At 42.0% G+C, this 72089-nt stretch overlaps 2 protein-coding genes across 2 annotated transcripts; one reads left to right on the top strand and one right to left on the bottom strand.

Moving 5' to 3' along the window:
* Nucleotides 1–1405: 1405 nt before the first annotated feature.
* On the bottom strand, nucleotides 1406–8384 carry LOC147898286 (protein FMP32, mitochondrial-like). Its single transcript, XM_087378927.1, has 9 exons — nucleotides 7785–8384; nucleotides 7537–7668; nucleotides 7197–7256; nucleotides 5004–5080; nucleotides 4863–4919; nucleotides 4643–4709; nucleotides 4469–4532; nucleotides 2087–2158; nucleotides 1406–1990 (listed from the first exon to the last, which is right to left on the bottom strand). Exons 1-8 carry the CDS (start codon nucleotides 8094–8096, stop codon nucleotides 2103–2105), a joined length of 825 nt encoding a protein of 274 aa, XP_087235053.1. The 5' UTR covers nucleotides 8097–8384; the 3' UTR covers nucleotides 1406–1990; nucleotides 2087–2102.
* A 26268-nt stretch (nucleotides 8385–34652) lies between these two features.
* Nucleotides 34653–56338, top strand: LOC147898285 (CA-responsive protein). Its single transcript, XM_087379143.1, has 10 exons — nucleotides 34653–34664; nucleotides 34780–34927; nucleotides 35131–35145; nucleotides 35244–35312; nucleotides 35418–37432; nucleotides 43618–43670; nucleotides 43923–44010; nucleotides 44120–44218; nucleotides 55670–55800; nucleotides 55883–56338. Exons 1-10 carry the CDS (start codon nucleotides 34653–34655, stop codon nucleotides 55923–55925), a joined length of 2673 nt encoding a protein of 890 aa, XP_087235269.1. The 3' UTR covers nucleotides 55926–56338.
* Nucleotides 56339–72089: the final 15751 nt, after the last annotated feature.

Genomic DNA, 72089 nt, shown 5'->3' with positions numbered 1-72089 from the left:
GGTTACGAAGCTTCTCGAATCAAGGGGGCCCACCGACACTTCATTAATCAATGCGCAGCTTGATTAATCGCCTCTCGGCTCAGTCGCACGCTGATTTGCTTACCCCCCCCCCTCCTTGAAACAAATTAATTAATAGGCCCCAAAATCAATCTAAGTACCTATTATGCCACATCCACACTTTTTGAATGAATGCTTGGCTATAAAATTTAAATATCCTAAATGCTTTTTACCCCACTCCACATGGTAATAATCATCTGTAGCCCTAGGGCCCTATAAGACAACTCATGCAAACCCACAAATATAACAAGTCTCAACAAACTTGAAACACTTTTCAACATAATGTTTGACACTCAACACCTATGCTAGGTGCTCGTCGGCAACTAACGCAAGCCCCTTTGCTTGTCCCACCTATATATATTCACAACGGTTACCCCTCGAACCAAAGCAAAAATCTTTATATTAAACAAGTAGAGTTCCAAAGAAATCTTTTATCTTGGCAAGGTAGTTAAAAGCCACATGAGGTAGGAGGCAAAAAATGTAAGGAACCACGGTCCATAGCAAGAAAAACGCATGATTTTAAGGAATCAAGGTGAAATAGTAAGAAAATGGAGCTGCAGTATGCATGGAGGGGAGGGTGGAGCTGGAGACTAAAGAGAGCACGAAACTTAAAAGAGCAACCCTAATTTCACCTAACCACAACCAACCTTCCTAATCCTCCATGCCATTTTGACTATCACACACTGCGTTGATTTGCAACCTTGAACACATAGACCCTGGCATGGTCAAACAGAGCCCTTCCATGAACCTGATAAGCAGTCCAACCTTGGAGAGACCCATCTGTAAAAGCTTGAAAGTTTTAACTTCCCAGGAGCACACTGCCGCAACTTCTAAACTTTCCTGATCCCCCCTAAGAACGTCAGGCAGACAATCGACACTTCTATCGTGGCAGGATGTTTACTGCAGTCAGCAGAAGCTGCCTGCTAAATGCACGTATCCGGTGCAAAATGTTAACGGCCACATCCAATTGCGCTTGGTGGGTTGAAATGCTCATTGCTCATACTTGCAGATAACCATGCCTTCAGTCAGCTAGGTGTAGATATAAAGCAGCCCTCTCAAAACTCGATGGACAGACAGAAAATCAATTATCTTTATGCAAGGGGGCAAAAAAAACTAAGAACCAGACTATCTGCATTCATTTCCCATCTTTGTGGTTGGTCTGTTTTCCTTGTGCATTTATTAAGCGGATTAAGTGTTTCGCACTGCCAGCATCTCATAAATCACAAACAATATATAAACTTGTGACACCTATGTAGAGTTGAAAAAGAGTACCCATCCAAAACTGCTTGCAGGATCTTACAGAAAGTCTACACGTTATCGCAGTACATTCTGTCAGCATTGACTCTCTTGACAACAACCTTCCGCCTATGACAAATTGCACAATTATTGCAACACACCATTGTGACAACTGTGGCATGGGAAAATGGTTAAAATTACACAATCCCAGGCCCCGTCTTTGTTGTCCATAGCACAAATTGTAGGTTCCGAAATATTCTGCAGCGTTCTCTCTTCCGCCAACACCCACCCCCACAAAAAATGAACTACCGAAAAAACCTTTCTACTCAATGCCCCCGACATGAAGTCGAAAAACACCCAACAGTCCAGTAAGGCCACTGTAGACTCTGAATCAAGATATGAGGTCTTGTCCAAAAATAACCCTTCGTGAGTCACAATAATGTGAAATTCAATTATGCTTTTCGCATTGCAAAAATAACATTCTGTAATCATTGGCGGCTGAAACCTACAACCTTGATAGCTTTATGTTGCGGCCATGATGGACCTTGAAAGTTACAGAATATGTAGAAAGCACATTATGTATGGTATATTAATACATCTGAGTTTTGACCTGTTTTGAAAGAATATTTTGGGCACCCTTTTGTAGCACCAAAGAATTGGGACTTGCATGTATTGTTGACAGATGTCAACTGATGAACTGGTAATAGGGCAGGAGAAAGGTCATTAGAATCCCAAGACGCAAAATGCTTTTGAAAAATGAAACAACAGTGATGGTAATGAGAATGAAACTTACCAGCACTGTTGATGTACTATTTAAAAATGCGGAGCAAAGCAAGACCAAGGGCTGTTACTGAAACAATGGTACCTGCAGCACATACATAGAAGAGAGTTACTTCTGAAAGACTAAGAAAGTCGATCCAGGAAATTATCCTGCAAATACCCTATCAGAAAGCTGCACAGGGGAAAAACATGGGGCAGTCAGAGATCATTGGAGTAAATATATTGCTTCAAAAATCACATAGCTTCATGGCGCTAGAAAGTACATCCACCACACCATTTCAGTGCCATTTGCAAAAGCACTGTATGCTATTGCAACCCCAAGTCTACAGTAGTGGCTGAAGAAAACATGTAGTTTCTAACAATTGAGACACCTTTTTTTTACCACCCAACTCCACACCCTGCAATGGCTATAGATTATGTCTTTTGTACCACCCAACTCCAGACCCTGCGGTGGCTATAGATTATGTCTTTTGTGCCACCAATTACATATACTGCCATATTTATAGATCGGGAGGGTACCTTAGATCTGTTTTAGCCCCTGACAAGATTAATCTTGACATGCGCTAACTTGACCCAATTTTGGCCTTATTACATCCAACAAAAGGCTTGAAAGATTATGAAGTATCAAGACGGTCTTTCTGAATCAGCAGAGGGTTCAGCTCATCCCCTTGCAAAAGCTTATGAGGAAATTTCAGTTTATGGCCTCGAAGCAAAGAAGGTAATTTGGGTATGAAAGAGTCCAATCTTTGTGTACAATTGGATACTTTGATGGAATACAGTAAGCAACAGAGCACATCATTGGATGGGATACTTATCACAAATGATCGAATGTGACTTATGGCAGCATCTTTGTTGCATCTCTGCAGTTGCTCTTCCTCAAAAACTGGTACCAATGGACCATGTATTTCTCACCTCATCTTTTAGAGTAGGCACTTTTATAGCATGAATGTTGTAATGCTGTTGTATATTGGACAGCAACTTTGGGCACCATTTTCCATCTGTTAGTTCTCTTTCCAACTTGTGAAACAGCTTAAACATTTTGTTTAAAAAGGCATCTGATGTAGGGTACCCCGCTTTTCCATCCCGTTACTGTATCCACTTCAGTTTTCCATGCTCCCTTTCCCTTTCCCTTTCCCATGTGCCTATACCATAAGCCAGAAAGCATGCAGCTAAGGTCCTGATCATGACATATGAGACTGAAATGAATCAGCTACAGAATCCAAATTTAGACCTTGTAAGTCTCATTGATATCAATGATGATAGGACCAACTTCAACAAAGCTAGAGTAAAAAAGAGCCACATAGAGGTCTCTATGAAGGCTGGAGGCAAGCAGTGTAGCTTCCAAAAACAGATGGGAGGTAATATCTGCTGACAAGTTAGCAGAAGGCAGGGTTGAAATGGCTCACAAAAGATTTTTCTTTTGTTACTTTCATTCTGCAGCATCCACCTATATGTCTACACAACATTCACAGGGAAAATGGCATATTATGATAAGGTAATACATAGACGTGTCACGTGATACACCCTCAGTCCACCAGATTTTCTAGCTGTAGCAATGAAGGTAAGTTTACCAACCAGGACGGACCTTCTGGCCTCAAAAAGAAACATCCAAGAATGAGTTGAATATAAATTAGAATTTTATATTTTCACAATCTCTTCTACAACATAATTAGGTCCAGTTTACGCCTCTACGCCTAGAGGCGTTGACAAGCAAGGTGCCAAACTCCCCCCCTCCCCAACCCTTGAAGGGATTCTCCTGTATAAGACTAGAATATGTCAAAAAAATTTGTTGTTCTAAAGTCCAAAAATCTACACAGAAAATAAAAGAGAAAACGAAAGAGAAGAAAAAAGAGGTAACAAAAACTTGTATGGAAAAACATACAGGATTCTCCTGTATGGTTTTTAGTAAAGATCATGTCCATCATTTTTATTAGACAGAGCTTCTCTTAAAAGTTAAACCCTAGACTCCTACCTATTGTGAAGTTTGTATCTTCTCATTAAAAGTCCTTTGAACTTTCATAATAAAAATGTTTGATCATACTTTGACTCTTAAGCTCCTGTAAATTATGTTATTTTAGCACATAATATTCAGCAAATTATATCATCCACAGTGTTTTCCCAGTTCTTATGTGAAGTCATATTTTGAAATACTTTTGTTTTCTATGATTTCATGAGCACGCATGCTGATATAATAGCGTCAATTTAAAATATGTAAGAAACAAAAAATGCACCTCTAACTAAAGAGGCATTCGAGACTCATACTATACCACACATCTAACGTACATCTCTAACAATAGGTGTACCATCTTCTGAAAACTTGATGGCATCAACGATTCTGCTGGACCACAAGCAGAATTAGAAAAAACCATGTGTCAACTCAAAGATGGAAACAAACCTATACAGTACTTGATGACCTCGTACTTTGAAGCTTCCAATTGTGTTTTCAGAGCATTGATTTCCTGATCAACATATTATGCCAGAAAGATGTTGAACCGAAACAACAAACTTCATCTTGCATACATAACAAAGAAGAGTCAAACAGCACAAAACAGAGCCCATAAAACCTTACCTTGTCAAGTTTATTCGTCAAACTAGATGTCTCTGCACTTTGAGTTGCAAGTTCCTCTCTCATCCGTCTTTGAAAACAAGCACCTTTCACATTAGTAAGAATACTTGGAAGATTTTGTGGCACACTTTAGTTCAGTATCTCTATTTTGACCAGAACTATTACTCCTAGGTGTCTGTCTACATGGCAAAACTCCTACAATAGTGTAATCCTGATACCTTACCCCCTTTCCAAGTTCAGATCCAGCCGTTGGCCTGCAGTGACTTTGTCCATCTCATACCTGCGAACATGGAACTAATAAGCACCATTGAATGAAGGACAGAAAATCGAGCTTTGGTATAAAAACATGAGACTTCATACCAACCTCATTTCACTTCGTAATTTCTCAATATCAGTCCGTAACTTTTCAGTCTCACGCTGTATCGCTGAGACTTTGTTCTCCTGCATAAATCCATAAGTGGGCAGAGGCCCAAACTAAAGAACTGACCTCAATTTCATGCCACACATTGATACAAAATTATGTCAAACACGATACTATATGTCTATGGTTGACATTAGAAAGAAAAGTTATACAATATACTAGACGGCAACAGAGCTTCCCCTCAGGCCTCAAGTCCTGCCCCCTTCACAAAGTGTGTATTAAAAGTTCTAAAATCTCTGGGACATATCATACCAGAAATAAATCAAAGAAACACAAAGCTAAATCCCAAACTCAACACTAGACCAAAAACTGAAAAATATGAAGGGGTGCAATCAATTCACTTCTTATGAGACATCGAGCACAATACTCCATTTGAAATTAGTTTGACCTACCCATATAAGTTTAAACCCTAATCATTTCGGAAATTTTTACCCACTATGTTAGGTGATTGCAAAGCTATAAATAGTTTATATAGAGGCCCAAAAAGCATGCATTGATGTCATTTTGAAGGCCTGATGGAAAGAACAATGCAGATCTATAAACTAAGGTCATCCATAATAATACAACCTTGAAAGAGTAGACTGAAACAAATAAGAGAGAATTCCGTGAAGTTACTGCTATAATCTTGAAAGAGGTCGTTAACTAGCCTTGGGAAGCAGCAACTGCATTCCTCATGCCAAACAACATGGCTATACATGCATACGTCTCCCCTGATGTGGCAAATGTTGTCTCTTTGGCAGGTCTGATTTCTCATATGCGAACTTGATTGCATCCAACATAGGCATCCATGAAAGAATATATACCCAAATGGCAACGGAATAACCTCTTTTGGTGGCAACATTGAGATCAACAGAGCCACATAGAGATCCCATTTTTCTTTGAGACACCCACAACACCACTCACCTATTATGCATACTCCATTATTTGGGTGAATCCCATGGCTTCCACTTGATCAAATTCGCCTTGATACCCTTGGCATGGCAAGGATCATGTATTCTTTGATGGCAGCCTTGGACCTTGAAATTGGGTTGATAAGATGCTCAACTAACCTCTACCCAGCCCAACCAGCCTGTCTAATCAGGCTGCCACTTCATGCTGCTGTCCCACCTTCATTGCACCATTCCATACAGCCCCGTATACTGCTGATGTCACCTGCCAGCTCATCGGCTCTGTTCCAGCCTGATTCTCCTGCGCAGATCTGCCTCAACCAATCCCAGACAGCAACGTGGCCTTTCCAAGCCCCTGCTGTCCTCCATGATGTCTTCCATCTGCTAGGTTCTCTCTTTGGTTTCTGCCCACATGGCAGCCCATGTGCTGCCCATGTGGTAGCCCCATGCTTTTCTCTGGGCATGTTCTGCCCTAGGTCTCCATCCCCACGCTCTGGCTTACAGATGGGGAGGTGACCTTTCCAACAGTGGGGGAGAAAATGGATGCAAGTGTGCAGAAAGAAATAAAAGGGCAGAAGGATAAAGTGATAAAGCCATACAGCATTTCAAGTAGGGAGCTGCCAGACGGATGGCATGTAGAAGACACAATTGTAGAACCGTTTAAAGCTTCGCAAAGGAGGTTCACGTATTAAATGGGCCAAATCTGTAATTGATCAGGATGATAGCATTCAACACAAACTAAGGCAAGATGGCAGCCCTCAGAATAAATTGAACACAGAACGAAGGTATGAATATCAACCGAGCTTATGCCAAAAGCAAGTGGAGCAGATAGCAGCTTTATAAGCAAAAGTCGAGAGGCCTAGAAGGAGGAGAAAGCATTTGGGAATTCAAGGCTAAGAACCTTCAAGACTCTCGGTCTGTAGTTAACATGTACGACCCTTAGTCGATAATGATGCATAGGAGACCTTGTAATGCTGTTTTTTGTCTCATATGTCATATTCAAGCTCTAGTAAGGGCTAACACTACATCATCGTCATCATCAAACCTCAATCACCATATTCAAGCTCTAGTAAAGGCTAACACTTCATCATCGTCATCATCAAAACCTCTATCAAACTGCTTTTGCAAGTCATAATTGAAACATTACAAGAAGCAGTCCCTGAGATGTATAAGATTTTACATTCTGAAACTATGGTATACACTCTGCTAGGTCACACGCTGACAGGATTAAGTAAACTAGCCAACATACCTGTGAGCTTTGGACATCAGCCTTTAGCTTAGATATGACAGCTTCCTGCATCATGATATTCTGTTCAAGGACCACGACCAGAAACAGCTAACGCATTAACTTCAACAGATTCGTAAATTGGACAAGTCTGCCAAAAAGAACAAAGCAAGCAAAATCATCGCAGAGGTGATGCTGGCTTCATCTATATAATATTCATGGTTCAATGTGTTGACGTGAGCGGCAACAGCTTCTTTAGAATAAATGAGTATCTTCAAATGCATGAAACTTCATCTAAAAACAATAAAACATCATATCATGTGTGTAATAGAAAGCATCGCAAGAGCATCCACATTAGTTATACCTGTTGCAACTCGGACTTGGAGACAAAGGACTGTGCAACATTTTCCAAGCTGTCATTGAGCACATCGGTCATTGCTGCGGTTATGGCCTCTGCCTGGCTAACTGTAAAACCTTGTGACTCCAACTTTCGGACCTGGAACATATCCAATATTAATTCATGTTTAAATAAATGAAAGTAGAACTTCCTAGGCTAAGTGTCTGATATTTATGAAGAAATCGTTGCAGGATGCTAATGCCGCTGTGTCATACCAGTGCGAGAGTATCCACAAATAGAACTTTCTTGGCCCCGTTCGGAGCTGACGCAAGTTGCGAGACGTGTCTAGTGTAGAGGCTCCTTAATGTAAAATAATTCCAGGCACATGACGGTGTCGAATTGGCCAGATCGAGGCCCATCCGCCCCTCCGCCAAAAACGGCCAATCGAGTGTCGACACAACCAGCGCTTGCTTAAACCTGAACTTGGGCTCTTTCAAGAGCAAATCTGGAGAGCCGACAGGCCTACGAGGACAACGATAAAGCCTCGAGACTTGTTGAGCGACGCTCCGAGCAGGTGCAGTACCCATGAATGCAGGGCGAGAGCGAGGAGGAGCTTGGGGAGGAAAGATGCAAAAGCGAGCAGGGTCAAGGGGGGGGGGGGGTTACGAAGCGAGGCAATAATGGTGGAAAAGGGATTTCATGGGAGAGATGAAGATGCAGGAATCGGCAAAGGAGAAAGGGATATAAAACTTAAACTGTTGAAGCAAATACTGAGGAAGAGCGATGGCAATGGAGATGGAGAAGATGGCGATGGCGATGGCGATGGCGATGGCGAGAAGGCATCGATGAAAACACGATCACTTTACCACACAAAATGCAAAGTCGCGAACGCTTTGCATTTCGCAGCACGCTTTTTTATAGAGAAAAACCCCCCGCGCCCCCCCTCCCAAAAAAAAAGAAAAAGAAAAAAAGGGACCCATTTATTCTGGCCGCCGTGTTTACAAGGTGAGGAGCCTCTCGAAAAGAGCATTCGCACGTGTTCCAGAGCCCACGTCCTCGCTCTGGAGATGAATACATAGTTGGTTTGCCACTTTGCAAATCTACGTTCCTTTTCAATGAAAAGTTGCTTTGTTGGTGACAAAAGCACCATGACGGGTTATCAAGCGCAGGTGTGGAGTTTTTTTCAAGCAGCCTTGCTTCAATATATTTGGCAAACTCATAATGACTTAATTTTTTGACAACAACAATTACCTTTGGACTCATATCCAAAGTTGTAGGAGCAGCTTTTAGATGTCCTTAGATATTAATCATGTAAGAACGCTAAGTTGAATGTTGCTTATATAGCGCTAAAAGACGTTGCTTGAGCTTTGGCTGTATTTTTCTCTTACTTTTTAATAATATAAATCCTTTTTTTCCTTCGACCAAAAATATCAATCCTTTTTTTCCTCTGACGAAAAAAAAAAAAAACACTTCCCCTTAGACTTGGCTAAATTTTGTGGAGGTCAACATGGGGGAACTCCATGATGTTATTGTAGAGCTACTTCTAGTTCCAGTGCTTAAAACATTAAAGGAGCCTACAATGGGCACTGAGGAACAAGATGTGGATCTAGTCAAAGTAAAGGTGATCAAGTCATGCGATTGAGGCCCATTAAAAAGAAAGCCCAAGATTTCTCAAAGCACTAAGGAACAAGATGTGGATCTAGTCAAAGTAAAAGTGATCAAGTTATTTGAATGAGGCCCATTAAAAAGAAAGTCCAAGATTTCTCAAAGTAGTGCTAGCGGAAGTAGAAAGAATGAGGCCCACCTTCCCCTCTTGCACTGTCCCCCAAGGAAGTTCCCTAAAATTGATATTCTCCAATCAAAGACACTCTAGCAAATGAGGAATCCATACTTGAGGAGGTTGCAAGGGGGGCAAGGACCTCAAGCATTGATGTTATGTGGGCAACCCTGAGAACCCCTTACCAATCTTCATCGGCATCTAGGTTTGAAGAACCAAAAAATTATGGTCTTCTTCAAGGAGTTTGAAGATGTGTGTGCTTGCTCATATGAGCAAGAGCTTTGAATCCAAAGAAATCTCAGCATGCACCCAGATCTAGAAAAAAATTTATGAAAATTCTCACCATCAAAGCGAGATGTTAATGGAGTTCGAGCCTTCCTTGGGAACGCGTCTATCATTGGAATTGACTTTGCCTACGAATAACCCAAGCATATCCTTTCTCCCTTATTGGCCTCTCCATCATGTTCACCTTGTTCGCGTACCCTTTCACAATTGTTCTTGCGTAACCTCAATTATTCATTCCTCTTTCATTGCCTCTTCCACCCTTAACTTCTTGGAAAGGTCGTAGTTAAGTCTCCCAAGTTCAAAGGGGGCTTATATGGAGGATGCCTATAGTCATCTTGGAAGGTTCTTATAAGCTTGCAAATCCAAGAGAGTAAAACAAGAGGATGGACAATGATATAATTTGATTCTCGACATTTCACAACTTGGAATGAGCTCAAGAACACTTTCTTGAGAATAGTTCAAGTAGGCATTTTGAGAAGGCAACTTCTATGACCTCATCATGTTCAACTTGCTCAAGATAGGACTGGTAGAGACAATGGCAAAACTAGTCATAAGAGTCAAAGTTTTTTCACTCATTTACCTTTTGATGTAGGCACATTTCTCATTAAATTGTGGTTCATGAGAGGTCTCCCACCAACTAGTCAGAAAAGTCTCTTCCTCAAATTGCCACCCTTGAGTAGCTCCAAGAGATGGCACCCAAGTGGAGAACTCTATGCAAGTATTCAAACAAAAGAGTTCTTTTTGCACCCTCTACAATAACACCAACTCCCTAACTCAAGAAAGAAAGGGAGGAGAACTCTATTCAAATATTCAAACTAAAGACTTCTTCTTGCACCCTTTACAATAGCACCAAATTCTAGTGATGAGCTTCCCTAACTCAAGAAAGAAAAGGGAGGAGCTATGCCAATCAAGAGCCAAGACAAACGAGGTCAATAAATACCTTAAAGAGATGAAGAGCGTTACGAATGGACTTTCTACCGACGAAGAACAAAAGGATGGGCTACTAACGTAGAAGGTATCATTGATAAAATGTGTTCCTTGATTGCTTACTATTTCCATTGGAAGGCTGGAGCGCGATACCACGTTCTTGTATAGGAACTTGGTAGTTGTTTGTGCATCCGCCTTATTGGTGGCCTTGGCCTCTGCCCACTTGGTGAAATAGTATGTGGCCACGATTAGATATCGGGCCCAAGTCCCTTTAGTAGCTATTGGACTGATTGGTCCCACACATTCAATGCCCCACTTTTCAAAGGGTTCATCTATAAGGACTCTTATTAAAGGCATATAGTCTTGATTGTGGGGAATGGAAGTCCACTGGCAAGGGTTACAGTGCTTGATAAACTTAACCGCATCAACAAAGAGGGTTGGCCACCATAATCCTACTTGCAGCACCTTATGGGCAAGTTCCCAAACAAAGTGATCACCTGCAATGCCCAAATGGGCTTCTTCCAATACCTCCATGAATTCATCCTCACAGATGCAGTGGTGCATTATGTCGTCCTTGCCCATGCGATAGAGCTGGCCAGCTATCAATTGATAAGGAGTTGCATCCTTGATGAGTTTCTTGGCCTGATATTTATTAAGGGCCTTATCCTCAGGAAACCTGTTGGGTAGGAAGTGTCCGATCTCTTATGCCCATTCCGATACTAGATCAATAAGGAATAGCGGGGCATTCAGAAGATCATCTTCCACTCCAGAGTCCCATGGCCAAATTTCAATTGGGGATATGGGACATGTGATCTGCCATAAAGTGCGTGTGTCCCTTCCTCACAGCGACGATGAAGTTGAACTTTAAAAGGACAAGCATGCACTGCATGATACATGGTTTATTGACCAAGTAAAGGAGTGCCTAGTGATCCATAAAGACAACAAACTTGTTTGCTAACAAGTAATGGCTAAACTTTTTGACCACATGCACCATGGCAAGTCCTTCTCGATCCATTGTGGTGTAATTCATTTCGGCCTCATTTAGTTGGTTGCTTGCAAAATATATCAGGTACTCTAAGTTATACTCTCCTGGTTGTACCAATGCACACCCTATTGCAAAATTTGAAGCATCGATATGGACTGCTCGCAAGATAGGGGTTGAGGACAAGCTTGAAGGTTTCATAGGAGGATTGGTACTCTTCCGTCCAACAGAATATGACTAGTAGTTTTGTACAATGGGCAAGCCATCTTGGCATAATTGTATATGAATCTACGATAGTAGCCCATGTGATTTGGGGGTAACTCCAAGATCAGTTTAATTTTATTATAATTTGTGGAGATCCTGCTCTTGGACACTACATGTCATAAGATGACCTTGTGTTTAACCCAAAATTGGTACTTCAAAGGATTGAGGGAAATCCAATAGAGACAACATCTTTCAAACACTAGTCTCAAGTACTTGAGATGGTCATCCCATTTGGAATGAATACACAAGTCATCCAAGAAAATCTCTAGGAAGTCCCTCAGGTATTCCTTGAATGCCATAATCTTGTAGCAAGGGTGTTAGTGAGTCCAAAAGGCATCACCTTTGAAGCATAAACCCCCCATTCCATGGCAAAAATAGTTTTGTGGTGGCCTTGCAGTTCAATGGACACTTGGTTATATCCCAAGATCCCATCTAGGAATACCTGAGGGACTTCCTAGTGAGTCCAAAACAGTTATACCTGAGGGTGTAAAATCTTATAGCTCAGGTATAAAACAGTTATGCCATAATCTTGTAGCTCAGGTATCTCATTTGTAGCTCAAGTATAAAACAGTTATGCCATAATCTTGTAGCTCAGGTATAAAACAGTTATGCCATAATCTTGTAGCTCAGGTATAAAACAGTTATGCCATAATCTTGTAGCTCAAATATTCCTAGTGAATGCCATAATCCATTTGTAGCTCAGGTATTCCTAGTGAATGCCATAATCTTGTAGCTTAGGTATAAAACAGTTATGCCATAATCTTGTAGCTCAGGTATTCCATTTGTAGCTCAGGTATCTTGTAGTCATCCTTGATTCCTAGGAATGCCATAACAGTTTTGTGGTGGCCTTGCAGTTCAATGGACACTTGGTTATATCCCAAGATCCCATCTAGGAAGCTATAAGCTTCCTTGCTAGTGACCCTCTCCAAGACATGCTCCATAAAGGGTAATGGATATTGGTCCTTGCGAGTCACAGTGTTCACTTTTTTGAGATTTATGCATACTCTAATTTTGTATTCTTTTTCAACACTATAACCATTGGGGACACCCAGTCCGTATGCTCGATCTCATATATGAATCCTGCGTCAATCAACTTTTGTATTTCTTCCTAGATGATCATCGCCTATTGTATTCATAGGGTAGGGTCTCTACTACACTAGCCTTATGTACTCCATCATGGTGATGGTGTGTTGTACGACCTCGGGCGACACACCCTTCATGTCGGTATATTTCCATGCGAAGAAATCCTGGAACTCCAATAATAGGGTAACTAGTACTTCCTCTTGATCAGGGGAGAGGTCTTTGTCTATATAGACTAGCTTAGGGTTTCTACCATCTAATGCTAGGTCCACTTCCTTGACCTTACCTAGACCATCATACCCTTGATGCTTTCCTTCTTCGATAGTTTGCTTGGCCTGCTCAAGAAGTATCTTGCGGTCTTGGATCGTATATGCCTTGAAGTGATTGGGGACTTGATGTAGATTAGCCTCCTCTTCCTCCTTGTCTTTCGAGACCTTTGGTGAGGGCTGCTTCTCCATAAAGGACTCTTGGGGGTTTTTGCCTTTGGAGCCTTATCTTTCTGTGGTGGACCAACTTCTAGTGGGGACTCGACTGGAGGCATTTCCTCTGCTTTTAAGGATCCTAAGGGAGCATTGATTCTATCTAGCCTAGTGCACCCTTGAACTTTTTTTTGGGGATGTTAATCATATTTAGGGGGACTATTTTTCCAGGCATCTAGGGATCGTGGGCCACCATTTTTGTCCCTATCCTCTCAACCACATCTATTGTAGCGAGGAGATGCATCCAACTTTGTGAGAGCTCGGTCTCACCTAGGTCCTTCTCTTTACATGCTTGGAATACATTCAAGGAGGTAGTTCTCTATGTAGTATCCGACTAAGCGGCAAATTAGTTGCTAGTCAAGGGATGGACCTACCATGTGTGAAGGTCAACTCGGATGATTTGATCATCCTTGTGCAAATAGATCCTATTTGAGGACCAGTCATGGACTATTCTTGTTGCCCGCATGAAGGGTCTTCCCAAAATAACATCATAACCATTTGGCTACCCATGGAAATCCATTAACACATGCTAGACATGGTAGGTGAGGCTGAAGGTTTTGATCCTATTGTCCCTCAACACCCCTACTGGTTGGGTGGTTGCTCTGTCCGATATTCATATCCCTAGCCTATTGAGGGCGGGAGCTGCAGGGTGCATTGGAACATACTATTCATCCTGAAGGACGTAGTGATTTATCTGGCCTGGTTGGTATGAGGACCCTTTGTATGGGTCAAAGTCACCTATCAGTGGAACATAATCTAGTTCTTCCCACTCACTCGAAGGTTCTTCAATGATTACTTGGTTCATAGGGGTGATTTGAGGCAATGGGGGTGGGTGATGGCCTAGAACTCGTTGTGGTAATGGTAGATTTTGAGCCATGTATTGCCCTTAATTGGCAGGAGGTGCTCCTTGTATAGCAAGTTAACCTTGATTGAACTAGTTGGGTGGGGTGGCTAAGATTAGGGGTTACCTTTACTGACACATCGACATGGGGTTGACCCTTGAAAAATGACACTAGGAGGTCTCATGATTCCCCCATCTAGTACATTGGGCACAATAAAGCAATGCCCTCACCTTAAGGCATGGGCACTCGTTCGTAGGGTGGTTGCCCATGCACAATGCGCACCACACATTATCCCTTCTAGGAAACATGTGAGGTTGCTAGTACCTTCTCCTGGTAATCCTCCCTTGAGTTGTAGTGCCACTCTATTTAAAAGATCGGTGGCCACCTCATCTATGTTTTCCCCCTTGGGCATAAGGGCTATCTCCTTGGACTCCCCTGGGCTAGTTGCCTTACTAGCACGAGACATTTCTGACAGAGCGACAGGGAACTTTACAAGTTGGTCCTTACCCTCCATGTTATTATACAAGAGTACAACAGTTTTGCTGCACAACTCAAATGACATGGGGTTTAGGGAGAACATGTGGTCATGAGATTTTGCATCCCTTAACCCAAGAAGTAATCGAGGCAGGAGGCATTCGTCATTCATTCTCTCATGAGTCTCGCAGAGTGGGAATTCAGATGTTTAATCCTGGTGATGTATTTCCAAGCTTCTTGTGCTCTTTTTCCTTAACCTCATACCACTGGTTGATCAGACTCTATCTTTGGCCAGTGGGAGCAAATCCCACTATAAAGGCCTTCCTTAATGTCTCCCAAATGAATTTTTTTCCAATCCCTAAGGCCATGTACCATTGGCCCACTTTACCATCAAGGCTCAAACCCCAATGCGTTCACTTTGTCTAGGTCACCGATGTCTCGCAAACCTACTTAAACCTTTCCACGTGGGAGACAGGATCTCCTTCTCCTAGAAACTTCATGATAAGCTTGGAGACAGTAATAGGATGACTTTGTGAAGCATTAGTGTCTCTCCCCATGACTACTTGCGATGTGGCCCCCCTTCCTAGGCTTGCACTAGGATCTTCATTGCCTCATCAATGAGTACTATCTGTGGCACGGGTGAGGTGCTAGGGGGACATGCATGGCTCCGGTCCTTGGGGTGGATTATAGTAGTTCGTTGGCCAAATAGGAACTGTGCTTGCTAGTCCTGGCCCAATAGAACCTCGAGCTGACATGCAGGGTGGGCTTGGGTTTATTGGCCTCACTGGTATGGGCCTTGGCATCGCTATGTTTCCGTTAGGTACTAGCCTATAAGGTGTAGCCATGGGGAATGGCATACCAACTGGGGCTCCTCCCTAAGTAGCATTTAGATTGGGACAAAGGGGAATGAGTCAAGGCACTCTCCCCAAAGCTCATTTGATCACTACCCTACCCTTCGGGACTTAGTGGTCAGATTCTGGGTACCTAGGGCTCAAAAATTCTCACGAAGGAGGGTTCACCCTCATAGAACTAAACCTGTGGCCCTAAAGGCTCTTCAACTGAGGTTGGCAAGGGATTGCTTTAAGCATTGCTCAATGCAGATGTTGGTGGAAAGTCTTGCTACTCTTTGGTCATTCAAGTCTACCTGCTAACAAAAGATTGACTAGGTCAGGGTCAACCAAGCCGAACCTTCTCATAATATTAGAGAATGTCTCCCTTAGATGCACGGCTATAGTGGAGGGGGTGGCAGATTAGGGCCTAATTGAGCTAGAGTTGAGAGGTATAGGGGCCTCCAAATTGGGGTTCTCCCAAAAATCATTGAGTCTTCTGTATTGGACATGGGCCATGCACCAAGTGAGACCTAGGGATTGAGATTCTTGATGAGGCTGATACTAAGGTGGTTCCTTGGCTTGATTTTAGATTGTTGGATGCACTATCCTCCGGTTTTGGCTCAACTCCTAGGATTTTTCTAGACCTCAATAGCATGAGGGTTGCTCAAGGGGGTGCTCACCAGGAGGTTCAGCCTATGAGTTTTTCAATCTCCCCCTCTCGTTCAGTCTATTAACGCAGCATGTGTGCCATCTTAGTATCTCAGCATGCACTAGGATACTATCCCCTCGTGCATGGAGTTATTATCTTGGCGTGCATGGAGTTATTATCTCGGCCTGCACTATCTCGACATGTGTGGAGTTATTATCTCGGCATGCACATCAGGTATCCCAACGTGTGTGGAGTTATTATCTTGGCATTCACTATCCCGAGGCCCGAGGTGCATGGAGTTATTATCTCAACGTGTGTGGAGTTAGATTTGATCCCTATTTTGGACAAGATTTGGTCATTAATTATGCCATCTGCTAGAGATTATGTGAGGTGTCAACTGTTAGACTAGGTCAAAAGGTGTAAAAAATGTCGGCAATCCTAGCCCCGGTAAAGTCAATGCTATCTCAACAAAGTCAAAGTTAACCCGACAAAGTCAACACTATCTCGCCATGGTCAACACTATCCCAATGGATTTTATCTCAACATACGCCAAGTTATTAACCTAGCGTGTGCACTACGTTAGGCTAACTTAACGCTTCTTGCTAGGAACACTCTGGCTGACGGAATTTTCAGGATTCTTTGAGTTTCCTGGCCTTTGTGCATTGTTTGGAGTGTGTGAGGACTAGTTTCCTAGCTAAATTACCTCTAGAACCAAAAGGAATGAAAAATTTAAAAAAACAAGCAAGTTTGGATGAAAGTGGACGGTTTCCTTCCCAAGATGGATCGTTTGTCATTCCTGTGACCTTGAAACTTCAACCCAGTCATCACTTTTTAGCTTTTCCCAATGGGATGGGACTTGCTCCAAGGTTTAGCAATGAATCCAAGCACTCGCTCCTAGGTTTTGAGACCTCCAATGCACACGAACTACAACAAACCACTCAAAAGCTTCCAAAAAACACCTTGAGTTTTCTCTCTCTTCCTTCTCACTCATTTTCCTTCCCTTTTTAAGCTCTAGCCCTACACTAAACTCCACAACCAAGCGTCATGGCAATGAGAAATAGCGGAACAAGCATGTGCAAGCAAAAGCTCCCTGGCAACAGCACCAAAAATGTGTAATCTCTGGCAGTTGCTCACGTGTCATAGGGATCTTGGAGGAATGTTGAGGGAACTCCACCTCCTACTACTCCTTGTGGGAGCAATGCAAGCCCATGCGGTCCATACTGTCACTTCAATGGCTTTCGGAGTTGCAACACTGTGAATCCTCAAGAGGAAAGGGAGAGAGTGAGAGAGATGAAGAGAGGGAAGGGGAGAGGGGGAGGGGAAGAGAATGCATGGAGGAGGAAGGGGAGAGGGGGAGGAGAAGAGAATACATGGAGGAGGAAAGGGGTGAGAGGCATTCACAAAGGCAAGAGCATGATAAACATAGACAACACCGCTTGAAAAGTAGGAAGTCTTCTATTCCTCAAACTTGCACATTTACAACTAAAGACAAAAAGTCAAATTTTCAAGCTTTTATACATAGCACCTTTTGAAGGGAGGGCCAACCCTACTCCTCCTCAACACTCTCCCTATTTCTATTGTTACAACCACTTGGCCAACCACCATTCCTATTCTATCCTTTCTTTCACTCTTGCTCTTGGGGTGTAACATACCTCTTCCATCTAAAGGGTGCTGATACATTATGGTGGCCATAGAAAATGCCAGCAAGTGGCTAGAGGCTAAGGTAACAAGGGACAATGCCATTAACATTGTGGCTATGTTCCTTTCATATAATATTTTCACTCCTTATGGATGCACATTTTCTTTATCAAGCATGCATATCTTCAAAGTAATGCAATGATTGGAAGGATGCATTTTTAATTAGAAAGTAATAATTGTAAGCCTACATTTCTAAACAAAGCCTTCAGAGCATTGATCTTCAAATCAATGCAATGGTTGGAAGCATGCCTTCAAAGCATGTTTTTAGCTCATGCATGAAATATGTTGTGAAGTTGAAGGCAAGCATGTTTAGGTTCATGTTTTTGGTTCATGCAAGCATTTCAAGCCTGCATTCCAAGGGTATGCATTCCAAGCAAGCACTACAGCTAAGGCATGCACACCATTAATGTAAAAGAACGTGATCTTCGAGAACTTTTATTTTTCTTTAATGACAAGTGTTGAAGACAACATACGTAATCCTCAAACCATGTCACAAGAAAATATCTTTGGGGTTTCTTAAGGCCAACAAAAATCTTTATGCCAACAAGGCCTCTTAGCTTCACCTAGCTCTATTGTGTCTCTTTAGGGTCTCTATGGCTAAGAAGGCAAACTTTATGCCAACCAGGCCTCCTAGTTCTAGTTAAAAGCTACCAGTTGTTGTAAGTGTTCATTAGAAAGTTAAGAGTTTCCAACCAAATTTTTAAATATGTAGAATTTTGATAATCTAACATGAGAAATGGCTTTGTTCATATCACACCGGCCATTTTGACCACAAACATCACTGTATTTAGACTCATATTGATCAATGTATGGCCAAAATAAAGCTTCGTGTCCAAGCCTCTCCTAAGCACGGCCAAGAGTTGTGCCAACATCGCCCTTGGCCATGCTTTGGGGCTTGGACAACTAGTTTAATTTTGGCCATAACTTGGTCAATATCACTCCAATTATGATCATGTTTATACTCAAAATGATCGGTGTGATATGAACAAAGCCATTTATTATATTAGAGTGTCAAATTTTTACATATGTAGAAAGTTTTATTTTTATATTTGTTTCATAAGAGCTTGACTTTATCATGCGTAGACATGAACATCATGTATATGCCAACCGTCATTGTATATCAATAGTTTGAACATCTATACTTAATAGTTATTAATATTCAATTTCAACAAGATCATAGTCAAGGCAAGATGGAGAATGAAAATACTGAGAGAGAGAGAGAGAGAGAGAGAGAGAGAGAGAGAGAGAGAGCACTCTTTTGCCATTATGTTCAACTTGCACTTTGTGTTCTTGTCCTCTCTTCCCAAGTGTCCATGCTCCCTTGCACTCTCAATCATGCACAAGCATACTCTAACCTTGCAATCCATCCCTTAACCTTGAAATCCTCACCCTCCCATTTCCAATCCTTTGTAACTCCCTTTCCCTTCTTTTGCAATCTAGCATTTTCTCTCTCTCTCTCTCTCTCTCTCTCTCTCTCTCACACACACACACACACACACAATTTCAATTCTCCATGCTAACACAAGCACTCCCATCTCTTCCTCCCTAATCCCCCTCTCCCAAACTCAATTCCATCTCTTTTGTAAACTTGATACCCATTCTTGAACCTAGAATCCTCACTCCTCCCTACACCCTCTCTACTCCTAGATTAGCATTTCTAAACCCTTACTTCCTCAAGTTATGATGGAGACTCACTCCTACTTTTTTACTTCTTATTCCACCCTTTCCTAATCCTTCGACCCAATTTTGAGACCTACAATCTCCTTCTATCCCTAAAACTCTGTGGAAAGGTTACCTCCCATTTTGTGATTATGCCTCATATTGTTGGGGAGTGGGAGAGAAGATGGACATCATGGAAGAGAGTGTGGGAGCCAAGTGCAAATGTTCCATTGATTTGAGAGGAAGTCCTCTCTTGTATATAATGGGAGAGAGGGTGGCTTAAATCATAGGCACCACCCCTACATCAAAGGAAATCAATTTCTACATCATAGGGACTCCTAAACGTAAGGCACCTCCCCATGTGGGGCCTTTGCATTACATCATCACTTATGTCATGGTCTAGACACATCATAGCACTTAGTGTGCTACACACACACACAATCATAGGACAAGCCCTTGATCACAAAATTCCCAACATATTCCCCCTCAAGGGCTTGCCTCTTGCTATGTCAAGGATACATCTAGTCACATAGTTTCACAAGCCATCTCATGGTGGTCAAGGATAAATCTATGGCTAGGATCTCATGCTAGCAAAGGTGCCCAAGGGTCAAGGTGGACCTAGTTTCTCATGTCTGCAAGAGGTACCATGGAGGCAAACACATATCACATGGCCTACATCATATGGTGGCCAGAGGTGATTTACAAAGACTATAAGGACAAAACATATAACCATAACATTCTTTTTGGAGTACTACTCCAGGCAGAGAACCTCAAAATTGACCACATGACTAGGTGATGAGATAAAAGTTCAAAGATGTACTTAGAAGGTCAAAACTTTCTCTACCACAACATTTGTTTCTTCATTTGCTGATGGAGGTCTTTCTTCAACTATATTTGCCTTCTTGTTGATGTAGCCCTTCTTCACAAGATATGATTCACTTTCCTTGGAGTTGTATTAGGATCCATTTCTCTCCTCTTCCTAAAGAGAAGCTTCAATATTCACCAAGTTAGATGTAAAATTGTTGCTATACTCTTCATCTAGAAGACTTTTGAGTAAAACTTGTGCACGAAATATCTTTTGGAGTTGCACCCAAACTTCATGTGACGTCTCACAATGTGATGAATGTATGAGTCACTAAGTCCCAATGCTATGATAGCAAGGACCTTCATATTGGACTATCCATTGTATTTCCCTTGGCTTCTTTTCTTTACCATTTGCCACATTCCATATCCCTTTTTTCATGATGGTGAAATTCTTGTTCTCCATAATCTTCTTGAAGTGTCCAAGCTTTATCTTGGTACCACAACATATCATCTTGATCATATCACATCCAAGCTCATCACTTACAATCTTTTTAGACATCAAGGTTAGGGTAGAGCAACCAATGAAAAGTAATGATCTTCTATATATGTCACTATGAATAAGTAAGTACCTTTGGGCAACTCCTTTACCTTGTGAAGACATGATATTGAGTAGGTCTTACCTCTTGATATATTATTCAAGGGCAGTGTCTATACTCTTACAACCGATATCTCTCAACACAAGTCACCAATCTCCAAAATGATGACTAGTCCTTTGCAAATGGCACTCAAACATAGACAATGTAAACATCATCACCGTAAATGACAACTATCATGACACTTGTGGAGTTTATTTCGGAGTCAATACTTAGTCAAACAGAGATCTATTAGTGCAACCAACCAAAATAGATATAGAACAACATTCTTGACTAGTCAAACCTCTGGGATGGTCAAACTTTGACCAAATTTTGCTTATTTCCCCCAAATTGAACAATCTAAAGCTAGAGGCCAAAATTGGAGCTGAAAAAAGAAGAATTCAAGGGGCTTTTAGCATGGAAATGAAGCTCTTACTGAGGACTACTGAATGGCAAAATTTCACTCCGCATTTCCTGGGGCAGTAGAGACTAGAATCGGCAAAGAATCATGATTTTATCCTTATTTCGGCAACCATTGTGCACCAAAATTCATCATCATGTTGCCAATGAGGTCACCCAGCTTCCTGTTAGAGGAATTAGAGTATAGTTGAGCACTTCATTGAAATTACACGACAAATCGGTGCACTGTATTCATGTCAGCATGCACAACAGACGAGCAATTTCGCGACAAGCTTCAAGCTGGAGGTGCGCCCTGTAGAGATTGTTTTATAGCAAAAAGGACTTGGCCAATGGCATAGCAAGTGTGGAGTATTGAGCTCTACAAGATTTGGATGGAAAGAGGGCAAAATGTGGAAGAAGGTGGAGAGTGAAGAAGAAGGTAATGATGTGGCACTTTGGAGCTAGAGTAGGCTAGGAGCATGAGATGGAAGCTAGAGGAGGGTAGAAAGGCACTAACACCACATATTGGGGGGTGGGAGAGAAGATGGACATCATGGAAGAGAGTGTGGGAACTAAGTGCAAAATTTTCCATTGATTTGAGAGGAAGGCCTCTCTTTTATAGAATGGGAGAGAGGGTGGCCTAGATCATAGGCACCTCTCCTACATCAAAGGAAATAAATCCTTACATCATAGGGACTCCTAAATCTAAGGCACCTCCCCATGTGGGGGCCTTTGCATTACATCATCACTTATGTCATGGTCTAGACACATCATAGCACTTAGTGTGCTACACACACATGATCATAGGACAAGCCCTTGATCACACAATTCCCAACACATATAAACATCACTCATTCACATTCCAAACCTCTATCAACAAAATACGACCTAAGGTCCTAGGCTACTTGCAAACATATCCACTATCCTAGTCTATAAAGCTAACAAAATGCAAGAAAGATGGCTAACACCTCAATACATAAACAAGAGAATAAGTGAACACTTTCTTTCTCTCTCTCTTTTTTACTCTTCTTTTTCTTCCCCTCTCTTTTTCTCCATCTTCTTTTGGACAAGAGAATAAGTGACAACACTCTCTTGGTTACTCTTCTCTTTCTTCCCCTCTCTTTTTCTCCATATTCTCTTTGTTTTTCCTTTTTGAGCAAAAAAAAGGTTTTGTTATTATATCTCAAAAGACAAGACAAGAACTTGGAGTTCTAAATACAACTAGCTCAACCAACAAAGCTAAGAATAAAAGAAAACAAATGGAGATCATACACCAGTTATAGACTGACGGTCTATTGATTAAGCTTTGCAGTCTTTGATCAATGCAATGCCATCTCGATAGATAGCACATTTGCCTTCTTTTGTGCTTCCTTTACCTTTGCATGTTATGAGGCTTTGTTCTTTGACTGGGATTTTGTGAGTTCCTATGAAATCCACACTTGTAAACCTTTCAACTTAATGGATTGTCTGATAATTTGTGTTCTTTTAGCTCTTGTCTTGAAAGTAAGAATTGAATGTGCTCCTTAAAGTAAGAATTGAATGGGCTCCTTCTTTGCACATCTCAAAGTCTAAATCTACCCATTCAATTCTTGGTAAAGGTTTGTTGATTTTTTCACAAGTCTCTTCCCAAGAGTCTTTTGCTAAATTCTAGTTGTCAGATAGCCCTCTAACCATTAGCTTCTTTGAGTTGAGTTGCCTTTCAGCTAGCTCTTTTTCATCTTTTTGCAATTGTGAGGGCACTCGTGTATTTAAGGAGTTCGCCATTTCTCCTTTGAGCTTCTCTTGAACCTCTCCCTTAAGCTTCTTATGTGGCTCTCCTAACTGCTTAGAGATTACTTCATCATCGAAAATTGGCTGGGGAGTTGGCTTCTTTAGTTCAAGCTCAGAAGCTTTTACCCATTCTTCTAATTCCTTAAATCCATGTTTTAGGTCATTGTTCTCCTTTATAAGAAGAAGAATCTACTCTTGCAGAATAAAGAGGGCTTCATTTTTCCTAGTGCTAGGAAAAGGTGATGCTAATGTTGCAGCATAGGAGGGATGCTTCTCTTTTTTCCTTATAGAATAAAAAAACGACAGCCTACAAGGACCCCCCCTTCTTGTGACATGAATGGCATCAAACAACGCATAATTTGAGTTCGACTTAGAAGACAAAAATGTAGAAGGAATAACTTTTTTTTTACTTTGAAGTGATCTGAGCAAACCTCAAGAAGTTAGGCTCCTTTCTTTGCATATGAAAATTCCAGTCTAGAGTAGCAATTTGGTAAGACTTTGGTTAGAGGTGAATGGCAGCTACATAGGGATTCCTAGGGTTCTCATTCTGAATGGATTCAGTTTATTGAAGGCTCCAAACTTGCATGTAACACCCTAGGTTGGGCCATGGAGTTCAACTCGGCTAGGAGTGGGAGTACAAGAGGAGAGGAGGAGGAGGAGGAGGGAGGAGGAGAGGGAACTCATAATTTGGACCTCATTTGGCAATACTCCATTTCTTTTTTCTTCCCCTTTATTTTCCTCTTTTGGTACTAGCCTTCCCCTTGGGTACACCCTTTTTGTTGCCAAACACCCTCCCCATCAAGTACTCCCTTTTTTTGCCAACACCATCCCCCTTGGGTACACACTTTACCTTTCTTTCTCTATTGGCTTGCACCTAATGCTCCTTCGCTTGGATACTCCTTTTAAATTGTGATCTCTTGTATTAAACCACTCTTGTCCCTTTGGTACATAGTTTTTCATTTCTGTTGCCTTGTACCCAAATCCCTTCCCTTGTGTAAAGCCCCACTACCTTCAAACCTCTCATCTCCTCCTTTGCCACACTTTTACCCTCTTTTACAAGTAAATAATCTCTTTCATGACTCCCCTTTGCTCATTGCCAACATCTCTCTTGGCCTGTTTTTGTGCACACTGCACATCTTCATGCACATTCCCTCTTCTATGACTCTCTTACCATCAGCTCTCCCTCTAATAGAAATACCACCTTAGACATTGTTTTAATGTCCATAAGAGGCCAAATGTGGCTTATGGGACCCCAAAAAAGTAATTACATCATAAACAATAGGGGAGTGCATAAAGCAACTCTTTGATACATACCTACCAACATATAGAAACTATTATTAAAGAGTTGGATCAATCATGGAATGAGGGTCATAATGTTTAGCTTTTAGCTCCTTTATGAGCACCCTAGCTTTGCACTAGAGAGCCCACTTTCTTCCTTTTTGGTTACCTATATAGTCGCTAGTTCATTGCCTTCTATCTCATAGTGAGCTCTTCTACTACCTAATACTTTTGTACTACCTTTTCATTTGTTAGTTTCTTCGACACTGTGAACTCCATTTGGGAAAGGGGAAGAAAGATAGCCAAAGAGAGATAAAGAGAAATAAAATAAACAAAGAAGGAGGAGTGACAAGGAGAGAATAAAAATGCCTCTTTGAATGGAAAGTATTGATATAGCCTTTTACCTCTTCATCCAAGGTCCCAAATAGTACTAATCCTTTATGTAGAGTATCCATGGATCAAAAGGGTTTCCCTTCCATGCATAAACAAACTTCTTCTCCTTGTACACGTACTATGACTTGTACATGACTACAAAGTCACTCTTAACTAACTTAGGTTCTTAGTTGCTCTAATAATCCCAACCATTTCTCCCCTTTTCTTCCACCTTTGTGGCTAATTTTGCAAGTTTGTGATCTTTCTCCAACTTTACTAGGGACTCTAGGTGTGCCACATATGTTACATGAAAGTACCTCTATCCTTAGAGTAACAATTGTATAATTGCCTAGGTTGAGCTGGAAGAGTGTCACAACCTCATTCACAAAAGCCAATTAGTATGAGGTGTGCTCAATTGTTGGCTTCTAAGTAGTTTGATAGCACATATAGTTCCTATTAATGATCAAGTCTTATGATGATCATGCATGAGTGTTAAAAAAGATGCTTCAATGAGCTTCTAGCCTATGTGAGTGTCTTTGATGGGTATGGTACTTTGCACATGCCTTAATCTTACTCACACATAGGCCTATGCAAAGTATCATACCATAAGATATCATTTGCATGGTTGGGCATGCATATTTCCTTGTTTCTTACAATGCATAATGCATGTGTTAAAAAATATGCATTGATGTGCTTGTAGCTTATGTGTGTCTTAGACGGGTATGATACTTTGCATAGGCCTTATAAGAGCTTAGTCACATTAACACTCGTGCAAACTATCCTACCTATCAAATATCATTTGCATGGTTGGGCATGAATATTCTTACCATGCATCACGAGTGTTAAAAAATATGCATCAGTGTGCTTCTAGCATATGTGTATGATACTTTGCATAGGCCTTAACATTACTCATATGAAGGCCCATCCAAATTATCATGCCCATGAAATATCTTTTGCATGGTTGGGCATGTGAATTTCCTTGTTTCATACCACACATCATGCATGGGTGTTAAACAATATGGATCACTGTGATTCAATCCTATGTGTGTGTGTGTGTGTGTGTTTGTTGGGTGTGATAGTTTGCATAACCCTTAATGTGAGTAAGATCCATGTGCTTTACAAAGTTTGGTGTGGATCAGATATCATCTGCATGGTTGGACATGCATATTTCCGTGTTTGGCATCATGCATCGTGCGTTAAAAAATATGCATTGGTGTGGTTCTAGCATATGTGTGTGCTCTTTGTATGGGACAAGATTTGGCATGGTGTTGGACCCATAGCGACCCTGAGACACCATATCTATTCCAATTGTCCTCTCTATTCAACTATTTTCTCTCCATCACCTGCATACCCCCTAATGCTATCCCATACCCTCCCCTAGCTACCCATATCCCATCCTCATATCTAACCCTCTCATTCCCTCTCTTCATATCCTCTATCCATCCTCTCTTTTCCACCACTTTCTCTCCATCGCCTATTTTAGCCTATCTCTTAATTCAGCCCACCCCCTAATCCTATACCATCCCTCCACCTTCCTCTCTTACCCAATCTGCTTCCTCTCAACCCTTCTCATATGCCTCTCCCTCCCTTTCATCGCCTTCCCACTCAAATGGCTCTTCCCCTGCATCCTCTTTTTCCCTCTCCTGATCCCCTCCCTATTCATCCCAATGCCATCCCCTCTTTTCATCCATCGCCTCCTTCCATTTCCTTCCATCCTAAACTTTTCTTTCATCCTCCCATTCTTCTCATCCATCCCATTCCTCTACCACCCCCTTCCCTACCCATCCCCTCCCCTCTCCTTCCCCTTTGCTATACCTCCCCTTTCTCATGTGCCTCTTTTTCCTCTTCATTATCTTTAGTCCTCACTAGCCGAACATTCCAAGTCCCTACTACATTGCTCCCTAAGCAAATGTTTCCAATCACACTTGGCTGTGACTGGCTACTCCAACATAATTCTTTGATCAGTTTTCGATGTCAATCTCTTTGATTGGATGATTCACTACTACTGATTTTGTGGCTCTATTCCCGGGTAGCATCAAACTATGTCTCTTCAATGATATTTCAAGAAGAGTTATTTTATCAAGCGCAAGTTCAATAGATACTCTCATTTTATCCCAATGTGTTTGCAAGGGTGTGCCCAACTGTGACAACTGCTGCGATTTTACATGACATTCCAACTAATGATGCTCGGCCAGTGAAGGCTGCGCAATGTCGATGCTGAAGCAAATAAATCCAAGTCTTAAAAGAGCACGTGAATGCAATGTTAAAAGATAATATCATTTCACATTCAAAGAGCTCATGGACTTGTGAACCACATCTTGTAAAAAAGGACGATGGTTCCTATCGGTTCTGTGTAGATTTTTGGCCTCTAAATGCTGTCACAGTTCGGGATGAGTACCATCTACCAAGATTGGATGACATTCTTGATTCATTGGCGCATTCCAAATTTTTTATGACCTTGGATTTCCAATCGGGATACTGGCAAATCCCACTTAAGCTTGACGACCATCAAAAAACAGCTTTCCACACTCCACTTGGCCTTTATCAATTCAATGTCATACCGTTTGGGCTGAAAATTTCCCCAGGTAGGTTTCAAAGATTGATGAATTTCATCTCACATGACCTGATCGTGCAAGGAACCTTGCTCGTCTATTTGGATGATGTACTCATTCATACTAAAACCTGGGAAGAGCACAAGTCTGTGTTGGAACAAGTTCTACAACTTTTACAACAATTCAATCTCTGACTCAATCCTCAAAAGTGTAAATGGGCAAAGATGAAGCTCAAATATTTAGGCTTTATCATTGCTAATGAGGGCATTCGACCTGATCCTGCCAAAGTAAAACCATTGCAACATTTTCCAATTCCTTAGGCGATCAAACAACTTCAAAGATTCCAAGGGTTGGCAACTTTAGCTCCTGATTCATGCTAGAGCTCGTGTTTTGTCAGCCCCTTTGCGTAGATTACTAATAAAAATTGCAAAATTCAAATGGACACAAGACTGTTAAAATGCTTTTGACACTATTCGTAATCTACTACAAGAGGATGCATTGCTTCATCATCCTGATCAAATAAACCTTTCTTGATCAGGTTGGATGCCTCCCAAGATTGCCTTCGTGTAGTTCTTTTGCAACAAGATGAAGAAGGCCGCTAGCGTCCGATTGTATGTATGAGCCATTCTCTAACTGGCCAGAATTAAGATATGCAGCTATAGAGCTCAAATGTTTAGTGTCAGTTTGGTCTATTTCCAAATTGCATGCTTATGTACATGGTAGCACATTTGAGGTACAAACCGATCATGTGGTTTACTAAAGTGAAAAAATCTACAAGGCCAAATGGCACGTTGGGTGCTACTCCTGCAAAGATAATGAGGTGGCAGATGCACTCTCATGCATCAATCAACAGGCAACACAAAATTCTGATGCTCCTCCAATGGTGTCGGGAGCTCCTCTCCCAATTCCTTTGGAACATTCTTTTCTCCCGTCAGTATGAGAAGTCTAGGCCATGTAAGAGATGGATCTAGAGACATCAAAGCTCATCTCACAACACGCAAGTTCAATCTAAATGTCCACCTCTTCATCTACAGCTCATTGATAATGTTCTATATTATCATAAAGCTCCTTTTCAACCTCGCCTCTTTGTTCCAAGAGCATTCCGATCATTACGTGCATGCCTTTCATGATGGAATGTTTGGCAAGCCATGGCCATTTGGGTTTTTAAAAGTACTTACAAAGCTCCGTAGAAAGTTTTATTGGCCAAAGATGCGGTTTTCTCTACACGAGTCATTCAAAACTCCAACAATGAAACAGTCTGGTCAAATGCAATCTATCTCAGTGTCTTGGCCATTCGAATTGGTGGCATATGACATTACCAGGCCATTTCTTGTTTCAGCATAGGGGCATAAATATATCATTGTGCTCACTGATTATCTGACCAGATGGTCAATCACCCAACCACTCAAATTAGCATCAGCTTCAACGGATTTTCTCATCTAGCATCTCATTCTTCCTCGTGGGTGTCTTGAACAACTACTGTCAGATCAAGGCGCAACTTTCAAATCAGAAGTCCTTAGAATACTTGCTAATTGGCTTCATATTATCCAGATTGCAAGGTTTGATAGAACTCATGAATCAAACTATCAAGCTCATGCTAGCCATGTGCATTGATCCACAACGTTCAAATTGGGATGTCTCACTCCCCTATCATGGCAGCATACAACACAACAATTCATGAGTCTACTCATATAAGTCTGTTTGAATCTTTGTTCGGTAGATCTCCAACTTTTTTGCTAGAGGTTGGTACAATCCAACACGATCAAATCAAGCAAAAGGATGCTAAACAGTGGGCTGAGTTCTTATAGGATGTATTGTCTTTTATCCATCAAAATGCTGTTGAGCATTTGCGAAGGGCACATAAAAGGCACATAAAAGGTAGAAAAAATTATATGATAAAAAACAAAGACCCAAAACATATTCAAAAGGAGATCTAGTTATGGTGCACTACAACACCCGACAAAAAGGACTAGTCGATAAATTCCTAGCCAAGTGGCTTGGACCTTACCAAATCCTAAAGGTAGTGGGCAAGACATCATATCCTCTACAAAGATGCACTCTCGGACAAAAGAAACCTATACAACGGCCCATATCTCGCGCATGGAGCCCTATCATGCAAGAGTTGCTTATTTTTTAGGGGTGAGTAGATGTGACAATGCTGCTTCCACATTAGCTGGAGCGCCAGCTGAGATGGCTCCCACATCATCATAGATGCTAGCTTAGAAGAACTGCTTCAGCAGATGGCCATGCCCACAATGGTCGGACCCAAAAAGGATAAGAGGGATCTTCTTAAGGAGGAACCTCGGTTCTTGAAGTAATCTAGGCACCCCCCATTTTAGGGTGTGGTACAAAGAATAGATGGCAGACCAAGTTTAATGTACACTAATATTTGACATCAACTGAGTAAAATCAAATTCATATATATTAGGATGCTACATATGTAATCTGTGGATTCTATGAAAATGCAAAACAATGATGCAGAGTTATTTCAACAACACACGACACAATGTAAGAAGGATGTAAGCTCAATAATAATATTAAGAGTGTACCTTGCCCTAGTACTTCAGTTTCATTTTTTTGCACACAACCATTGATACACTATGCTCAAAGCTTATGAGAAATATCATGTCTAGTCAATGGAATACACTTTCGCATCCAAAGTTGCATAAATAATTGCCCCATCCTATTATTATTTTGGGTACTAGGTTAGGATGTCCCCCTGACATTGAAAGATGGGAAATTCCTATTAATTACCTATGGAGAAAAGAAGACGGGTGAAAAGGAAGAGGGCAAGGCCATGATTAAACTATGTCCCCCCTGACATTGAAAGATGGGAAATTCCTATTAATTACCTATGGAGAAAAGAAGAGGGGTGAAAAGGAAGAGGGCAAGTCCATGATTAAACTTGAGGGATAAAGGAGGAGGGGAGGAGTTTCAATTGAAGAGTAATGGAGGGTAGGGGGCATTAAAGAGGGAGCTACTTGAGATTGGGGAGGGGGGAGAGGGACCACTTATGGAGGGGCATTAAAGAGAAAGGGACATGCCAAAGGGGGAGAGGAAGGAGGGACCATTTATAATATTATAGTTATCTTTAGAGTTGTTATACTACTCTATAGCTTAGTGGGAGAGCTTCACGTGTGTGAAACACAAGCTCATGGGTTCAAATCTCTTCTTGAATTTCACATATGATGGCCATTGGCTTTCACCATTCTCAGCTCATAGTGTTATTTGAAAGTTTTCCTGTTGAAATTGAAAGCTTTCCCATTGAAAGTTTAGTCTTTGAAATGTTTGGTTTCTCTCTTTGTTTCTCCACTTTCTTTGTCTCTTTTTCCTTTATTTTCTCTTTCATTACATTCATATCCCTGGCCCTTTTTTTGTCCTTGTCTTTTAATTCCTTGATGTTTGAGGGTGCATCCAACCTTCTTTTAGGAGCAGTGTCACTAAAATGACAAACTTGAAACCTTCTCAAAGCACCTTGAAAGAGAATTCTTTATCTAGCATATACTTAATTTCTATACCTATGATATACCTAAATTTCTGCAAGGGAATCATGCTTTCCTTTTCATCATATCTAAGGTTGTATCTACTCATTTGCTAGATTAGGCCTTCCACATTTCAACAAAATAAGCAACCTAACATTCATGTAGCTTTTAAGAATGTTATCACTCTATGAGATACTCTAGTGAGTATGGGTGCTTGATTTCCCATTTAAGTCTGGGCTAAAGCAAACTTTGCTCTCTAGGGCTAGATAGTAGCAGGTCTTATTGTATTGGAATCAAGGGAAATATATAAAAAAATTAAAATAATTGATGTGACCAAGTTGAAGTTATTAAATGGCCTTTAATGGATCTTACCAAATTATGTGATCAAATCGAAGTTGTTTAATGGCTATATACCCCCCTAATGGTTCTCACACAATTTCTCCATTAGCTTTCTTGTCTATACTTCCCATCCACCTATTGTAAAGGCCCATAATATCAACAAATTAGTCCATACATATAACTTGACCTAAGGCTACATGGGGTGTTATGAAAGAAGTATAGTACAAGGTTTTACAAATTTTACTCTTGTAATTAAGAGGGGTCCTCCTCTTGTCATAAATAGAGGGGCATCATTAGTAAATCACTTTCCTTTACCCCTCCTTGCTTTTTTTTTTTTTTTTTCACAAAAAGTTAAGGTTTATATTAGTTGTGGTTGGTCAAACCCAAAAAAGGGACTTGTACAAAAATTGGCCTATAAAGTGGGCGAACTGCCCTTGGCCTATGCTAGAGATCAGCAACAAAGCCGACCTATTACCCTAAGTGGATGTGAGCCCTAATTTCCAGCAATGCCCTAGACACAATTGGCTCTTTCCCATGGACTATAAGATTGAGGTCCCATAGGTTTCCCTTTAGTTTGGCAATAAGCGTGTATTCTCTGAACCCTGTCGAGACTTACTGCTGAAACACTATAGAGTTCTTGACTTCCCACACGGCCATAATGACTGATGCTCTTGCATACTACCACATGGTAGCCAACATGGACAATAAACCTTTCATGTCCCCTGTGATTGCTATTCGCCAATTGGTCTTGATGAAGAACTTCGCCATGAGTCCTACTCCCACGCATTGCCCGTTCAAGTCATCTCCACACCTCTCTTGCTACATGGCATTCCCACATCACGTAACGAATTCTCTCTACCCCTTTCCTGCAGAGGGCAGACAGACAAGAGAGATTGGGAGGTATTTTGATAGTTTGCTCTTGACAGGTATCCATTGATGGATCACCTTCTAAAGAAGGAAGGAAGCCTTGCTTGCTTTGCAACTTTTCCAAATATCATGGAAGTGGGTCTTCCACCAACTCGGGGAATGCCTTAGTGCCCACTTTTGTTGAGATCGTCTTGAAGAATCATCAGGGATAGAAGGCACCGGGAGGTCGAATGCGTAGTCACCTTCTTGAGGCATGTTTTACTCATGGTCCATTGATTCACCCTCTAATTCAGAGAGATGATTGTGTTGCTCGACCATTCATCAGGAATCCTTTCAATTACAACCCTTAGGAGGATTGTGTTACCCCTCCCCTCTTACAAACTTGTGCTTTATATGAATTGAGGAGGTTAAAAAACTTTGCATAAAAGTATAGTATGAACAAGTAGATTTCATTTTTAGAAATCAATCAAGCCATGAGGCTTATCCTCAGCGCATTAAACTCTCCTCATAACCTAGATCTTCCCACTGTTTTGAAAATGCTTTTTAAGCATTGAAGGCATAGAAAACCAAGGAAATGGGGTTGTGCTTTCATGCTCTTACTTTCTAAGAGAATGTCATGTCTTACCATAGTACATTATCATCAATATCTACAGATGCAAATGTTTTATCACTACATAGGATTATTAATATCTAAATGATAGAGTATTGTTTTGATGTGGTGGCTTAGGGGAACTTAAAATAGTTTCTTATTTGGTTTGACACATGAAAAGCCGAATGGGTCTAGGCTTGGATAAATGAATGGTCCAAAACTTGTGATTTATGCTTAAGCATTGGGAGTCCTAGACTAATGTGCTCCTGCGTCTTAGCCTTTTAAGATTTAGAATGGTGATTTATGGCGTGAATTGCGTTGTTTCAATCAAGGAAGTGTTTTTTCACATGCCAATGTGAAGTCCTTTGACAAATAAGCTTTTTTGGGTTCTATGAAAAGGCATAAGCATGGCATACTACAGATAGCATGATGGCCATAGACATGATGTCCTCAAGACATGTAGGACTCTTGGATGTGTTCCAAAAGACATGCATGTTAAAATATAGTTTTTTTGCTCTTTAAATGATATTACCCATAATATCAAGTGAAGGCATTAAACAACATGTACATTTTGGAATGAAACCTTTATGTGAGTAAAATATATAAAGTATATTATACTTTAATGAAAATGGAAACAATAAAAGTAGGGAGGTCAATGGGAATTCCACATTACTTTTTCCATGAAAAGAAAGATTATATCAATAGATCCCCCCAATTGACAGAATTCAAAAAATTTGTAATTAGTGGAAAAGGGAGTTAGTACTAAAGGGGTTAGATCTTATGGTAATATGGACATGAAAATGGAGTTAGTACTAAAGGTGTTATGACATTGTGGTAGTTTTAGTGCGAAATGGGAAATTCAATGCCGAGGTGGGATGTGGTCCCCCACCCTTTTCCCCCCACAAAACTAGTGAGCCATTGATGTCAATAGTTTTGTGGAAAGAGTTCGTGAAGCATTTGAGAGTTGAAAATGACAAACATTTAGCCTAGCATTATGAAATTTAACATGGGGAATTAGTTTTTCCCATGAAGTCCTTTCCCCACCTTAAGATACAATGGAAAGGAGAAAAAAGATATAGGATGAGTGGAGACTATTGACACGCTTTACCATCACCTTAGAGGTTTTATATATACATTGCATCACGGCACCCCCACATTCGAGATCAAAGAAACAATACACTAGACTAAAATAAATCTCAATGCATTGGGGAAACATGAATGTGATCCTTAAAATTTTACAACTAATAAAGGAATCACTTGGTAAGAAGTGGATGTCATCATAGATGAAATGATTGACCCAATTTTGAAAATATTTATGTAAACCCCAAGAGAAATGGGTACCATAGGAAAAAGAAGGTGGGCAAGTGGACTTGCAATCATTGCAACAATATATTTCCCATAAAAACAATGCTAAAAAACTGTGAATAAAGATTGGTTTGCTAAAACTATTGTTTTGGCATAAACTTCAAATTGCCTTTCATGAATTTGTTAGGCCTTTCTTTATAGTAGATACAAGTTGCCGTTAAGTCTCACTCATTGCTTTAATAAAATCTATAGATACAGCTTGTCGTTAGGTGTTCTAGTAGCTCATTGCTAGCGTTGATATTGCCAATAGAATCATACTTCATAATTGATCGCAATCTTGTCAATTGACAATCATCCGCCTTTAGACTCAAAAGGGTGATCGTGGCCCACGTGAAGGGTGCCGCAATTTCCAAATTGAAGCCTGGATTATTAGAAGAAGGACCATTGGATGGATAAAAATCTGGATGCAAGTGGCAGTTTCAGAAAAGTTCGAAGCTCCCCTTTTAATGGCTCCAGATTTGGGGGATACATGTAGCAATCATAATCGAGACATTGATAGAGGAAATTCTTGGATAAACATGAAAAAAGGTGAGATGGCTAAGATTGTGTGAAATCGGACCGGGAACATGGAGTGTCACTGGGAAACAAATGCCTACGATCTCGTTCAGAGAGAGAGAGAGAGAGAGAGAGAGAGAGAGAGAGAGAGGGGGGGATGATGCTCTGGCAGAGAGAGAGAGATGATGATGACGTGGCAGAGAGATAGATCGAGAGAGAGAGGGAGAGAGAGAGAGAGAGATGGAGAAAGATGATGACGTGGCAGGTATGTGTGCTAGACAAAATCTATAGATTTGTATCATTAAAAAAATAGATATATATATATACAGACATATAAAATATGCAGATTATATGTATATTTTAAATGATATTGGCGATAGCTGTATGACTATGTTGCTCTTAGGGTTTCTGTGGCTCTTCTTCTCTGCTTCTTCTTCTTCTTCTTCTTCCCCCTTCTTCTTCCCAAGATCGTGCATTGCTTCAGCTTCCTTCCATATTTCCGATCGAGTCTCCATCGTCCTCTGCCTGGTGAGTTCTTTCACTTTTCTGGTTTTGCTTGCTTGCTGTCTTTACCTCAATTCCTTTTCCTTTACGCTCCGCACCATCTTGCCTTTCTCCGGTTCGCATTTTACCGCCTCTGCTTCGTTTCCCTCTCCAACAGAGCTTTTCCCCCTCCCCACATGTAGACATTTGTATTTGACGACGATCGCTGACTCTCTGTTTCCTTTCAGATTGCCTCACCGCAGGTTTGCGCTCGCATTGCTTTGTTTTTGTCGGAACATTGTCTCGTTGATCGAGTCGAAGACGGCGAGATCTGACAGGGTTTCCTCCAACATTTCTGCAGGACGAAGGTTGGAAGCCTATGCCGAGCGTTTATCGTTTTTACAGGACCATCCGGAAAGGCTAAGGAAGGGTAACATTGCATACAACTGTGAAAATATTGGAGTTTGGTCCTTGCGCATCGCGAAGATGCCGACAATGGTGCTTTTATCTTTGCTTGGCCTCCTGCTGCTCGCAGTTTTGCTGTTAGTGGTGGCGCTCTATCTTTTAGATAGTCATGCGGATGAGCAGAGTAAGCGCCTTCAATGTCTTCTGCAAAGTTCCATGGCTGGGAACCAGAGAACGCGATCCCTGGACGAAACCGCGACGGATTTTAACCGCCAAATGTGCCATATATGTGGTGGTATGCGGAGGCGATCGCATGGATTGGTTACCGCCTCGGTTTCTGATGCGAAAAACCATGAATCCTCCCGTTCCTCAAGCCATTGGGTGGAAAATTTTACAGCGAACGTGAAACTTGTTTTTCAGAGATTGATCAGCTTCCACAGGAGCCAGACGAAGGGCGATATCAATAAATATTTGTGCGTTTTGAGAAGTCTTTTGAGGACCAGAACCTCAATAAAAGAACGAGAGAGGGACGATTTTCTCCTTTGTTCAGCAGCTACGTCTGTATCTGTGGCATCAAACGGCTCTAACAGTTGTGTTACGGCGGCTCTTCCAGTTGCTTCTGGACGTAGAGGCCCTTCTGTCGCTCAACCGGAAACAACAAGCGCTGGACCGTCTGTTGCACTCACAAGCTCAATGGGTTCATTTCGGTCCTCAAGCTCTTTCATGGAATCCATACCACACCCGATCACACCCAACGATGATAAGAACTCGGAACCTGAGTTGAAGTCCGCACCTTTTCGTCGACTTGTGCTGGAAATATTAATGTCCCCTTCTGCGAATGGAGATCGAATCGGTAGTGCGCCAAATGATTCAAGTGTAAGGCTGAAATTGGAGACAAATGCTACGTTGGAGCACTTGGCCAGTCTGACAAATGCATCAGACTTGGCACTTGAGATAAAAAATGCCCAGCAACGCGTGCAAGACGTGAAGGATGCAAATGTGGCAAGGTTATTGTGTCTTCCTGTGGAGGCAATGCCTGTAAGGTGTAACACAACAGATAAAACACGGCCACAAATGCACCAGGACTCTTCACAAAGCATGGACATAGAATGCTCTCTGCCTGAGGCTGGGATTAGTAGCTTGGAGTTGCCACGTGTTGAGTCCACAGTTGGGAGTTTGTGTGTGAACGCCATAATGCACAATGGAGAATGTGCTCATGCAGGACAAAGGGTAGGCACATTAGCATCTGGTTGCAGCATTGGTTCTGATCAGAAAGTTTGTGGTGATTGTGGGCTTGAATCTGTTCACTCAATACTATCAGCTAATGCATCAGCCTCAGCAATGAAGCATTCTGTACCCAACGGCAAGGTCAAGCTTAGAATGGGGAAACCCAGTAATCCAAGCAATCTTGCGTCAGAGTCAAGTGCAGACAGCAAAGGCCAGCATTCCTTCGTTTCGGAAGGAACCTCTTTTGTTTCATTGGATGGGTTGGGATCGTTGCGCATTACGCTTTTGAAGGCTGATCTGGATGGAAAGTTGTCGGAAGAGGGCTCAAGCACAGTGAGTGCACAGGTTGCATCTGCACTCGCTGCTCTGAATGTTGACTCTGCTTTTGCCAAAGCAGGAGGAGGTGGGGGTGTTTCAGGTAATGTCCACAAGGAGGAATTCAAAACTTTGAATGCATATTCTGGTTTAGGCACCAGTTCCCCACATAAATCTCAGGATGAAATTTTGCAAGGAGACGGAAGTGACTCTGACCATGGAGTCGATGAGGTGGAGGAAGTCGTTTTGTTGCAGGCTTCAAAGTGCAGATCACTTGAAGGTGATAGCAGCAATTCCAAGAAGAAAGAAAAGAAGAAAAAGAAAAACCGAGGAAAGAAACAGAAGGGGAAGGTAGGAGCTTTGATATCAGAGGCACAGGAACGACAGGAGATAGGAAAGATTGCTTTGGAAGCTGCAAAGCATGTTTCTGCTGTTCCTGAAACAGAAGTTGGTTGTGTCTGTGGTGCATCTAAGGGTGGCGTACATAGTAACAGTTGTCCTTATCCTTTTACATCATCTGGAAGCATGCTCCAAAGGAAGATAAAAGAGCAGTATGATGAATTGGTGAGGTCCAATGTTGCCAAGACTTTGACGCTTGCTCAGGTATTCTGTTAATTTATCACACATGAAAATGCATCATTTTTTAATGCAACATGTAATTGATCAATAGTAGAGTTTGAAAAATTCTCCAGTTTTATGTCTTCAAAATGTCGTGGACTTATGCTGCTTAATTCATTGATGGGAGACGTCTGAATTGGCATTGGCTTTTAGTTGACACTTAAATGCATTAGTCTGCGGTAGCTTAGGAATTCAGTTCCTATCACTGTTGAAGCTTATGCATGATTTCCTTGGATGTGATATAGCGTCTTATGCAAAGCCCTACGTGCACATCAGCAGCCCCTGCCCTGTTCATGATGTGCTTATGGAGTGTTTGTAATGCCCCTGCATGATGGGCATTTAAGTGGCATATGTAAGCAGGCTGGTATTAGGTAATGTGGCAGAACATGTTTGAGAAGATATGGAACAGAATCTAAAGCCTTTTGTGTAGAGAATTGTATAGCTTCTAAATAATAAATAAACTTTAAAGTGTGGACTTGTGTTACAAGCAGACTAGTGCATGTAGAGGAGTACGTAAAAAATAATCATGAATGCGTATTGAGGAATAGTCACGAATGAGTATTGAATGATTGCTTTAGTTCCCTATTTTGATTTACGAGATTATAAATCTATTTTAATGGGGGAAAATTGCAACATCCTACTAACCAATGCTTAACTAGGATGAGTTGGATGCTAAAGATAGCAAAGCTAGGCTTATAACTACAAGCCAAAGACTTTAATCAGGACATCTTGGGATCATGTAAACCTATTGCCTGGAAGTAGAAGCTTGGTGGAATGGTCATGTGAGGATATGGGACACATGTTCTGCCTATGAAGTGGACTAGTTTGCTTTACCTGGGAAGGAGGCGCACACTTCCCAAACAGTCCTCCTGAAGCATCAGAATAATTCCAGATGGAGAATCACGCACTATGGTTGCTGTCCTTCACAGCCGTGCACATTGCAAGTCGCTATAGTCCAAGTCATGAGGAGGACAGGGTGGTGAACAAGGTCTAACGAGAACTCAAGATCTCTGTAAGTCTCAGAACAGTTGGATTATGCTGGAGATTTAGAGGAAGCATGGTCCAAGATTGTGTGGAATCACGTGAACTTGTAGGGCCAAGCAAGCAGTCAGGCTTAACCTGTTTGAAGACCGATTCAGTGGTCAATGGGTAACTCTGCTCAGCTACTCATTCGTATCCATTTCATTTCATGATCTAGAGGCATCGGACCCTCTGGCATACCCTGCAGAAAGTAGAGCTGAATAGTAGCCCTATTCATACTTGATCCGTAACTAATGCCCAACCTCACCCAGCATAGTTTAATCATCTCATCTTTCATCTGTACGCCAATCAAAGTGGAGTCCATTGCTTCATTCTGCACGTTGTGGCATTGAATCTTGAGAATGGACGGGCATAGGTGGACAAGTTCAACCTTTCATAGAAAAATACCATCTTATCTAATGTACAAGCTTGTGCATTGACAAGTTTGAAGCTTTCATTATCTTTGTTCATGTACGATGATAAAATTCAATCCATAACGGCATTCATAATTAATGTTCATAAGAGAGAGTATGCCTCATAGACCATATATGTTGAGGTTCCCTATCAGAAAGATACGATGATAAATTTCATCCATAAAGGCATTTATAATTAATGTTCATGTAAGATAGAGTATCCAGACCATGTACATTGTATGTTGAGGCTCCCTATCAGAAAGATATACCGTTTAGGTTGATCTTTATAAACATTGCTGCTAGCAATCAACCTTGGTTTCCTAGACAAAAGAGCAACACCGAACTGGTAATCTTCCTAGAACTGCAATCTTATCTTCAAGTGGATACCACAAGTATAATTTTCAAGGAAACTTTAGGCAAGTTTTTCAAGTCTTTGGATAACTGCTACCATCAGCCACATCCAATGATGCGACAGGAATGCGGCCCACATAAAGTATTTAGCTTTACAGATAATGCCTATCCTCAGCCACATCCAATGATGCAACAATATTCTGGCCCATGTAAAGTGACGAGATTTTCAGATTTGGCCAAGTGATATAGAAGAAAGGAGTTTCTTCGCACATGACTTATAGACCAAAGTAGAACTGCAATAGGACTCTCCCTTTGCTTCTGATAAGCATACAAGACTTTCGCGCTCCCTAGAAAGTATGCTCTTCATCTCATGGAAATTTTTGGTTCATAGCCCATTGGTACAGTTTTGAATTCCATCGCCTAGGAATTCTCATGTGTCTGTACGGCGTAGATAGTTTCTGCAGAGTTTCATACGTTGACAGACTATGTTGGTAGGGCTGAATTGCTTAGATCATATCTTCATGAACTTGTTTTGTGTTTTACTCCTCTCAATTTAGGGCATTCGTTGTGTTGCTATTTAATTATGTATGCCACTCACGTCCAATCACAGGGTACATCCACTTGTCCCCCTCTGAACTTGGGAACCATTCAAATCTTTGACAATACCAAGTATCCTGGTCTGTTTCAACGGGCTGTGCAACCTGCACTATCCATAACATACATCCATAAAAATTGAAACACAAGCTGCAAATGAGCTAATACCCGAGTAATTCACCAGCTACAGTATACTCTCTTGGATCAGTTGATGTCCCTGTCTCCATCATAAAGGCTTACCTTCTCCTGCTTCCAGTTTTTTGCAATTGAGCCTTGAAGAAGCCTCCGAAGCTCCTGTCCCTATTAGCAAGTCATGCACCTACTGTGTTTGACAGAGGTCATGCAACGTGCATTGATAACCTCTGCAACAAGACTTCCTTCTCTATTTGCTAGGAAGACTCTCATCCTCCATTTCCTCAGCACCTCAGAAAATCAAGGTGACAAACGCAAGCCATTGCGAGTAGTCTCGTTGTAGATCCTTGCCCTAGCCTCCTCCTGTACCAACATAGCCCCCAGCTCCTCATAAGTGGGCACCCTTGGACGCCCTTGACCTTTCCGAAGTTGTAACCTCTCTCCTCCATCCTCATGCTGAAAGTTATTCTGGAGGTTGAGGATCCTTGAAGTATTGTTCATTTCATACAGGTCCTTTAACTGGTTTCATGCTTCCTTCAAAGTATCTGCCAACTAAACGTGTGGAATCCCTCCAGCTGTTGTCCCGAAGATCATTGATAGTGCTTCGGCGTCCTTTTCTTCCCACTTGCTACCTTGTGTAGATCAGCTAGTTTTGTCACCTTCTGTGCTGATCCACTTCGTCTTTGGGTTTCAGCTTCTCTTCCATCACCACCTTCTAAACTTCCTTGTCGCCAGGTGGCTCCACAGCTTCACCTTTTCCAGATAGGGTTACGTATCTCCATCCAGCCTGCATAATCCAAAGTTTGGGATTCGTGCATGTGTTGCCATCAGACTGAAATTCCTGGAATAGACTCTGCACACAGATGTCGGACCAATAGGAAAACTTGTGGGTGTATGTGCCTTATCTAAAAGGGGTCCTCTACAAACTTTCATGACCATCTGACACATACATGTATGGTGTTAGCGTATGGATGTGCATTTTTAAACACTTTGGATCTTCCTTAGGGCCCTGATACCAATTTTCAAAAGAGAGATGGAGGTTGCTTGCTACAGCCAACACTCTCGCACCAGTGGCAGAATGTATAGAAATGTAGCCCAGGAAACACACAATTTTAAATTTACATCTTGCTCCTTTCCGTTGTGCACACAACTGTAGATAGAGATAGATACAGACACAATGCACAGTAGAGGAGAACAGCAAAACATGTTTTAACGGATTGCTCTAATGGTGGAGCAAAACCCAGATGGCAGCTTATGCTTGGGTACTGATGAGAACATTAGTGTAGCTCTGCTTACTAAGTTCTTTTTCTTTGTTTTATTTTTCGCATTTACTTCTTTCTAAATTTTAATAAATAAAATTTTTTGTTCTTTTGCCTGTTTTATAAAAAATTTTAATTTGTAATATTGGATTTAGGAAGGTATATGCACTAATGGTGGACAAAACCTGATAAAAAAAGGTGTTCAGTGTGCCATCATCTAGCAGCCAAGTTACTGCCTAGAGGTGAACCCCTGACACCTTCAGAGCTGTCTCGTTCCTTCTCCTGGCATGGCCAATCGTCTGTCAGCTTGTGTGCTTCAGTGGTCTGCTTAGATGCCGTACCAGCAGACCTCCTTGCTCCTCTGCAAAGCAGCAATGGTGAGGCACTGCCTTTTGCTCTGGATGCAGCCCAAGTATGTGATCTCATTTCTGGAGGCTTCTCTGGCATGCAGCCAAATATGAGGCTGTGAATGAATAAATGTCCCCACATGGGACGTATTCATAGGGCATATATAACCCCTGTGAAGTGGGCATCCTGCTGCAGACCGGCTGATCAGTCCATCAGCCAACAACAGACTAGGCTGCATCAGTCTGCCCCTTCCATGTTTTAGCCGACCTGTTCCTTGGTCTATTTAAGGCCCTGCTACAGGTGCCTCTTGCTGGGATCTGCCCCAGCCCATCTGCAGTCTTCAGGCCCTGCATCAGGCATCGATGCAGCTGCTTCATGTGCATCTTCTTCTTTGTGATTCTTTGGTGAATTTAGAGGCGCATCGTATGACTAGAGTTCCACATTTAAAAAGGTCACTTGTATTGCCTCACAGAGCCTATGTAGTTTGAAACATGTCTGCAAGCCTCTTCTCATTCTCTTGAGGGAGACCATAAATTATTATCATGCAGATGACAAACACAAAGTATTACTTGAGAGACAAATGCTATCATAGGATTCAAGTTACAGCGTTTATGCTGTCCAAATCTGTGAGGTGGTAGTTCTAGGCTTATAGTTTAAATGACATGCCCAGATTAGTCAGTCTAAGAGTTGGAGGAAATTTGACAGATTGGAAGCGTTGCTCATAATAGTAAATACTTATGGGCTTCGCTCTGCAGTTCTTCTGCCAGCCAATATCTTCACACTTAAGAGTCTACCTCTGCTGATTTGTCAAGCTAAAAATTTCTTTGTGCTTATGGGGATTCCAACGGAAAGTGGAGTAGATGTGTGGCAGGTATCAGGTACCCAAATATAGCCATTGCCTTCATAGTAGGCTTGAGCTTCTAGCAATCTCTTCAAATCCACTAGAGGTGACTTCTTTGCTCTTTGGTTTTTGTCACACGTCTCTTTCTTTGTGATCTCCTTGGTTTAGCAAATTGTACCCAAATAGATGTGGGAAGTAAAGGTGGAAGCAAGATTGCATGACAAAGTTGACCCTCTAGAGAGTAGAGAGTATTGGTCAAGAGCATACCTTTGCGAGTCCAGCAAGGTCCTTTCTCTTGAGGTGGACAGGAAGGGTTGAGGGTGTCGATATCATGGATATAGCTGCTCATAGCCTTCTTTCCTTTCCTCTTGGTGCTATGATGGTATCATTGCTGAAGGAGACATGCACCACCTTGGTGTTGGAATTGAGAACAGAAGAGAGTTGGAAAGAGATCATCATCGCCAAATCAACGACGAGTTTGAATCCGGATCATCCCTCAGTAGTCTCGACTCCCGCCTGATCAGCAAAGAAATGGTGAACTTTCAAGTTTGAACTTTTGAAGAATTCTGGTAGAAGAATTCGGATCGCATATTTTGCCGGATGATGAATGATGATGGATTGTCGTGCTCCATTCAAATCGAAAATGCTCTCGAACCTCACTGATTGAGACTCCTGCTCCTGGGTCATGCGCCCGAAAGAAGGCAATGGGCGTGCGCGAAGAAGAAGGGAATGCCTTTCGTACGTAGGCTGTGCGCCTCTGGAGAGTCTGGAGTCTGGAGTTTGGAGTCTGGAGTCTGGACGGAGGGCTGGGTTCAACCAGGTTAGAAGTATTTGTCTCATAATCGAGGGAATGGAACGGAGAATATGTTTGTGGCAGGATTCCATGAAGTTTTCGAGCCATTGAGACGTAGGGGTCTATCCTTGTGACATATGGAGCCTTGAGAGTCAAACGTTTTGGGCATTTTGGCTTGCAAGCTATTTTTTTAAATGATATGAGTGTTGGCATAACTCATGTAGATCTTCTTGGGATGTGCATCAATGTTTTAACCTGTTGTTCATAATTGGTTTAAGGCTTCATGAGTGTGGGTCCTTTTTGAAAAAATGGAAACATCCACAGCGATTGTATATTATCTTCATATGATGATATCTTTTTGTTCCCATTTCTTCCCTTTTGCATTCAAAGCCTTCTAAGACAGTTCTGCTGGTTTACAGGTAGGACGGTTTACAACTTGTCTTGTGGAAGCCAAGGCTGCACTTCAGCAAAAGTAAGTGCTTTCTTGATGGCGATATGAGAGTATGTAGCTTCTTGTGTCATGGACAGGATTTTATGCTTTGCAAGGGAGAGTATCACCATAAAGGCAACGAGGCTGACTTTGTATTGTAGCAGATTCCATGCTTTTTGGGAATAAGTTTACCAGGCTGTTTGGCATGCTGTTCATAACGGTTGTTTAGGTTCTCTCTCTGTGTCTCTGTCTCTCTCTCTCTCAGATGGACTTATTATGGATTAAATGTTGCAGATCAGAGTTGATTCAGAGAAGATTTACAATAACCAAATCCTTGCTTGCAAAAGCAGACAAATCTTCATTTGATCGGCTGTGTGGGCAGGTAGTTACATCTGCGATTTACTCGAAGTTTATGTTTATAGCATCTGCCTATTGCCCTTGGTCTGCCATGTTGCATGAATCAACGTTTTGCATGGTCTATTTGGGTACAGATTTATGGTCTTGAGATGGAACAAAAGAAGCTGGAGGAAGATACGGTGGTATATAACCGTTTACAAGAGCAATTGAAGCTTTCTCCTGCGTACAAGAAAGTATGCCTTCCCTTTTGAGAGAGAATGTTTCAGGATGATTCTCAAACTGCATATTCTGATTGTTTGAATTGGCCATGGTTCCTACCTGCACGAAACCAAGAGCTGTGGATCTATTTGCAAGGTTGAGAGTACAACTTGGAACCACCTCAAAAAGAGTGAATTTGAATCTATATTCTAAATAAAATTTGTGGCAAAGGGCCTAGCAGAAACTCTGATGTATGAATGAACAGCTCAAAAAGAGTGAATTTGAATCTATATTCTAAATAAAATTTGTGGCAAAAGGCCTAGCAGAAACCCTGACATATAAATGAACAAGATGCCAAATCATTTGGAAGCATGAAAATTACTGATATGCTTTATTACAAAGAATAACTCTATTGGAAGAAACTAGATTTGTTCTTGCAAAGAACAAAGCACTTGACATAGATGAAGTGAAAGGCTTGGAAGCCTTTATTAAACATCTTCAAGTATGACGCAAAAATATCCTGAGTAGGCAGTTAAAAATGGAGAGATAATCAAGTCAATTGGGGCACTTGTCAAATCTTAACGAAAACAAGAAAATATAATGAGCATCGAATACTCTGAATCTTTTTAGCCAGAACAAGCTACGTCGTCGAGTTCCACATTGGATACAAACACGGCAATATATGAGGAAGAAGTTGAGCAATGCCTTCTACCTCGGAAATATTGTGGTAGAAAGGGGGACAAACCGTTACCAGAGTTTTGTCAGAAATGACCCAACAAAGGGTACGCACAGCGGAAGACTGATAGTAATGCCCAGGAGCTCACACAGTGTGGTGTGGGATGTGGAATCACAAACTTCTTAACTTATGTGCATAATATAGATGTGCAGACTCATCAATAGACAATGAATCAGCCAAATAGAGAAACAACCAAAATAATATATTTCCGTTCCAAAACTATGGACACAATACAAAAGAGAGAGATCCTGAGTCCCACCAATGGTGTGGTCCTATGATCTTATCACAAGGTCCTTCTCCTATCTAGCAGTTATCTCTAGACTCGAGCCTGCGTGCTCCTTGTCGAGCGTCTGTAGACTTTCCGTCTAGTGTGTTCTTCTCCACCTTACTGGTGTGGTCCTCTGATCTTATCACAAGGTCCTCCTCCTATCTGCCAGTTATCTCTAGACTTGAGCCCGCGTGCTCCTTGTGGAGCGTCTGTAGACTTTCCGTCTAGTGTGTTCTTCTCCACCTTACTGCCTGTGAATCAGCCTAGGTGGGCAGCCCCTGCCAAGCTTTGTCTGCAGCACACAGGTCCCCTTGGTCCTCCTGAATGTAGGCCCCAAGATAGCTGTTCCACTGCTCCAACTTGCTTGTGAATGGCTGCTCCAGAAGGTATGATGATCACAACACCTTGCTGCCCTAGAAGACAGCCAAGGTCCAGCCTCTAGGGAACTCAGTTTGCAGCTCACCTTCCACTCTCCTTCACCCCCAGTGTGAGGCCCAAGGGAGTGGCTTCTGGGTGCTCGTCTGCTCCTAAACTTGCTGGATGTTGGATAATGAATGAGGGCTAGAGGCCCTCCTTTTATAGGGCACAAGGCCTGCCCCAAAAAACCGACCAACATCCTGAATCTGGCCGACCCAATCAGGCCGACCAGGCTGCTATAAAACCGCCCTAAAAGGGCTCACTTAACTAGGGCCACTGGCCCACAAAATTTTGACACTGGAAGAACTTCAGTCAGTCTTACTTGGTGAAGAACTCAGGACTCAGGCCATTCATGCATGCAAAGGCCATTCTAATGATCAGGCATTCACAGCTTCAGATAGAAGCAGAGGCAGAGGTAGATCATTCCAGAGAAGTGGTCATCATCAACAATAGAGTCATCAGCAAAGCAATGTGTTTGCAAATGATTCAGAAGTCCCAATTTCTCTGCAAATAGAGATGCAAACAGAGATACTCTTTGTTGAAGCTGGCGCAGATTTGTATGGAGGTTGGTACAGTACGGTCGTTGGTATAGTATGGTCGTTGGTACAGTACGGTCGATGGTACAGTACGATCGCTAGTATAGAATGGTCGACCTGTACGGAGAGTACATTCAGTTGTACGAAATCCGTATGCCTTGATGGTTGTACGGCGAATGTACGGACAAGTACTGCGTAGGAACTGTAGTACGGCGCAGGTCTGTACGGAACGGGTAGTACGGCGTAGGTACGTACGAAACAGGTAGTACGGTGTAGTAAACGATGGTACTTGTAGGGGAGCAAAATCAAGTTCTAAACTGACGAAAGGACACTCAGATATTTCCTCACACAGCCCATCTTGCCTGCCAAGCAAAAGAGATGGTGGGCTTAAATGCAGTCCTATGATTTCGAGATTGAGTACAAGAATAGATGCCTTGTCTAGGAGGTGGGCTTGCACGTTGTCTACTGTCTCGACCATCTATCAAGATTGGATTCATGGCATTCAGGAAGAGTACATGCAGAATTCAAAGGCGGCAGTCATATTTCAGTTTTGCAGAATCCCTCATGCTAAAGCCTCCTTGACTTTAAATAGCATAATGGGTTGTTGTGGTGCAAGGACAGACGTCACCTAGTGCCAGACTCACAATATAGGCAGCTGGTCTTGTAAGAAATGCATGGCTGGATATACAGGTGTCACCAAGACTTACGAGAGGGTCAGGCAGAGCTTCTTTTGGGAAGGCATGTGGCGAGATCTGGTCATATATGTTGCAGAATGCTTGCCTTGCGAACAAAGTGGAGAGGAAAGTACCAGCTGGTCAATTGCAACCATCACATATTCTAGAGGGAAAATGGACACATGTAGCAATGGATTTCATCATAGGCTTGCCTTCTACAAAGAGGGGATGGGACGCATTTATGTCGTGGTGGATAGATTGACAAAACTGGCCCATGTGTACCCACTAAGATCTCATATTAAGCATCACAGGTTGCTTGGCAGTTCATTGATCATGTGTTTACACACCATGGCTTTCCCCAGGAAATTGTAAGTGACACGGATCCAAAATTTGTGGGTCACTTTTGCCAAGAATTATTTACAGTGGTTGGTACTATGCTCACACGTAGCACTGCATAACACCGTGAGACTGATGGATAGTAGAAAAGGGTGAACAAACGGTTGGAGGAATACTTGAGGCATTTTTGTCATGGTACCCAGAGGGCTTGTGGCACTTGCTAGATTTTGCTACAACAATACCAAGCATCTCTCTATTGGCGTGAGCCCATTTGAGGCAATGCATCAGTGCAAACTGGGAATGCCTTCCTCAATTGCCAACATTGCTGTGAAAAATATGTTCCCAAACACATTGTGGGTTTCAAAGATCGAGTACTCCACAACAGGGTGTACATTGAGTACCTCATAAGATGGAAAGGGCTTCCAGAGGATGAACAGTTATGGCAGCCATAGAGTACTGTCTACGAGTACCCCTATCTTTTACCAAGCTGATCAGCATTACTTGGATGTCCCAACACCCTTGTGTAGCAGCCGGTACATGTAATTTTGACGGCACAGTTCTATGGGAAGGGATGGGTTTAATGAAGGGGGAAAAAGGGCTACTTTTAGTGTTCCTTTAGGTGTGAAATGTGGAGGGACTATGTAATTCCCATCCACACTCATTGTGTTCTTTTTTATGTGACATCTAATCCTATCTACTCTCCTTCTTTCCTCATCCTTGTGTTGGGGTAAAGGCACATTGCCACCCTTTTATTAAAGATATGACTGTCTTAAGACAGTCATAGGGTGAAAGCCTAATCCTAATAAAACCTATGAGTTTGTGGTGTGGCTCAACACTTCACACCCACACTTTTGTGTCTCCCCCTCTCTCTCTCTGTCTCCTTCGTTCCACTCCCTCATTCTTTCCCTCTCAACTGGTATCAGAGCCTTCACCTCTCCCTCTCCACTCCGCTCTACCCCTCCCTCTATCCCTTCCTCTCCCCTCGGGCAGCGCGCGCAGGCAGCGCAGGCAGCGCGCGCGGGCAGAGCAGGGCAGCGCGCAGGCAGAGCGGGGCAGCTCGCACACGCAGCAGCAGCTAGCTGCTGCTAGCTGCGCAACGCACAGCACAGGCTGCATACAGTCGTCGTACGGTCGGGTACGGACGTCCGTACTGCCGTACGGACACCGTACAGGCGGCTGTACTGTACGGACGCCGTCGTACGGACACTGCGTCAGGGAGGAACAGGTCGATTTTTTTTTTTGGGGATTTGTACCCTACAGCAGGTACAGCAGGCTTTTTTTTTTGGGGGAAGAAGAAACAGAGAGAGCACTCTGCTCTTCATTCCCGGTTGTTCAGTTCTCAAAACAGTGTGTTGAAGGTACAGCAAGTACCCTCGTGTCCCTCGTGCTTGAGGTGACTAGTACCACAGTGTGTGGTGGTTGCACAGTTATCTTGTTTCGGGAAGGTCAAATGCCTTGATTTTGCAGAGGGCTTTTATGCTTTTGCTGAGTGCAAATCTCAGCTTTTGGGTGACAATATCAAAGGGCTTTTGCCTGGCAGTTTATGCAGTGTATGCCTTGAGGCAGTGTGGAGCCAGAATGCTCACATTGGTCTTGTTTCCGCAGTGTATTCAGTGACATTTCTTGCAGGTCACATTCTGTGTACGACACCTTGAAAAATCTCAGTTGAGCCACACTTGGCCAGGGCGCATCGAGTTTACTCGGTCCCTAACTGTCCATCGTTGACAGTGCTCAAAAGATTTTCTCTTCAGTGTTTGTACGTTGGGATCTGTGTTGTTACTGTGTACACAGGGCCGTTTATGCATCACATTGTCAGGTGAAAGTACCAGGAGAGCGCTGTATTTTATATGCTACCTCAGTGTTGAGGTGTTTTTCACTTGTTACAGGTGTCAAATCAAGGGGCTTTTGCCCAAATTTTGCTTGTGAGCACTTGAGTTACTGTTTGAGACCTTCAGATGCCTTTTATCCCCTTGGCAGAAGGGTGATTGCTTGGGATTTGTCCCATTCTCTGTTGCAGGTTTGTGACAGGCTGAAGTGTTTGGAGCCTCTTTTTCAGTGAACAAAACAGTGTATGACAAGTGGTTTATGCATATAAAATCAGTGCAATACCTCATCTGAGGTGGGAGAAGTGTCCAGGACAGTAGTGTTTTGTGCTTCGTCAGCTGTTGATGCACTGATAAAGCACTTGTGGAACAGCTGCAGCATTCTGAAGTTACTGTTTTATGCCTATCTGAGCACGGTACAGTGTGTCAGAAGGTACAGTGACTGGAGGGAAATTTTCTGTTTTGCTGCAGATTTTTTTTTACAGTAAAAACAGCACTATTGTGAGTGCTTCTGGCTCTTGATAGAGCAGGTTTTTCTGAGAAATCAGAATTTTATTTAGTCATTTTTTGACTTACAGGGAGTCAGGTACTTTCCTTATCTGATATGGCATCAGGGGGAAGTGAATCTTCAATTCTGAACATAAAGAAATTGGAAGGGGCACACAATTATGCATTATGGGCAGAACAATGTTTGAATGTACTTCTGCTAAAGAAGATTTCTAAGCCCATAAGGGTGAAGGGTGTCAAGCCATCTGGGATGTCAGATGATGAGTGGGAGGAGCTTGATTTGTCCGCTAGGGCTGCTATCATGCTTACTCTCAGTGATTCTCTTGTGTTCAATGTTCAGGCTGAAAAGACCTCTTATGGCCTATGGCAGAGGCTAGCAGAGTTGTATGCCCAAAAGAGTTCAGCCAGTAAGGTTTATTGGTTGAAAAAGCTTGTAGACCTTCGCATGAAGGAAGGTACAGCTATGACCTCACACCTGAGTGAGTTCAATGCCATCTTTACACAGCTTATTGCACAGGGATTGAACCTTGATGAGGAGTTCAAGGCTACTTTCTTGTTGTGTACCCTCCCTAAGAGTTGGGACACTTTCAAGACCACCCTGTCTAATTCAAATGTCACTCTTATGTATGCTGATGTGGAGAGCTCTCTCCTTATGGAGGAGATGAGCAGGAAGAATAATGCGGGCAGCAAGTCTTCAAATGCTTTGCAGGTACAGGAAAGAGGCAGGACTCAGCAGAAGGGGAGATCTGCTGGAAAGTCCAAATCCCGCAGTCAGTCCCGTGGCAAAAAGGATATTGAATGCTTTTACTGTGGCAAGAAGGGACATGTGAAGTCTAAGTGCTTCAAGTTTATACGGGATCAGAAAGCCAAGAAGGCTGAGACAAAGGATGCAGGCAGTGGAAGCAAAGGCAAAGGCAAGGCCAAGGCAGATGACTTGGATGCAGTGAATGTTGCAGCAGAAGACAGTGAAAGTGACAGACATGATGTTTTATGCTCTTCTGCTGTAATTGCACATACATTGGTTATTGATGGCCATGACATGCATACCTGGCTCTTGGATTGAGGTGCTTCTTTTCATGTTACTCCTCATAGGGAGTGGTTTACTTCCTACACAGGTACTCATGGAGTTGTTCACCTTGGGAACAACTATGCATGTCAGATTGCAGGGATTGGCAGTATACAGATAGTATTCCCTGATGGACGCACATTTATGCTTGATGGTGTTCGCCATGTGCCGCAAATCAAGAAAAATCTGATTAGCACTGGCTTGTTGGATGACAGTGGTTACCACACCACATTTGGGGATTCCAAATGGGTGATTACTGATGGCCAGGTTGTAGTGGCTGAGGGTTATAAGAGTGATACCTTGTACCCTCTTTATGTTTCCAGTGTAGGTAATCATGTTGTTGCCATAACCGAGCTGCCAAAGGTTTCATTGTGGCATAGCCGGTTGGGACACATGTCCGTTAAAGGAATGCAAGAACTGTCACGTTTGGGTTATCTGCCGTCTCTTTCATTTTCAGATTTGCCTACTTGTGATCATTGCATATTTGGCAAGCATTCTATGACTCCTCATAAGAGGAGAACTCCCCAAAATAGAGCACCGCTTGATCTAGTGCACACTGATTTGTGTGAGATGCCACAGCTATCACTAGGGGGTGCAAAGTATTTCATTACTTTTATTGATGATGCCACACGCAAAGTGTGGGTCTATTTCTTGAAGCATAAAAGCGATGCCTTAGATGCTTTCAAGAAGTTTGTCGCTCAGGTTGAGAATCGGACAGGTCGCAGGCTGAAATGCCTCAGATCCGATAATGGGAGTGAGTATGTGTCACATGCTTTTGTACAGTTTTGCGAAGCTAAGGGCATTAAACAGGAACTCACAGCCCCTCATAATGCATCTCAAAATGGTGTGAGTGAGCGGATGAATCGAACTATTCAGGAGAAGGTTCGATGTATGTTGTCTTATGCTGCATTGCCCCATGGCTTTTGGGCAGAAGCCGTGCAAACAGCAGTTCACATAATTAACAGGTCGCCGAACAAGGCTTTGGAGTTGAAAGTGCCAGAGGAGGTGTGGTCTGGCAAGCCACCTTCATATAAGCACTTACGTGTGTTTGGCTGCGAGTGCTTTGCTCATATATGCAAAGAACTGTGCACCAAACTGGAGCCAAAGTCTTCCAGATGCATCTTTATGGGTTATGGTGACGAAGGTGAAATGGGGTACAGGTTATGGGATCCCGTCAAACGGAAGATTATACGCAACAATGATGTCATCTTTAAAGAGGATAGTGTACACAAAGAACCCGTGCAACCTGTGGAATACAGGAGGGTTGTTTATGATGATGTCGGACAGCAAAGAATGCCCATTAATATGCAGCAGCAGGCTGCTGTAGATAACCCTGTTCAAGAGGGTATACAGGCTGAAAATCAGCCAGACAATTTTGCCAATGATGCACCACTGGATATGCCAGCAAATGGGGCTGTAGAACAGCCAAATATGGTGGTACAGCTGCAGGCAGAAAGGTTTTGCCATGCAAGTGGGTTTACAAAGTCAAAGTGGATTCAAATGCTTTACCGAGGTATAAGGCCAGACTGGTTGCCAAGGGATTTAAGCAGGAGAAGGGCATTGACTTTGATGAGATCTTTTCCCCTGTAGTCAAGATGACTACTTTGAGAGCAGTGTTAGCTCTTGTTGCTCATGAGGACATAGATTTATGTCAGATGGATGTGAAGACTGCTTTTCTTCACGGAGATCTCCATGATGAGATCTATATGAGTCAGCCAGAGGGATATGCTGTTAAAGGGAAAGAGCAGCTTGTGTGTAAGCTCAAGAGGAGCTTGTATGGACTCAAGCAGGCGCCAAGAGAATGGTACAAGAAGTTTGATGCCTTCATGCAGTCCCAAGGGTATCATAGGTGTGAGACCGATCATTGCTTGTACACCAAATGGGCAAAGGATGGCAGTTTGATGCTACTCATTCTATATGTGGATGACATGCTGATTGCCAGTAAATCTCAGTAGGAGATTAGTGCTTTGAAGAAACAACTGCATAAGTCTTTTGACATGAAAGACTTGGGTGATGCAAATCATATTCTTGGCATGCGGATTATTCGTGACAGGTCCAAGGGACTTTTGTTTTTGTCACAGGAGGAGTACATTGACAAAGTCCTGCAGAGGTTTAAAATGGAGGGGGGGAAGTCTATTAGTACCCTGTTGCCTCCACATTTAAAACTCAGCAGTAAGGACAGTCCTAGATCAGATGACGATAAGGCTGAAATGGCCAAGGTTCCGTATGCATCTGCAGTTGGTTCTTTGATGTATGCCATGGTTGCCACTCGTCCGGATATTGCTTTTGCGGTGGGAGCCATCAGCAGGTATATGGCAAATCCAGGCAAGCGGCACTGGGAAGCAGTGAAAGGTGTCTTGAGGTATCTCAAGGGTACCAAAGACTTGTGCATATGCTATGGTAGGCAGGATGCATTGGTGCATGGTTTTACAGATTCAGACTATGCAGGGAATGCAGATAACCGGAAGTCTACTACCGGTTATATTTTCACATTTGCAGGAGGTGCTATATCATGGGTGTCTCGGTTGCAGAAATGCGTTGCTCTGTCAACCACTGAAGCTGAATATGTTGCAGCCACTGAGGCTTGCAAGGAAGCAATATGGCTTACTCGGCTGGTGGGAGATTTGGGCATTACAGGAGATATGCCAGTTTTGCATTGTGATAGTCAGAGTGCTATCATGTTGGCAAAGAATCCGGTCTTTCATCAAAAGACCAAGCACATAGATGTGAAATACCATTTCATCAGGGAGGTATTGGAAGACAAGCGACTTGAGCTTGTGAAGGTGCATACTGATGATAATCCTGCAGATTTGCTCACTAAGAGCTTGCCTACAAAGCGGTTTGCACATTGCCGCCACATCATGGGATTAGGATGAGACCATTCTTATTTTATGGTCTTGTATACAGTAACTGTATATTGCTGTAATTTTTATTCTTTTGTCCCCTTTAGGCACATTGGCCTTTAGGTGGGAGGTTGTTGGGGTAAAGGCACATTGCCACCCTTTTATTAAAGATATGACATCTATGACTGTCTTAAGACAGTCATAGGGTGAAAGCCTAATCCTAATAAAACCTATGAGTTTGTGGTGTGGCTCAACACTTCACACCCACACTTTTGTGTCTCCCCCTCTCTCTCTCTATCTCCTTCGTTCCACTCCCTCATTCTTTCCCTCTCACCTTGCTGCCTATCTCTCTCTCTCTCTCTCTCCCCTCCTACCTCTTCTTTTCTCTCTCCTACTCCTTCTCCTTCGTGCTCCCCCTCATCCTCTCTCCCTTCACCTAATCTGCCCCTACTGCTTTTGTACAGCTGATTTATGTGTATTCATGTACTGTTGGTAGTCCTCTCTCAGGGTTCTGTTCAGTCTCTCTATATGCATAATAGAGAGAAAGAAAGAAAGAAAGAAAGAAATATTAACGTCCACGGGAGACGTCGCGGGCCTATGGGACAAAGTGCACAGAAAAGCGAACTCATACAAGCCTCAGTGGGCTGAAGCTAAGGGTACGCTAGGACCCTTGCTGAGTACTACTGAGTACTAGTCTATGCTAACAGAATCATAATCATAATCATAATCATATCAAGCAGTCTATCTAGGCGCTTGGACGAAACTGAAGCCTGGTATAGTGATGACTCTCTGGTGGGCTGGAAAAATGTTTTGTATTTGCGTTTGTCGAGCTGTCTCGAGCTGCGGTGGGGGGCGCAGTCTTCTCGCTCTCTGGACTCTCTGGGCTATGTCTAGAGTGACCCCTCGTCTCTGTCGTTCTCCCCCGAGGAAAGCTGTGATAGGTTGGACCTCAATAGAGTACTCTGGGGGATCTTTGTCGCACATGTGGCCTCTACGTCCCTCTTTCGGTCATCTAGAGTGCTCTCATATCGGCTAGCTCCTCTTCCTCCACTCTTCTGTGTCCGGGGGCTGGCTCAAATGTATAGAAGTATGTGACGTGCCACTGTGCCCGGTCACCCTTTATGTCCTATAGTGGTCTGACCATCCCCTGTTGCTCTTTGATCTTTCGTAGAATCGCCTCCATGTATCGCCTCCTCTAGGTAGAGACAATGGTAGTGTCCCCGAATCTCGTAGTAGGCTGGACAAACACAATGAAAATGCTCATCTGTCTCAATCGCCCCTAGCATACATAGTATGCAGACCCGCTGCTCTCTAGGTATACCCGTTGCTCTCCCTGCCTCAATCCTCAGCTGATGGGATAAAACCTGCATCTGACCAATGGCAATCCTCAGTGCATGAGATACTCCTCTATCCTCGAGATACTGAGGTATGATAATGAATCCCTCCTCTGATACTCTCAGGAAGTGGTCGCGATAAAAGTGAGAGAGAGAGAGAGAGAGAGAGATAGAGACGCTCGCGCACACATGAATAGGTTTCTCTGGTCGCGGAAATTTCTTGGGTCCCTTTAACTCATATTTTTCCATGTAGATTCTTGTTAGCGCAGAGAGAGAGAGAGAGAGAGAGAGAGAGAGCAGTGGTAGTCCTCTCTTAGGGCTCTGCTGAGTCTTTCTACATGCATGTGCGAGAGAGAGAGAGTCTAATCCTATCTACTCTCCTTCCTTCCTCATCCTTGCTGCCTACACACACTATCTCTCTCTCTCTCTCTCTCTCCTCCTACCTCTTCTTTTCTCTCTCCTATCCCTTCTCCTTCCTGCTCCCCCTCATCCTCTCTCCTTCCTATCCTCAATTCACCTAATCTGTCCCCTACCGCTTTTCTACAGCTCATTTATGTGTATTCCTGTACTGTTGGTAGTCCTCTCTCAGGGTTCTGTTCAGTCTCTCTATATGCATGAGAGAGAGAGAGAGAGAGAGACACACACACACACACACACACACACGTGTACACATGAATAAGTTTCTTGGGTTGCGGAAATTTCTTGGGTCCCTTCAACTCCATATTTTTCCATGTAGATGTCTTGTTAGCACAGAGAGAGAGAGAGAGAGAGAGAGAGAGAGAGAGAGACACTGGTAGTCCTCTCAGGGCTCTGCTGAGTCTTTCTACATGCATGTGCGAGAGAGAGAGAGAGAGAGAGAGAGAGAGAGAGCTGAGAGAACTGAAGGGGTTGAGTGAAGTATTTATCTGTGAACATTCACTGATTATGGTTATTTTGATTGTAAAAGATGCTGGAGTATGGACGTGCACATTTTGAATTACAACCCCACACTGGGCAGATGATTGAAAAGTTGGAACCGGAGGATACAGAGATGTCTTTTGAAGAATTGTTGGCACAGGAAAAGAAGGATTCTTTCTGGTAATAAGGCTTCATCAATGAGTTACAATCATGTGCTATTTCCACTTCTTGGCAAGTGAAATAATCTCACTCATATGTGCAGGCAAAAGCATGGCTTATCCAAGCCATCTGTACAGGTACAATGATGAAAGCAGCCCAGGCTTTTTGTGTCACTACAGATGAGCTGATGGGAAAGTAACGCTATTGTGGCGGATGATGCTATTGATATAAAAATGACAATCATGTGGCAGCAAAATATCGTAACACAGCAGCACTTCTAAGACCACCTCTCAGCTTTGAGAATCAACCAGAGCTGTATAAACCAAGCTTGTCTTTGGAGACCTAAGCTGAGATAGTGGCTGTAATCTAGAATCCCTCTAGTTTTGCATATCTGTGATGTGTCCGCCAAGGCGGATTGCTTCCATGTCTCATATTAGGGCGTAGGCTCTTTGATGCCACTTTTACAGGGAGCATAATGAGTTTGCACTTGTGGTTAGTACTTTGACCATCATCTTTGGGTTTCTGCTGGTGGAATTTTCATATATTTATTTCTTGGGAATTTGGCTTGCTTTTTGATTTGCTTGATTCTAGCATGTTGCGCATGCTTGACGTACATGGTCTTATTTCAATGCTCCAGCCATAATCTCAGGGGACCCACAACTTTGAGGGCTGCCTTAATGTAGCTGGCCTCTGTACAGGTTCCCAGGCCTGCTGCCAAGCTCCTTCAGTTCTCGCTTTTAAATGGCCAAGGGGTTGCTGCCTATCGTCTTTATTATTTTTTAAAGTTATGTACATGTGCGTGTGACAGTTAGTCTTTCCAAATATGTCAGAACGCACATGGCCTGTACCAATCTGATCTTGAATGTGCTCCAAGCGTGACATCTTCAAGTGCAATTATACCTCTCAATTTTTGCTATTCTCCCAACATAGAACTGTCATGGAAGAGTAACTTCTTTATGGAAAATTTTATGACTATTTGATGAGCGATTATTTTCTACTGTACAAATCTGAGCTATTCTGTGTACAAATCTGGTAAGACCGTATTTCAAAGTTTCAAAGCTCAAATTTAGTTAAAGGTATGCAATGCAACAATGAGAAGATTGTATTTTGTCTTAACAATCAGCAAGGGCATTTATTAGAATGTGATAACGCTTTAATGCTTGAAATAAACTTCATGTAAGAAAGACACAATTGGGAGGTGAATTAGGATTGAGTCTTGTTTGGAGGCTTCCTGCAGTTTCAAGGAATAAATGGATTTGCCAACCAAAGGAGCTCGAACCTTGGCTTAGGAGCTTACAAGAGGACCATCTTTAGTTGAAATGCTTTTAGTGGATGGCTTAGAGGTAGAATTTTTCCCAATGTCCAAGAGAAACAAGGTTGGAAGCTATTCACTACTTTGTCTAGGATGTAAAGGTGAGTAAACTAGATGAAGAGAAAAGATAAGGTATTGATATTGTTGGAATGATGGCCTAATATGTATGAGAATGATAACTATGATCTCTAATGGCAAAATGAACGTTTGAAAGCCAACATAAACCTTGACAAGACCAAAGGACATATTGGAGGAGAATGGGGACTTGTCAATTGGTGGAGGATTGAAACTTGAGACTCAAGAAGATGCCTTTGAAATTGATAGAAACTCTTGTGGGAGGTAGTGAAATTCCTACAAAGACCTTATTATGTTGGCATGAGAGAAAAGCCTTGGTTAATTGGGCTAGATTTTTTTAAGGCATAGACATCTAAACTCAACGATAAGAACATTGCATTCAAGAAAAGATGACATGTTAACATCTCATACATCCTCTTAAGAAAGAGTTGAACCAATCACAAATTGAAGCACTTGATGAGAGAACATTCCTTGCAATTGGAAATTTGTAGAATATGGGCTCCCATGCTTCAACACATCAATAATTGCCTCATTCAATGGAGCGTAAGATTCTTAATGGAAATTATTTATCAACATCTTCATCTTCCTCTTCAACAACCTCATCTTGTTCTTTTGCTTGCACATTGAATGGTTTTCTTGCAAAGGGATGTGCTCTTTTCTTAGTAGTTTTGTCGAGTTTGAAGAGTTGGAAGTTCCTAAATAGCAGCAATCTTTGCCATTTGATATTCTGATTTATTTTTAACCCATTGTTAACACGTATGGCATGTGCCATAGCCAATGGCTCAATGTGTATTGCTCGTGAAAATTTTACTATTGTGGCTCTTGTGGACGGACGCTAGTGTTCCTTCCTCATCTATATCTTGTATAATTGTTTGCTCACTTGTTTGCCAAGAACATCGTATGCATTAGGTACACTAAAAAGATACTTGTGATATGCCTTGTGTAGTTTAGGGACCCCTTATGCTAGCCCTACATCTGAGACAATTAGATGCCCATGGTCTCAAACTGATGTTAAAAAGGTCAGCTTATGACAGTATTAGAAGGTAGTTATGCTCTATAAGAACTCTATTCTCTAGTTATCCACATGTAGTCAGTCGTTTTGTTGATGTTCATAGACCTATGAGGTCTTCTGCCAACGTTAATCTGTGTGTGTGTGTGTCTCTCTGTCTCTGTCTCTGTTTGTCTTTGTCTTTGTCTCTGTCTCTGTCTCTCTCTCTCCATATGACAACCCATGGTGCATCTACAAATAGACCCAGATGCATGCCCATATCCACCCATACATTGTTGTTGCCCACCACAATTGCCTATGTGTGCTCACGTGCAGATGCACTTAAGCACTCGAACAACATTGTCACAAGGCCATCACATGGGCATATATGCACACGGGTGCATCCATAATTTGTGCATGTGGACATGCATAGAGGAAAGTATTTTGCGCAAAATGCATGCATGCACCCATGTGCATGTGCAAACACACTTGCATGTGTGCATGTGCATAGACACCCCATTAATGTGTGCCTATGTGTATGCAAGCACGCATGCACACATGCTTTGAATGCATGCAATGAATGCCACATATGTGTACACAGATGCACATAAGGGTAGACATGCACACACCCAACTGCGTGTTACCCCCCTAGAAAGCTAGATTTACAACTAAATATATATTCTTTTGCACACAATGTTGGGTTTAATCCTATTACTCATGCTAAAACTAATACTAGGCGACAAAAGACTATTATTACATTAGTTGGACATCACATTTGCTTTGTTTTGCCAAAATTTTCATAATTACCTACATTAGTAAGGATGCATTCATAGGCCTTAGGATTAGTAGCATTTATAAGAGTATGACCAAAGGTTAAGTCCTAGGTTATACTCTATTCAAGTACATAATTCATTGACAGAGGGTACTAAAGAGCTTCTCCTAAGCACCCCAAAATCTTGATTTCTTTACACTACAATTTGCAACAATTAGCGACTCCCTTTATTGCACATGCTTTTCAAACATGATTTAAAAATGTAATAATTGTGTCTATCAATACTATGGTGGGATATATGATCTTCATGAAACGAGCAAGATTTGAACCAAGTTGGTGGCTAGTCATAGCATATAATGGCGTTTGTGATGTTAAACTTCCCTTGTACTTCCATTTCCTTTTGCCTTTTTATGATTACGAAGCTATAGAGTTTATTGAAGTGAAGCTTCTCATGGGGGACTCCTTTAGATTTTGTGGCTATGGTTTTTATATCAATAAAGCCTCCACCCTTGGTAACCAAATCAATTGCATGGTTTAAGTTCCTCTTCTCTTTTGTAACTACACTACATGGGATGATATCTACAATACTCTCATAATATAAATTTCTTGGTAATACACACGATGGTTTTTCTTTGATTAGATTACAAACTTGTTTTTGGGTTGCTCTTATCTTGTGAGGCAACTCTTTCTCTTCATCTATTTAAAAGGCTATGGAGGGTGGTGTATGATGTGCACACTAAAACACTTTAGAATGTGCTTTGCTTAAAAGGACATCAAAGGTAGAAAGCAATGCTTGCATTCGGCCATGCCAATGGCACTAGGTAAAAATGAATTAAAATTTAACGATCTTGTTGTCACTTTTTCTTTCATTTCGAGGGTTCGAGGGTGTTTGGTCACCTACAATTGTGTCGTCGTCTCGCTAAGGATCTTGTTGTCACTTTTTCTTTCATTTCGAGGGTCCAAGGGTGTTTGGTCACCTACAATTGTGTCATCGCTCGTTGTAGCATAGGTGTTCCCAAGTGTAGCATAGGTCCTCGGATCACATTCCGGTGAGAAGTGTAGGCTAAAGCATGGAAAGTGGTTCTAGTGTGCGCTAGGTGAGGAAGAAGAGTTGATCACATGGATCGGTAGAGGTTGGAGATGATTGGTGCAAAAATACCAAAGTCGTACTGAACACAAAGCCACTCAAGAGTGCCAACTTCATTCCATAGAGAGAGATTCATGAGGGTCCCTTCATTCGTGAAGGTACTTTGTGAAGGTACCTTGTGAAGGTACTTTTGGGTCCCTTCACTTGTGAAGATACCTCAAAGAGTGAAGGCTTTTAGTCTTTCTCTTTAGTTTTAGTTCTCTCTCTCTCTAGATCTTGATTTTACAAGTATAACCATATCTTTTTTAGAGAGGATTTTTTTGGGCTATCCTCGCCCCACTAGATTTCTGAAGTTGTATTCCAAGCTCAAGATATTACAAGCAGAGCTTTGCCGCTACTCCACACATGCAAGGCCCTTGGCACCATCGAGGCAACATTCCCCTAGACCGATTTGATTACCCTTGCCTGGGTTATGTTTGATTATGCAATCTATGTTGTGGTGCGGTTGTGGTAATCCATTTACTGTGGTAACCCATTTAATGAAAGAGGCGACTGGTTGTTTGAGCATCTATCTGTGCATTTGGATTGAAACTAAGCATGGGTAAATGGTCATCAATTGTGAGGGCCACGACAAGGATGATAGCGAGAGCATCACTATATTTGGTACTTTCCTTGAGCATTTTTTCATAGCTTCCTCGCATATCTAGCCCTGCTTCCATATTCGAGCCGTGTATTTGAAGTGGGAATATTTAGCATAGCTTATGATACCATGATAGCCCCAACCAACTTCCAGAGCCTCTGTGACTCCTTCTCTGTGAAATCCTTCACTATCTCAATCCATGGTGCTTGTGCATCGAAAAGTTTGCAGAGCCACTTCGAGATCAACGATATGTTGTGCATCCTAATGTTTGAGAGACCAAGGCCACCCTAAAGCTTGAGCATCTTCAGTGTCTCCAAAGGAATGTGATGGATTCTCCTTCTCCCCCCTTCTTCAACCCAAAGGAATCCCCATAGGAGCCTTTCCACAAAGTGTCCAGACAGAGGAGACATAAGTGGTAGCTGTTGCAGAAAGAATATGCTGGATGATCAAGGAGCGGGTGTTCCACCCTAGGACATAACCCTGCCGTGCACAAAGTTTAGATTTTAAACTTATCCATGAACCAGTTAAATCGTTGCCGCATAGTAATACTCAGGCCTAGCAGAGCACTTAGATATTGGATGACAATACCTCTTTCAATCACCTTGACTTCCAGGTCCGTGAGCTAGCTTGGGGGGGGATTCCAACCTTTTCTTAGAGCAAACGTTTTGTTCTAGCTAGAGTGGGAGCTCGAGACTTGTCAAAAATTTTCAATAGCCTCTCGAAGAGGCACATCACACTGGTCGGATCCTTGATGGCAAGCAACCATATCGTCTGCGAAGAATTGATAGCCCAACTGATTATTGGAGGGCATAACACTACCTATGACCCTATCATTCTTCATTTCTTTCTTTACTAGATTGATCAAGGGGACCGAACTCAGCGTAAACAGCAATGGTGCCAAGGGGCAACCTTGGCATGGAGATCTCTTGAGAGGGAAGTTACCCACGGTGCCACCGTTGATGTAGAGGGCCACAGAGGCATTGCCAAACAAAGTTGAGACCGTACGGATGAACCCCTAGCCAAAATCGAGCTTATCCATAACTTTAAGGATGTAGTCCCACTTGATGCGGGTCGCATGCCTTGTCAAGATCGAAGCAAAAAAGGATTGCCTTTTGTTTGGTGCTTACAGCATAATCTAAGGCCAGTGTCACATTAAGGACATTATCATAAATGTCACAGCCTTTGATGAAGCCACTTTGCTCATGGTCGACCACGGCCATGTAGACCTCACGTACGCAAATTGCCAGGGCTTTAGCTATAGGAAGAGTTCAACATTATCATAGGGCACCAATCGCCTACATCCAATCGGATGTGCCTCTTTGGAAACAATTTCACTAGACCTACATTGACGTCCTCTAAGAGGTACACACTTCTTATTGCCTCATTGGCCATTGCCACCAAACCAAGTCTGGATGTATCAAGTCCCAAAATTCATTGTAGAATTTAGTTGTCAGCCCATCTGGTCCTGAGGCTCTGTCCTTTGCCATAGCCAGTAAGGATTCCTCCAGATCTAGAAGTGAAAAAGGGCCTCTCTAGTCGAGCTTTGAAGTGGTTTGGCACTTTGGCTTCCACACCTTCAGGACCTCATTGACGCCCACCTCCCAATCAGTGTCTTGAGCTGCCTCTTCGCCCACAAAGGCATTGAACTCCTTTAATTTTTGACATCTACAATGTGCCAATACTCTGATACTATATTTCATGCCTGGTCCTAGATTCTGTCAACTGATTCCTTGACTCGCTTCCTTTTAATACACTCAAAGAAGAACTTTGAGGGGCAATCACCTACCTATAGTCACCGTTGCCCACTTCTACCCTGGCAAATTCAGCCTTGTTGAGCTCCTCCAACTGCATTGCTACTTCAGTGTTGAGCATTAATTTTGGAGTTGTCAATGTACAAATTCATTTTTTTACAAATGATTTTGGACTAGTTTTTGGATAAAATTTAAGAAAAAACCCACTCTTCTAAGCATAGATGAAAACATAAAAACAAGCAAATTTTTAGAGACTTTTAAAGGAGATGAAATCAAATTATAAAATTTAACGTGGCACAGATAAGCTACACAAAAAAAAAAGATTTAGCAGTTGTTAACTCTTGTAATAGGATTCTATGGTGTTAATAGACACCTTCAAAAGTTAACAAACACCTTCAAAAGTTACAATAAGCAATGTCATAATATTTATAATGGTGTTAACAAACACCTTCAAAAGTTACAATATTAAGCAAACTATTGCAATATTAAATGTCTGATGAGAAGAACATAATAATTGTTTGTAATCTTTCACTTCCACGTATCGATTCCCAATGCTCCACTCACTTAAAGTAGAGCATTCCCAGTGCTCCACTTACTTTATTCCAAACTTTTTAGTAGAGCATTCCCAATGCTCCACTGAATTTATTCCAAACCTTTGATTTCACACTATCGGTTAAAGTGTCAGTTGGACCATTCACCCATACTCATCTATGCAAACACACTACGGTGCTCACCCATCCTTATCATAGCAAACACACCTTTCTCTCATTCTTGCTCTATTCACTCCTCACCCTCAACATTGCATTACTGAACTTGTGTTCTTCCATCCTAGTCCTTCTACAAACTTGTACTCTTCCATCCTAGTCCTTCCACAAACACTCTCTTCTTTCTTTCATCCTAGTACTTCTGCAAGCACTTTCTTCTTCCATCTCTCTTAATTTATCATCTCCCCACCCATGGATGTCCTTGGCATTGTTGGAAACATGGAGTCTGGAATAATAGTCTCAAAGAATGGATTGCTGACCAAGGAGCAAGGAGAGACAAGAATTAGACACGGCTCTCCATTGACATGGATGGAGAGAGAGGAATTCGATGCACAGAGGCAAGCAGAGAGGGAGGAGACTCAGAAGATAACATAGAGTGAAAGACTTTCACAATAAAAGCACGACAAGATCTATTAGACTTCTTCGGTAACCTTTGTTATCGCAGCACTCGATGATGCGGATGATGAAAGAACAATACGGGCCTCACAAAGAAATTATCAACAATTTGTGACTGCTTGAATTTCTTCCTTCATTGTAATTATGTTGAAGATACAGACGTGGAGTCAGTGGAAGATTTGTGACTTGTTTGATTGCACTTATTAACCTTGATGTAGACCTATCTATCATAACATACAAGGGAATGAATAAGTGCATCACAAAAGATACATACCATGAAAGTTACAATGCATTAGGAGTACACTTATGCTAACACATTGCCATGATATCTTGCCATTGAATTGGCAAAATAACATTTCTTGGCCTATAGGTCTAAAGCCACCAAACTCCAATGTAAACTGCATGGCCAATTAAGAATATTTATTATTTAACTACATCTTAATTCTGACAAGAGTAAATAGGAGGTTGGGGTGTCACTTACTTCTCATCATATGGAAAAATGATAACTCGTATGTTGTCCATATTGAGAGATTACAGCTAGGTGTAGATCTATATCTTCTATTGACTATTTATTATTATTGAGCCATGTTGAAAGTAGGGAATCTATGACATATACACACTTTCCAAAAACTGTAAAAAACCAAGATATAATTATATTGCATCAAAAAATAAGTGAACATTAGCTCATTAGATTTAATCAAAATATAAATACTAAGCCAAGATAAAGTTTGTATCAAACCTAAGGGTGGCCATTATAACTTTATCATTAACCTCTTTCTCTTGATATCTAAGGATTTGAATCTCTGCTTCACCAAATGATAAATATTGAGGTTGTTGTCCAATGAGAACCTAAACATCAAAGTTGTTTCCCATTTCTTGTAGCTTAGACAAATCTTCAGAATTCTTCAGCGTGAGCCGCACCATCAACATATGGTCTGAGTTTCCATAGTTGACTCTCTATGTTAGGAAAGTCTTTTGGTGATCCTTTTATTGTCTTAAATATTTCCTTTTCAATTTTTCCAGCAATCACCATATCGACGATTAAACTTGAAGGAAAGAAATACTGTGGCCTTCCTGACTTCAGATCCACGTGAAATCATATCTTCTTCCTTCTCCTCTGCCGTCTATTAAAAAAACAAAAGTTTGTGAGATTGATAGGTCATAGTTAAATCTTATGCTTGTAATAGAAAAGTAAATTGTCATACCATGATATATGTCCGTAATTTCTTTGCGTAATCTTGTGAGCCATGAAGATCATCTATGTCACCGTCTGCAATCATCTGTGCATCCCCTTCGTCTTTATCTCGGGAGCCATCGAGATCGTCCATGTCATCATCTCCAATTCTCTTATATTCCACCTCTTTCTCATAGCCGATAGTTAGATCAGCTTGCAAGTGAAAGTGTGCCATGCAAGCCTTTCTTTCAATAATATTAGTGGAATATCCTTTTTAAAGAAGATCTTCAAAAAGATATCCCAACCGTAATAAGGTGACCTCCCAATTGGGTGGTTGCAAGTATTCCAACATAGTAATAAAAAGACTTCCACTTTTTATTGGACATTCGTAGATTTTGGAGTGCACTTGATGATGAGAGGACCTGTGGATTTCTTTCTCCTCTAGCATGAGACACAAACTCTTGGAAGTCCCCTTATGTTATGTTGTAGGGAGGAGTGGTCAGGATATGGGCTCCGCATGCATAAGAGGAATGATTCGATAGAGAGAGATAGACTCTGTGCAGAGATGGCAGAGATTGAAGCTGTCGTAGATGACGGATCTTGTGGAGAGGCTAAGGTGGTGCGTTATTGTAGCCGCTATCAGTCATCTGTTGGACTGTTGGAAGTCGAGCTCGGACTGTTGGAAGTCGAGCCGCTATCAGTCATCTGTCGTGAGGTGCTAAGTTGATCATGGAGAAGTCTATTGCACCTCCAAGTAAAGGCCTTTGAAAAGTTGTAGCATCCAAGTTACTATCGTGAGCTCGGCTGGAGCATGATTGCTACGGAGGCCTAGGAGTCAAGCTCCTACGGACGTGCTTGGAGAGGAAACTACGGGTTGTAGGGCACCTCCCCGTTGTGCAAACGGTTGACAAACTGAGGTTGCGAGTCGGGTTGCTATAGAGCATAGCGCTGGGAGGTGGTGGAGAGCGTGCGTGGGCATCGAGAAGCTATTAAAGGAGTCGCTAGAGTCGTTGCAATCCGTGATTGAAGGTGCTTTGTCGTAGATCGCTGAGCTTTGCGTCCATTGAAGGAGCCGGTGCCTATGAGTTTTAGAGCCTTTAGAGCTGCTTGATTAGCGTAGTTAAAGAAGCATGGCACATAGACTGGGCTTGCTGGAGTCCCGGTGGTGGCAACACGCTCAGTCGGTTGGTAGAGCCGTTGGCAGAAGGGCCGACTGCATTGAGGCTTGAAGGAGTGTGGACTCGTAGCTATTGATGGAGCTTTGGAGAAGGTGTGTAGCTACTGGCTCGATGGCTTGATATGAGCATGGAACTTTGGAGAGGTCGTTAAGGATAGATGGCGCGTTGGGCTTGCGTTGGCTGATTGGCTTAGGAGATGCAGACCTTGCCGCTTTGGAACAGTGAGAAAAGGAAGGGTGTAGGGCTGAGAAGGTCAACTAAGGGCAGGCGGCGAGTGTGGAACATGTAATAAGGGAGGGACGTGGACGACTTGCTCATGGCACCATATCTCGACAAGGGGGACCTTGTGGCCATTGTACAGCATGTTTACACGGCATGAGATATCTGTCTTCCCCAACAAACTCAATTTCCATGCAATTGTAAGTATTATAGGGTAGGAAAGAGATGTTAGATCTTTCATTTTTATTGATCTTATGATGTACGACAAGATGAATAAAGCATGTGACATTTTCTTTCCAACTTGATAGAAAAGAGATCATTTGATATTTTACTGATTTTGTTCTTGGGTGGTTGCAGATATTTTTCCTTCTAAGTCCATAGAGGAGAAACCATTGCAAAGTTTGATAGGAACAAGCATTCCATGCAGACATTGGTCCAGCTTTGTTTTGTGATAAAACTAGTGTGGACCTTGTTAAGGAGAAGATCTTTTTTTATCGACACTCTTATGTTGTTCCAAAACATGATGGTGGGTTTGGTAGGCTACAAATCATTCCATATCCTTCCCTCTCATCTATTACTAAATGCTCAACCCCTGATACCACAACTGTTCTATTCATGACATCAAAGATTTGTCGAGACTTACACAAATCTTTGAAATTTGCAAAGCCATCTCAATCTGTGGGTCTCAATTGGGGGTGCTTGATTCATTTATTTGCTTCGCTGTTCAAACGATTCACTATCTCACAAACACTTACCATGTTCATCAGCAAAAAAAGTAACAAAAGTGGACATGGATACTCTACTTGGAGAAATTAGGACGTTGTAGAGGGGGAGCAAAAGAAAGATATTTTCAAGTGCAATATAAAGGGGTCCACTGTGTCATTCAAGTATGTAAAGCCTCGTGCCACATTCTATATCCGTTTCTCTTACGAGTGATGGATGAGAAAGAAATCGTGTTGGATTCCATGACAAGTAGATGAAGAAGTTGTTTTGCCTTTCCAGATATGCATAACATTGCCCAGTGGTGGAATGGAGATTGTTGTAACTGCAAGTATGCATTGGAGCCTCTTCAATATTAGGGAGCATCTTAATGTCATAGGAGGTGAGGATATCAGTGAGGCACAATTCAAGATGAAAAATAGAAAGATTCGAATGCAAATGCTCATGGAGACAGATTGGGAAATTGATTGTATATGCATTACTTATTTAAAAAATAAGCCTTGCAGGTTTGTTAGCCCTTTGTTCTTGGGGCAACTTGTAATTCTTCTTGAATGATTAGAAATCATTGTTTGGTAATCTCAATCCAACTCTTTTGTAAATTGAAATGCAGAAGTGTTTTGATCATAATGTGTCTTGCAACGCATTATTGACAGGGCTTTTCTCCCATCCTTGTTGAAAGGTTTTATATATGCAAGTCCCAAAAATATATCGTAGTGGATAAAAATGTATTCAATACAGAATTATAAAAGTAATAAAAACATAAAATCCTACACATCAAACAAAGAGGGGAAAAAGGGGGGACTTCGAACTGAAAGAAGATTGATATAGTTCTTTAGAGGAACAAAGCATAGGGATGATCTTCCCCAATATTTGCAAGTGATATATTTCAAAAATCAAGCATCCTCTTGTGAGGGCTTTGGATCCATCTTCTCTTCTGTATCTATAGTTTTCACTTTGGATTCTTTGGTATCTGGATCATCCCCTTTTGAGGGATGGGTTCGCATCTCAACCTATTCCTAGTCTCTAGCTTTCTCTGTTCCTTGATGTCCTTTAAATTTTGTCTTAGTTGGCTTCTTCTCCTTGCCAAGATCAAACTTGAGTTCTCTTCTTGACGAAAGCAGAATGACATCATGAATGGAAAATTGCAGCAAGGGAATTATGCATCTTCTAGTAGACAGGGTGATGATAGAAATGAGCATCTATTTATGATGCAGCACATGACCAATTCTGTGACAAGTGCAGAAGAAAGCAATGATGTGTGGTATGTTGACTCAGGTGCGTCAAACCACATGACAGGTCATGCAGAATGGATGCAGGATGCAAGGAAAATGGAAGGACCAGGATTTGTGGAGACTGGTGATGATACTACACATCCTATTGTGCAGATTGGTAAAATTCCTTTGTCTATGCAGGATGGGAAAAAGAAATACATGTCTGATGTATTTCATGTCCCAAACATCACCAAGAACCTGGTTTCTGTTGGTCAAATGGTTGAGCAGGGCTTGCAGGTCAGATTTAATCCTCATGGATGCTTTGTTGAGGATATGAAAAATAACGGTCGCTTAATAGCAAAAGGAAAGAAGAAGGGTAGGATGTTTACGTTGGATGCGGACATGCCTGAATTGAGTGCAGCAATGTTTGCACATGGGACTGGTGTAGTTGCAGATATTGATATCTAGCATAAACGCATTGGTCATGTTAATGTACAGCAACTTAAATCAATGCAGGCCCAAAATTTTATTGCAGGATTGCCTAAATTCAAGGTTGCAGAAATGCATAAGGTATGTGAAGCCTGTCAATTTGGAAAACAGGCAAGGAAACCATTTCCTAGGCATGTTCAAGAGGGTAAGAAGCCATTGGAATTAATCCACTCTGATGTGTGGACTACTAAAGTTGCATCTATTGGAGGCTGTCATTATTTTGTCACTTTTATTAATGACTACGGCAGAAAAGTTTGGGTGCATTTTATGAAAAAGAAAAGTGAAGTGTTTGGGCATTTCAAAGCTTTTAAAGCTATGGTTGAAAAAGAAACAAGAGTGCAAAATAAAATGCCTAAGGTTAGATGGAGGGGGAGAGTACCTCTCAAATGAGTTTGCAAGGTTCCTGCAGGAGCATGGCATAAAGCAGCAATATTCATGCAGTCATACCCCACAGCAAAATGGACTTGCAGAAAGGAAAAACATGCATATTGGAGAGGTATCTCGGGCCATGCTAAATGAAAAAGACCTCCCAGATTATTATTGGGCTGAAGCAGTTGCTACAGTAGTTTACATAATGAACAGGACTCCCACTACAGCATACATGGCATGACACCAGAGGAGATGTATACTGGTAGGAAACCAGATATTTCTCATTTGAAAATTTTTGGTTGCATTGCCTATGTTCATGTGCCAGATGAGTTGAGGTCCAAGTTGGATCCAAAAGCTGAGAAGTGCATTTTTATTGGTTATTCTCTGCAGCAGAAAGGGTATAGATGCTATAACCCTTCTACTCGTAAGTTTACAGTGAGCAGAGATGTTGTTTTTGATGAGATGAGCAGCTGGTATAAACCAGTAAATGCGATTGATGATATAGATGCACAAAATGGTAATGCTGCATAGAATTCACAGCAGCAGTCACAAAATACTAGTGGACCTGTAGTGTCCTCTAGCAGTGGTTCACATACTTTACCATGGATAGGCAGATTGAGATCAGGAGAATCTCCTCAAAGCAATGCAGATATTGGTATGCAGGTATCACAAAAAGGAAAAGAGAAGGTAGATCAACCCATGTTTGATGTGAATGCAGGTCACTCTTATGTGGATGGTGAATCCAGTGGCTCAGAACAGAGCATTGATGATGAGTTAGGTATTCCTTCTGTTGTTACACCTAGAGTAAGGAAGACCAGGGATGTTTTGAAAGCACCTGGAAGTGAGCCTATTTTGCACAGGTCTACCAGAGCTAGGTATCCTGTGGATAGGCTGAAATATGATGGATTTATAGCCATTCACTATGCCTATATGGTCAAAGTGATACAGGAACCAGAACCCACTTCTTTTGAGCAAGCCATGGGAAAAGAAAAATGGGAGAAAGCCATGGATGAAAAAATGGATGCCTTGGAAGCAAATGCTACATGGGAATTAGTGCCTTTGCCTAAAGACAAGAATGCAATTGGCTGCAAGTGGGTTTATAAGGTGAAGCACAATGCAGATGGTTCTGTGAACAGATACAAGGCAAGACTAGTTGTCAAGGGGTATGCACAAACATATGGGATTAATTATGAAAAAACATTCAATCCGGTTGCAAGGATGGCAACCGTAAGAGTAGTCATTGCTATGGCTGCATCAAAGGGATGGTCTTTACATCAGATGGATGTAAAGAATGCCTTCTTGCATGGTGATTTGCAAGAAGAGGTCTTTATGGAGCAGCCACCAGGTTATGTTCATGCTGTTCATCCTGAGTTTGCCTGTAGGTTGAAGAAAGCCTTGTATGGCTTGAAGCAAGCACCTAGAGCATGGTCTGACAAGATAGGACAATATCTTGTCATTATTGGCTTTCAGATTTCCAAGGCAGATTTCTCACTTTATGTGAGAAAAATAGAGAAAGGTATTATGCTGCTTGTCATCTATGTTGATGATTTGATCATCACAGGTGATAGTGATGAAGATATCCTTCATGTGAGAATGCTATTGAAGCAGAAGTTTGAGATGAAGGATTTGGGAGAGCTGCGTTATTTCTTGGGCATTGAGGTGATTAGATCACCAAGTGGGATACAGCTCTTGCAGAGGCAGTATGGATTGGACATGCTGTCCAAATATGGGATGAGAGGCTGTAGGCCTATTTTAGTTCTTTTGGAGCAGAATGTGAAGCTGAGCGCAGATGCAGGTGAGCTTCTGGAAGACCCTACTATGTACAGATGCATAGTAGGAAGTTTGATTTATATGACTATTACCAGGCCAGATTTGAGCTATGCTGTTGGGTTGGTAAGTCAGTTTATGCAGGCTCCAAGGAAACCGCATTTGGATACGGCTAGACGCATACTCAGGTATGTGAAGTCCACATTGCAGTATGGACTATTTTATGAGGCTGGGGTCCAGATACAGTTGCATGGATACACTGATGCTGATTGGGCTGGTAGTATTTCTGATAGACGATCTACCAATGGATATGTGTTCTCTTTTGGGAGTGCTGCAGTCACTTGGAGCAGCAAGAAACAGCCTACAGTTGCCTTGTCGAGCACAGAGGCTGAGTACAGGGATGCAACAATGGCTACATGTGAGGTAGCTTGGTTGAATAAGCTACTTTATGATATGCATCAGTCTACAAATGGGCCAGTTGTCATTTATTGTGACAACATGAGCAGTATACACTTGGTAAATAACCTAGTCTATCATGCTAGAACAAAGCACATTGAGGTGCATTATCACTATGTGCAGGAGAAGGTTTTACTAGGTCTTATTGATCTAGTTTATGTCAGCACAAAGGATCAGGTAGCTGACATATTCATGAAGGCATTGGGTGCATAGAAGCTGCGCAAGTTCAGAGACCTGCTTGGTGTGCAGGAATTGGGATTGAGCTCGAAGGGGAGTGTTGAGATATCGAGCTCCACTCGTGATATGCCAGGGTGACCGTTGTGCATTTATGTCACCGACTTGTTAGCTGTAGGTGCGGTTGGTACACCGCCCATGAATAATAGCTGGATGACAGCTATCCTTATCTACTCTAGTTCGTGGCTCAGTTAGTATGCCACCTTAGTTACCTGAGTTTGGTTTGAGACCCACATATAGGGTTCTTCTATTTCTTTGTACAAGAGTTCTTTTGGCTTTCACAACTAAGGAGAGGAAAACTGTTTTCAGCCTCCACCTTTGTGTGTATTCCCCCATTGTGTATGTGAGAAAGCCGCAAGTGAGACTCCTTCCTTCTCTCCCACTATCTTCACAGTCTTTTCCTTGGAGTCTTTCTGTGGACTTCCATGTTTGTATGCAAAAAGCTTTAGTGGACAATGTAAAGGTCTTTTCTTTTTCTTGGAAGGTGAAGCTTCACCCTGAACTTTGTCTTGATGGATGAATTGGATTGTCTGGATCATGGAGAGTAATAGCATTGTCTAAAATAATTTGTATGGATTTTGCACGTGTACTCCACATCCAAGATTCAGGGGCTCCAAGTGTCTACAGGATCAAAAAAATATATCAAGTCAATGATATTGAAGAGAGATCACAAAAAGAAAACACAACTTTAAAGAAAGTAGTTTGAAA

The sequence above is a fragment of the Dipteris shenzhenensis genome, chromosome 9 (assembly GCF_047967505.1).
Source record: "Dipteris shenzhenensis isolate YYH24624 ecotype China chromosome 9, Dip_SZ_1.0, whole genome shotgun sequence".
Classification (NCBI taxonomy): Eukaryota; Viridiplantae; Streptophyta; class Polypodiopsida; order Gleicheniales; family Dipteridaceae; genus Dipteris; species Dipteris shenzhenensis.
This window is presented reverse-complemented; position numbering and strand designations above follow the sequence as displayed.

Excerpts from the sequence above, each read along its gene's own strand:
- LOC147898286 (XM_087378927.1), bottom strand. The coding sequence starts at position 8,096 with ATGGGTACTGCACCTGCTCGGAGCGTCGCTCAACAAGTCTCGAGGCTT. Across the intron at positions 4,920-5,003 it reads AAATTACGAAGTGAAATGAG|GTATGAGATGGACAAAGTCA; the intron begins GTTGGTATGAAG and ends CCATGTTCGCAG. Across the intron at positions 4,533-4,642 it reads TGACGAATAAACTTGACAAG|GAAATCAATGCTCTGAAAAC; the intron begins GTAAGGTTTTAT and ends TATGTTGATCAG.
- LOC147898285 (XM_087379143.1), top strand. Across the intron at positions 37,433-43,617 it reads AGACTTTGACGCTTGCTCAG|GTAGGACGGTTTACAACTTG; the intron begins GTATTCTGTTAA and ends GCTGGTTTACAG. Across the intron at positions 44,011-44,119 it reads TTGATCGGCTGTGTGGGCAG|ATTTATGGTCTTGAGATGGA; the intron begins GTAGTTACATCT and ends ATTTGGGTACAG.